We start from the raw sequence: 68,927 nt of genomic DNA on the forward strand, positions 1-68,927 counted from the left end.
TCTCTCCTTTCCTCTCCTCCTCCCTCCCTTCCTCCCTTCCCTTCCTCCTTCCTCCCTCCCTCCCACTCATTAGGCCATATAAAACTGAAGGCTTCTCAGAAGAATCACAGCGTTGCACACTTTCTCCTGGGTCCCGCATCCAGTGACCCGCGGGCAGTGAGTCACCTCTTGCTCAGCCCTTTGTCTCAACAATGGGCCCGTGTCAGGCTCCTGCTGTGGCTCTGGGCTCTCCTGACCCAGCCGCGCCTGCTTCTCTGTCTCCAGCAGTCCCGCTCTCAGGAGCCAAAGCCTGGAGTCCCCACTCGCAGGGCCCGCAGCCTCCAGGCCACCCAGGCCAGTGCTCCGCGTCCCCTCCCTCCTTCTCCTCCCCCCAGGAACAGCTCCTCAAGCAGACTCAAGAATGAGTGCTCTGCCAGGACCAGGTCTGCCCGAGCCCTGGCTTTTCCAGCGAGGCTCAGCGGGCAGCTGTCGCCGTCCATCAGGAAGGAGACTTGGGCTCCCCTTCCTCCCGGCCCCTCCTCCCCTGGGACTTGTTCTCCTCTGGGTCCTGCCTGACGCAGTGGTGTCTGGGGGACAGTCGGTCCCCATCCAAGCGGGCAGCGTGTGGAAGAGCGGGACTCTGCCTTCTTGTACCACCTGAGCACGGCCGTGGGATGGGTGTAACGGCCGCCGGGGCGTTCCCTCCCGGGCCAGGGGAAGTGCGGTGAAGAAAGAGGGGTGGTCACACCCAGAGCCTCTCCTCCTCCACCCAGCTGTTTCTGGTTAGTGAGTTTCTTCCGTTAGTGATTGGCAGCCCTTGTCTCGATGTCCGCCCACAAGCTCTGTGTGCATGTGTGTGCATGTGTGTGTGTGTGTGTGTGTGTTCGCGCGTTTTTGCACGCACGCACGTGTGTGTATGTGTCCCACGGGACTCGATCTTCTGCTCCCTGACCCTCGTGAGCTGCCTCTGACCCGTCGTTGTCCCTTTGTCTCTTCTCCTTGGCTGCTTCGGTGTTGGCCAGTGAGTGGAGAAGGCACGGGTGCCCCTTGGGGTCTGACCTCTATGCAGTCCCCACCGCTTGGCCCCCCAAGCCTTCCCCGCCGGCACCCCAGACCATGTGCTCCCCACGATGGCCCTTCCTGCTGCCCGTGACGCTGCCAGGGGACCTCAGTGCCTGGGCTGAGAGCTCACAGGGGTGTGGCGGCTGCCCCCTGAGGAGAGAGGCCCAAGGGAAGCCCCCTGCCCTTCCTTGCTGAGTCTGGGAGGCCCCGTGCCCGGGGGTCAGCACCCAGACAGGCACGCGGGGGGCTCTGAGCTCACTTCCCATGACCCCTGGAGGAATCCTGGGGACTCTGGCAGCAGTGGGAATGCTGTTGACTGTCCCTGGGCTCGGATGGGAAGGGAGAGGACAGAGCGGCTTTGCCCCGCGCCATCACGGAAGAAGCACAGTGGTGAGGGGACCCCGGTGGGCGCGTGGAGAAACCGGCGTGCGCAGGAAGCTGCCTTGACCCACAAGCTCTTTTTCTTGATTTTTTATTTTTTTTTCTTTTTTTTTTTTTAAAGAAAGCTGTCTTAGGCGGCTGGAAAAGGAAAACTTTGAAAGTAAAATAATAAAAACAGATCCCGCTGCCGTTGCCGGCACATAAATAGCTTTCCCCGAGCACACTCACTTTGCCATAGCAACCCAAGACGACAGTTTATAGCAGCCTGTCACCCCGACTGGAAAACAGCAGCTGTGGCCGCAGCTGTGGGCAGGCGCCGGGGTAGGGCCGCAGGGTCTGGGCCGCTGCGGGCGGGGGGCGCGTGGGAGGGTCAGGGAAAGGGCAGCTGCAGTCCAGGTGTGGGGGTGGAGGGGACACTGGGGGCCAGGGTGAGCGTCCCTGCACTTCCTGCTCTGCTCTGTGTGGTGCTCCCTCCTTTCCCTTTCCCTCCTCCCTCGGGGAAGCGGGCTGCTCACCTGAGCTCCATCCCTCTTGTCTCCGTGGACGCAGGAAGTGCTCACCCGTGCAGTGCTCCACCCCCTCATCTCCTGCGCACACAGCAAGTGCTCACCTGTACAGTGCACCACCCTCTCTCATCTCCCGTGGACGCAGGAGGTGGGCCTTGCAAGGCTCTCGGCTGTACCCTGCCCGCTAGCTGGTTGAGTTGAAATCATGCCTCCAATGTCGTTGCCCAGGGAGCCCCTCAGCCCATTCCCGGGGCTCACGGTTAAGGGGTTTCCTTGGATTGTTTTCTAACCTGGCTGGTGTTCAGGACTCACTGGCTGTGCTCAGGTGTCGGGGATCGAACCTGGGAGTTCCTGCGTGCAAAGATGTGCTCTGGCCCTTGGAGTCGCCTGCCTGGCCCCAGAGACGGGCTTTCCCCCGGGGAGAGCCTGGGGCTGCCCTGAGGTGAACAGAAGCCAGGTAGAACCTTCTGGAAGGAGGAGGGTGAGCCTGCTGTGTGTGATGTGAGGCACCCTCGCCTCCCTCTGCAGCCTGGATCCCAGGACGAGCTCTGGCCTCGGCTGCTCGGAGGTTCTCAAGGAGCCGCTGGCGAGTGGCAGATTCTCTTGGCATTTGTTTGCAGGGATGCTTTGGGACTTCTGCTGTGCCCTCTTCAGCTGTCAGCAAACAGCTGGGAATGCACGTTCCCAGGCCCCGCCCGACCCTCCTGGTGGGGACACTCAGGGAGCAGGAGCCACTACAGGCTTCACAAGCTGCTGCCCGTCCCCGTTTGAGAAGCCCCCCTAGAAGCTGGGCTCCAGGGTAGGGGACCATGGTCCTCTTTTGTTTTGTTTTGTTTGGGGACCACACCCGGCGATGCACAGGGCTTGCTTCTGGCTCTGTGCTCAGGGATCACAGTGCTCAGGAGACCATATGGGATGCCGGGAATCAAACCGACGTATATGGCAGGCGCCTTATCCGCTGTAATATTGCTCTGGCCCGCCGTGGTCCTCTTCCCAGGGCCCTGGCTGACAGTAGTCCTTGGCCGCCGTGGGAGAGGGCCAGTGAGGTGGCGTGTAGGGGTGACCCCTGCTGACACACACTGACTCTCAGCATGCGCCTTCCCCGTGGGCCTGCCGCTCCCACACAGAGCTGAGCTGACAGGCCGGAGTGGACAGGGCTGGACAGCAGGCAGCCGTCGCTCTCACAGTGGACTGCTGGGATGCGGAGAGACAGTGGTGTCAGCTCACACAGTGTCCAGGGTGTAGCTCAGACAACAGTTCTCTCTTTTGGAGGGGGCACACCTGGCAGTGCTCAGGGATCACTCCTGGTGGTGGTCAGGGATGCCGGGGATGGAACCTGGGTCAGCTGCATTCAAGGCAAGTGCCCTCCCCTTGGTACTCTTGCTCCAGCCCATCAGTCACGAAGTTCTTTTTTTCCCCCATCTCCTGCTGCCCCGGGGACAGAGCACCCCCGTAGCATACACACGCACACATGCAAACACACACACAAGTACATGCACGCACTCGTACACACGTGCACACAAGCAAGCACACATGTGCACATGTACTCATACACATGCACGCAAGCATGTACACATACGCACACACACGTGCGTACATACACATACACCCCTGCACATGCACATGCACACAACACACACACACAAGCACACACACATGCACACACACACTGGTGTAGGGGCTGAGATACTGTTTCAGTCTGAGGCAGGCGGCTTCCCCCTTCCCCCTGCGGGCCCAGTGTGAGGAGACCAGGCCGCCAGCCTGGGGACAGTGACCTCCTAGCCTCTGCGAACTTGGGTGATCTTGCTGGAAGTCCTTTCTAAAAATAACAGAATCCTGTCCAGCTGCTAAACAAGCCTCTTTGTTCCCTTGCAAGAGCCGCGGCAGCCCCAGGAGAGGCCAGCTGTGTCTTCTGAGAGTGTCCCTTCCGGGTCTCCCCATGGGGCTGCCCAGTGCATCCTGTCTGCCTGGCCGGAGCCCCACACTCACCCAGGTCCTAAGCCGTCCCGGCCGGCCTAGGGGGTAGAGGGCTGGGTGAGGCTCCCACATCCTCCCACCCGGAGCAGAACTCCTAGGAGGCAGCAGGGCTGCACCTGAGACCAGCCCTGTTCTCCTATGTTGGCTGGGGAGGAGTCGCTCTGCCTCATCATCCCCTCCGTGCTCCCTTTGCTGTGCTCACTCCCCACACCCTTGTGCCCCGGTCAGCATGAGTCAGGCCACACTCCCGGTGGCCTGCCCTTTGGCTCCGTGATGGCACTGCTGGTATTTTAGGAGGCAGGGGAGGACGGGGACCCCAGTGCCCTCGCAGGCTCCGTCTTGATGGGCCCTGGGGTCTTTGACCTGCGGTGGGGCGCGCGGGCCCCAGGACCAGGATCGGGCAACTCCCTTTGGCCCAGATCTCGGTAACATGTTAAGAGAAAGATCGGGCTATCTTAGACCGTGACCTTCTCTGGCCTCCCGGAGGCGTCTGGCCACCACTGATAAATGTTGTCATCATTGTTACCGTGAGGCCCCGTTGGGCGGCCCCTCCAGGTTAAAAGCTTTCGGCACCAAAGTCTGGGGGTTTATTCTGGATTCCGGCACAGACTTTTGAGCCGTTGGGACCAGGGAAGTCAGGGGTCGTTAGCATTGTGTGCCCTCCCAGCGCCCGTCCTCAGCCCCTTGTCCTCACATGCTGGCACTGGGCCTTTCCCTGACACGAACTGTGTTTCCCATGCTAATACGTACCGTTTGTTTGTCATGCATCCCTGAAATGCATAGCACTGCTTTCGCTGTCTCTGCTGAACCTGCATGTAGAATTTGTTTGTTTGCTTCTTTGTTGTGGGTCACACCCAGTGGCACTCAGGGGTTCCTCCTGACTCTGCACTCAGGACTCCTTCTACTGCTGCTCAGGGGACCATATGGGATGCCGGGGGCCCAACCTGTGTCCACTGCATGCAAGGCCAGCGCCCTCCACACTCTAGTATCACTCTGGCCTCCCTGCTGCACCTGCTTAAAAGCTATTTGATCAGGGTCTGGCTGTGGCCCAGCGGAGAACACCTTCCCACATGTGAGGCCCTGGGTTCCACCCTCAACACTGCAAAAAAATTTTTTTCACATGTTTGAGAAAGAAGACTGAGCTCGGAGTTGGCCAGGGGTTAGTGCCCAGGCCAGAGCTCTGCTCCGTATGAGGCGTTGCTGGGCTCACTCCCTGGCACTGCAGAGGGCCCCGCTGAGCCCCGCCAGGTGTGACCCTCAACACAACAGCAAGAAGTTGTTCCATCTCTCCCCTCCATCACGCACCGTGTGTGGCTCACCTGTCTGGCCATCAGCTGGCCTGTCTCCCCATCTGTCACTGGAGGGCACTCGGTCGCCTCCAACTCGTCACTCACGAGCCAGCCACTGGGTGTGCTTGGCACAGAGGTGCCTACGGGCGTGCGTGCGGCTTCTGTATAGGTGTGTGTGCGCTTTCTGTGTAGAGAGACACGCATGTGGTTTCTGCAGGTACAGTCGTGAGCGCGCTTTCTGAACAGACAGACACGCGTGGGATCGCTTGTCGACAGTCAGGAGCTTTCTTAGATCGATGTGTGCGTGGGCATTTCACCCCAGTAGCCGCACAAAGTGCCTGCAAGGGTCCCTAGCTCCTGCAGGGGATCAACAAACATTGTTTCCATCCTGACACCCACTCACTCCCCGAAATAGGGACAGAGGCTGACTTGGAACCGGAAGAGAGTCTTGGGGTCCAAGCCAGCCAAGCTAGAGGAACTGAAGTGTGGTGCCTTCATGGGACCCTTCCGTTCTCTTTGCCTTTCCTGGTGCCTCCCTGGGGACATCCTACATCCTTCTTACCCCTCCTGGTTACTTCCCGGGGACCATTACATCCTATTTCCACCCCCTGGTGCCTTCCTGGGGGCCCCTACATCCTTCTTACCCCTCCTGGTGCCTTCCCGGTCTGTTCTTTAACCCCTCCTGTCTCCAGCCAGAGCACCCTGAGAAGTCAGCCAGTGACTGACTTCTTACTGACAGCCCTCCCCCCTCTCTCTCCTTCCCTGGGACTCCCCCTTCTCCTCAGGTGGCTGGGGGTACACCTCTGGCGTGTGGGAGAGAGTCTGAGAGTAAGGGGTTCCTTGGACAGAATGGCAGGGATAGTGCCCCTCGGTCATCCCCACGGCTTGGTGGCTCCCTTGGTGGCCTTCCGGAACTTGCTGGAAGCTGCAGCCTGGGAGTCGGGGGGTTGGGGGGAGGGTATAAGGAAGTTACAGGATTTCTCGGGTGTCAAGAAACAGGAGGAGGGACCAGAATGATAGCACAGCAGGTAGGGCGTCCGCCTTGTACGTGGCCGACCCGGGTTCGATTCTCAGCATCCCATATGGTCCCTCGAGCACCGCCAGGAGTAATTCCTGAGTGCAAAGCTAGGAGTTACCCCTGAGCATTGCTGGGTGTGACCCAAAAAGAAAAAAAAGGGAACAGGAGGGAGGGGTGGGATGTGATGCAGGTTCTGAAAAGAAAAGGCAAGGGTCAGGGCCAGAGATGGTACAGCAGGGAGGCCTTTGTTTCGCAGGTGGCCGACTGGTGTTTGACTCCTGGCACCACATATGGTTCTCCGAGCCCCACCAGGAGTGATCCCTGAGCACAGCTGGGTAGCACTGTAGCACAGTAGCACTGTCGTCCAGTTGTTCATCGGTTTGCTTGAGCGGGCACCAGTAACGTCTCCATTGTGAGACTTGTTACTGTTTCTGGCATATCGAAATGCCACGGGGAGCTTGCCAGACTCTGGCATGCTCATGATTTCATGAGCATGGACAGGAAGATGCTTTTTCTGCCCTCAGTAGCTTGCCGGGCTTTCCGAGAGGGGTGGAGGAATCGAACCCAGGTTGGTTGTGTGCAAAGCAAACACCCTATCTGCTGTGCTGTCTCTCCAGCTCGGTCACTGTCACTGTCTGTCACTGTCCTCCCATTGTTCATCGATTTGCTCGAGTGGGCCCAGTCACATCTCTATTGTGAGATTTGTTGTTACTGTGTTTGGCATATCAAATACGTATATACGTCCGCAGGCTCTGGCATGCGGATGAGATACAGTCGGTAGCTTGCTGGGCTCTCTGAGAGGGGTGGAGGAATAGAACCTGGGTCGGTCGCATGCAAAGCAAACTCCCTACCCACTATGCTATCGCTCCAGCTGGGTATGGCAAGAAAAAAGAAGAAAAGACCAAACAAACAAGTGTCAGGGCCAGCTTTCGTTCCAAAGGGAAAGAGGCACCACTGCACCCAGAGATGCCTGTGCTTGAAAGGCCCTCCCGGGCGTTTGTTAGACCTGGGGCCCCAACGTGGAGGGCGGACAGCAGGGCTGCTGCTGTGCCAGGGACCCCCAAGTACTCTCCTTCCCGGCTGTCGGGACACGTCCCAGGAGCTCTCCTGGAATAGATACCGCTTTCACCCTCCTTACAGACTGCTGAGCAGACGCCCCAGGACTTTGCGGGGAGAGGGTTAACAAAGAAAATGATTTCGTGAGCACGGACAGGAAGATGCTTTTTTCTGCCCTTGCAGGAAGGGATGGGAGTTTGCTGCTCCCTTCCGATTCTCCCGGAGGCTGCCCAGATGCTGAAAAGGGGGAGCGAACACCTCCTACCCAGAATGCCCCGGGCCAGTGACTCATCCTGGCTGAGGAGAGAGGGGGACTCCCAGCGTCTGAGCCTGAGTCGAGCCCTCGTGGGTCCTTTGCCAGTTGCCTAATAAGGCCAGGGGCTCCGCAGCCCGCAGACGGCAGAGAGCTGGCTTCCCGGGAGAGGCACCTGCTCCGCCTCCCGGTTCCAGAAGCATCTCCATGGGCCACAGCTGGGCACTGCCCCCACTGGACCCCGTGCCAGCCACTGAGTGTTCTGCCTCCTGTGGCGGTGTCTGGAGAGGGTCCTGAGGCAGATGGACCTCCTCTCCACTGCCCGGGTGTCACCTGTGACCTTTTCTCCTCATGACAAGAAGTCTCTCCTCTTCAGTACCTCAGGGAGAGATGCCGTGGAATTCTGATGCAGACTCTCCTGCTTTCTCCAGAAATCCAAGACTTTATCACCTAGCCGTCACTGCTGCTGCTTCTCACCTAGCCACAGAATGTTCCCTTTTTGGTGGTGGAGGAAAGGGAAGGTGATGGAGGGACTCGTGAGCTATGGCTCTTAGGTTCAAAGGCTGGATCCCTGGGGCCGGGGCAATAATACAGCAGGTAGGGAGCTTGCCTTGCATGAGGCTGACCCAGGTTCCAGCCCTGACTCCCTGTATGGGACTCCCCAGCACCTCCAAGAGTAATTCCTGGGGACAGAGCCAGGGGTAAACCCTGAGCATCACCAGATGTTTCCCAAGGCCACAAAACAATGGAGGGGGGGGCACTGGAGTGATAGCACAGCGGGTAGGGCTTTTGCCTTGCACGTGGCTGACCCGGGCTCAATTCCCAGCCTCCTATGTGGTCCCCTGAGCACCGCCAGAAGTAACTCCTGAGTGCAGAGCCAGGAGTAACCCCTGTGCATCGCTGGGTGTGACCCAAAAAGCAAAACAAAAAAGTGGGGGGGGGGGCTGTAAATAATAAATTCCCAGATTGGTCTAAGTGGACCAGAGGGATAGTACGGAGGTTAAGGCACCTGCCGTGCTTGTGGCCAGTGTCTGTTCGATTTCAGGTGTCACATTTGGCCCCCTGAGCACAGATCTAGGAGTAACCCTGAGCACCAATGGAGAGCTGCTCCACAACCAAACCAAATCAAAAAAAGGAACCTAAGCTTTCTCCAGTATCCTGTGCTGGAGGCAGGCACCTCTCGCTCAGGCGCTCCAAGCACTGTTCATCTCTGGGATTCCTGTCCTTGATCTCTTCCTTAGGATGGTGTGAAAATGTAAGTCCGAGTCTTGTCCCAGTCGAAGGTAGGAGAAACTGACCAGAAGGCTCAGGGGGCCAGCCCCAAGGGTGCCCGGTAAACCTGGCTCTGAGTCTGCCAGTGACCCTTCAACCAAAAATATTAACACCAGTGTGCAGAAAGTCTGCCCTGGGCCGGGGTCTTTGCGAGGTGCTGGAGGGCCGGATTGTATAAGAAAGGGTGCAAGGGGAGAGACAGGAAGGAAAATGGTCTGCCCCAGGCGGGAGCACTCTGCTGGCCTTTTCTCAACATCCTCTTAAAAGGTTAAGGAGTCCTACTTACAGGTCAAGATGGGTTTCTGGCTGTTTCCCGGCACTGAGGCAAATGCCGAAATGACGAGAATATTGTGAAAATGTCCTGAGGTACAGCCGGTCCCCTTTGCCAACGTGGTTTTCCATCTTTGATTTTCTGTGTGCTACGTCTGGGGGCCCCAGCTGACGTGGCCTGATGGTGCTTGGGGCCTGTGCCGTGCTGGGGACGGAGCCGATGCCTGCTTCGGCCTGTAAACCCAGCTCTCCCCAGCTCCTCCCAGCCTTGGGATCCTTCCAGACCTCCTTACTCGGAAGATTCCAAACAGAAAGTGAGTGTGATGTTTCTAGCCTGACAACTGCACCAACCCCAACCCCTGCCGGCTTGCTGTTTGTTTGTTTGTTTGTTTGTTTTGTTTTTTGGCTTTTGTGTCATGCCCAGTGATGCTTAGGAGTTACTCCTGGCTCTGCACTCAGGGATCACTCATGGCAGGTGCTCAGGGGACCACATTGGATGCTGGGAATCGAACCCAGGTCGGCCACGTGAAAGGCAAACGCCCTCCCTGCTGTGCTATTGCTCCAGCCCTGCTGGCTTGCCATTTATCCATGGGAAGAGGAACCCCCAAATCCCGAGGTGGAGTCTGGGGTGTCACCACCTGCAGCCCTCCTGAGGAAACTGGAGACCACGTTAAATTGAATCAGTGGCAACTCCAGCACGGGTGATTTTTTTTTTTTTTAAGTCAACAGTAGGAGTCGAGTTCCTCCTCCCTGCTGCTTCTCATGCTTCTTCACTGCCCTCTGGAAGCCAGGGTCAGAGAAGGACGCGTGGGAGCTGTTTGCCTCGCCCATGCAGTGAGCTCAGGCGAGCAGAGAGTCTGGTAGCGTCTGGCGCAGCCCCCGCGAGAGCCCACACAGTTCCACGGCTGGGCTTGAGGCCGGGTTTGGGCTGTTTCCTCCACCTCCAGCTCCCCAAGGCCCTCCCGAGCATGGCTCCACGCGGCCCCTGGGCAGCACATGTGAGCACTGACAGACTTCCTTCCCCAGGGGAGCAGGGCCTCCTGCCCCTTCCAGACTGAGTCGTGACCCGGGTGGGGGGGGGGGGGCTCCTAGCCGAGCCTAGCTTCCGAGCACCCTCTATGTGAATAGTGGCTGCCTTCTCCACCCCAGCCCTGAGACTCACATTCACTATCTGTCCGCCTCAGAGCTCTCCTGTCTCCTTTCTGTAGTGGGGCCCACCCTATATCACCAACCGCCAGAACAGAGCTTTCTGGAAAGGGGTGGGGCTCAAGCTAAGGCCCAGACCTGACTCGTTGACAGCGCTGGGGAATTTCCTGAGCGCTGTGGCTCAGCGTTGGGCCGCTCTCAGCTTGTCTGCTGGTGGGTGAAAAGTGTGTGCGGGAGAAGAGAGCGGGGCATGGGGGGCAGGGGGAGAGGACCGCGGCACCTTCCGACCACTGGCCCTGGCCTCCACGCTGACCTTCTCACCAGTTATAGGTAAGATCAGACAAAAGAATTCTGTTGGAGGGCCCTCAACAGGCAGCCCGGGAGGGCGTGCGCCCAGGCCATCAGGGGCGTCACCTTGGGTTTCTAACTGAAGGGGGACATGTGTGGCATGAGACATGAAGACTGAGGTGTGTCTGGCATGAATTCTCTACAGGGGTGCCAACAGGCAACCAGGGCATCCCAGGGAGGAAGTGGCTGCTTCTGAGTCAGTTCACTCCCCTCAACTGTCACCAAAACCCTCCAGGCTAGAATGGGCCCCTCTTGCCTTTACACGTGTTGGGTCTCCATGGTGGCTCTAACGGCTTCTTTGTCTCTGTCTTTGCCTCTCTTCCAGAGACCCAGTTGTCATCGGTATCCAGGCAGCCCTCCTCCTCGTCATCCTCCTCCTGCTGCCTCTCTACCACCACAGTTGCCGGTTGTTGTTAAGGGTGCCTCCATGGTAACATGTTCATCCTGTTTACACCTCCATCTGGGCAAGTTGGTGTAAACTAGGAACTGACCTGCCCCGGACAGTCATTTCCGTCAACACCTGGGGACAGCAATCATCGTGGCACGTCGTCCGGCTTCCACTTGCTTCCCCCATTCTCTTCCTCCTCCATTGCCCGTCTTCATAAGGGGGAACAAAGCATCCAGACTTGAGCTTACTCTGAAGCTTCTTGCACAAGCAACAGTCAATCCGTTCCCTAACTGGGCCCTCAGAGAGTCAGAAATAGGAAGGAGCAAAGGCCAGGGCCGGAGAGGCAAGAGACCTTGATCGGTAGGAGGAAAACCCCCCCTCTTCTCTGATCAAGGGGTTTGGGAACAGCGGGCAAAATGACGAACACACCCGACCATTCCTTGTCAGCCAACTCAAGGATGGAGGGCCGAGAAGGGGACTTCGGCTGTACCCTCGGGGACCTGCGGAAACTCATGGAGCTGCGTTCCTCGGATGCCCTCCACCAGATCAACACCAACTATGGAGGGATCCTGAGCCTCTGCACCAAACTGAAGACCAGCCCAGTAGAAGGTAAAGTGCGGGGCCTAGAGGGAGGGGCTGGGGGTGAAAATGATTTTCCCCACCTCTCGGGGAACCTTGCTTCTCTTAGAGACCCCTGCTTACTCTGTGCAGGTTCTCTGGGCTCTCTCACGGCATCCTGACAGAAAGGGAGGCCCTGAGGAGGCAGCTCTTGCCCAGAGATGATGCTGCAGCACCCTGTAAAAACTGCTTGGGCTTATCACTGGCGCCAGAGAAACTCAGGTTAAAACCCAGCCCGTGTGTCTGGAGAAACTTCCAGAACCTGGAGTGCCCGCAGAGTGTTCTTGTATTTTTGAACATTGGAAAGGTTTGTGTGTGTGTGTGAGCATGACTGTCCCCCACTGTCCCTTGCCTTGGCCGCTCTCTGGATGAGTGTGCGCGGACACTGGGCACAAGCTCTTCCCACTAGGTCTTGCTGAGACGATGCAGAGTTTCTGTGGGGTTGTTCTTCCCCCCTTCTCCTAGTATTGTGGATCCCGCTGTTCTGAGTCAGGTGCAGGAACCCAGCCCAGCTGCCACAGGGCCCCTAGTCGCGGGGCCCAGCTTTGCTTCCCGAGTGTCCGAGCCCTTTCCCCCCAGCGGCTCCTGCAGGTTCCCAGAGAAACCCCCGGCTGCCTGCCTCTCATCAACCCCAGAGGGCAAATGCGGCTGACTCAGCGAATGATGCTCTTAGATTCGCTGCCGTTCTGCTTGCAGACCTGAACTAGGCACCTGCCCCTTCTGGCCGGCAGGAGGCTTCTGTGGCCACAGACTGTGGCAGGACCAGCACCCTGGTGCCAGGGCCTCTGCCATGGCGTAGGTCTGCACTGCCCTTCTCCTGCTTAGAATACACATACCCCTCATACCTCTCCTGACCGCTTCCCCTGCTGGGCGGACCATCGGACTTGCCCGGAACTGGGCAGGCTGGGCCCAGGAAACAGAATCCCCTGGAGTGTAGCTTCCCTACCACCTTTGCCAGCAGTGACCTCGTCGGGGAAGAGAAGAGGGAGGGGAAAGGAAACAAGAATTCTGCACAGGCCTCTCCCCACAGACGGGGCCGCCAAGCTGTCCCATCAGGCCTGCAGAGAAAAGAGCCTCCGTTAGGTATCAGGGACTGAACTGCAAGGCTGACCCCCTGCCCTCTGGGGTCAGTGCCGGGTTATGCCTAGACCTGTTTCTCACGAGCTGGGAGTGTCCTTGGGATTGGGGTCTTTCTCGCTGGGGCAGGTTGAGATGTCAAGTGGCAATGCTCCTGCATTATTATTTGTAGTATCGGCACTAGAGGGCATACAAGCAGAGACAGAGGGAGGGCGGGGCTGGAGGGAACCCAGACGGCCGAGCACTGCACGCCTTGCAGAGGCGGCCCCGTCTGGCCCCTGGCACTGCATGTTCCCAGGCACTGCAGGGAGTGACCTCTGAGCCACCAGCAGCCCCAGCACTGCTGGGTGTAGCACCAACACGGAAACGATGAAGGAAAGAAAACAGTGAAATAAGATAGAAATTTCTCGTGCACTTGACCCTCTCTCCCCAGAGCTCCACTTCCGTGGGTGTGACCTGCCACAGATGGAAAATGTGTCTGGTGTCTGTGTTCAGGCCGGTGTGGCTGGCGGCCTCTGTACTTGAACACCGCTCTCTCCTTTGCTGGTCATTAATTCCTCCAACAAGACCATCTAGCTCACCGTTTGCATGAGATTTACATTGTCTTAGGTATCATAAGTCATCTAGAGATGATTTAAGGTGTGCTAGAGGCCATGCATGGATCGTATGCGAGTACTACTCCGTTTTTATCGGTTTGTAGGCCCTGTGCAGCCTTGCTGGACTCTGTCACCAGTGCTGTGAGCACCCCATGTGCCAGGGCAGGACCCCAGGGCTCCGCCCTCTGATGAATCTCCTGGGCATCCTGTTTTGTTTTGTTTGGGAACCACACCCAGCGATGCTCAGGGCTTACTGCTGACTCTGCACTCGGGAATCACTCCTGATTGATTGATTGATTAATAGGATTGAACCCTGGTCAGTTGCTTGCAAGGCAAACACCCTCCCATTGTACTACCATTCTGGTCCCAGATCCTGTTTCATTTTATAGAAGGGACTATAGAAAGCACCATGGATTTGTTTATTTATTTATTTATTTTTATTCCAAGGGACATCCTAGAACCAGCCTGCTTTGGGTGCCAAGTGCTGGTTGTCTTTCCCCAGGCTCCAGTGGCAGACAGACCCACTTGGAACTTCTTCGGTAGAGCTTGTTGGTATTAGGGGAGTGGCGGAGAGTGGGCATGTGAGTATGGGATCGGAGAGGAGCGGAGGGGAGCCTGGATGCCTGGCTCCCTGTGTTTAATCTATATATAATAAATTTATAGTTAAATATATTTAATATATAAAATAAGATATAATATGAATATTGTGTGTATATATATATATATATAATGGACTGGAGCAGTAGTGCAGTGGGTAGGGCATTTGCCTTGCACGTGGCCAACCCAAGTTCAATTTCTCCACCCCTCTCAGAGAGCCCAGCAAGCTACCGAGAGTATCCTGCCCGCACGACAGAGCCTGGCAAGCTCCCTGTGGCATATTCGATATGCCAAAAAACAGTAACAACAAGTCTCACAATGGAGACGTCACTGGTGCCTGCTCGAGCAAATCGATGAACAACGGGAAGGCAGTGCTACAGTGCTATATATACAGTATGATACAAATATGTATGTATTTTCAGCAGCTGTTCAGGACAGGAGCTAAACTTCGCCTCTTTCCTCATCCCCCTTGTCCCACTGCCACCAACCTCAGCTCTTGCCCCAGCTGGATTAAAAAATGCCCAGGAAGTGCTCCTCGAGCCTCCCCGGCTGGGCAGGCAGCAGAGACTGGTCCATTCAGCCCACGCTGCTCAGACAAGCATGTGAGCCAGACTCAAGCCCAGTGAGCTGTTTCGGGGTGAGCCGGAGTCTTGGAGCCTCCCCTGCTGGTTCTTGGCCGCAGGGTCTAGGGCTGTGTCCGCAGTGCCGAGGGACCGTGTGCTGCTGGGCTTTAACCCTGTCCTGTGTCTCCGACCTCAAGCCAGAGGAGTGTTTTCGAGGGAAGCCACGGGCCAAAGATGAGCGGACTAGCTCCAAACAACAGTACGGGGAGGGAGCACTGGAAGCAAGAGTCTCGTGGTGTCATCAAAGAAATACTTAGGTGAGAAGAGTTTGCAGAAACTCAGGGCAAGCAACCTCTGAGCTGGATCTCAGATGCTGGAGAAAGGCCTGGGCGTGCCCTGCCCTGCCACATGCCACCCGAGAGCTCCCGGCCCAGAGCCCAGTGTGTGAATGTCCGAGTGTGCTGGGCCACCTTGCCCAGTCCAGCCCCAGGCCCTGGAATTCTGTCCTCAAGCGCTGCCTGGCAGGGGCACAGAGTGATGCAGAGCTTATGGCCCGGCCTTCCCTGAGCCCTGCCCAGGACTCACCCTGCTCTCTCCGTGGTGCAGAGGGGATGCTAGACACTTAAGCCTTGGCTGGGGACGATTCTTTGCTCCAGGCTGCCAGAGTCTTCTCCTCGCTCCGAGTGGCTTCATCTGACTCTTCGGCGGCCTGAGAACCTCCCTGGGCAGGAAGAATTGGGGTGGCACGATTGGCCAAGCTCCCCGTGCTGCGGGACAGGCCAGGAAGATGCCCAGGCCACTCTGCCGGGAGCCCCAGACTGGCCTCTGCCCAGTGCATGCTGGGAACTTGCTGGAATGGAGCAGCTACTGACCTCAGGGCAAGCTCGAGAGCTTAAGGTGGACTGGGGGAGGGAAAAGGGGCCCAGAGGACAGAGGGGTCCACGACATCTAGCCAGGACAGGGCCCGACTTTGGGGCTGGCTTTCCGACGTGTGCCTTGTTTCCTTTGCTCTGGGTTCAGGAAGGGTCACAGCAGACCTGGCTGCCTCCACGGGCGACACGGGGGACGAGACCACCCTGCTGCCAACACCGAGTGCAGGGGCCAGGCACGGTGGAGACAGGACGGGACCCGCTGCCTGTCTGCGTGGGACTGGGGTGCTCCCCCGGAGCTGCTGGGCCCGACCTGCAAAGCCCTGGACAGACAGACCCCTGCACACACCCGTCTGCCAGGCATGAGGCTTCTGCCCTCTGCATGGAGGTTGGCACCAGCTGCCCACAACATGGGGTCTGCCTGTGTTTCCAGAGATGAGAGACCCACCCCCACCGCCCGTTTCTCCAGCCTCTGAGTGGCATCTGGCAGCAAACGGCTTTATCATTAGCACCTCCTACTGCTCCTGGCCCCACTCAACCCACAGTGCTCGGCTCAGGACCAGGGCCCAGACCCTGCCCTGTAGGACAGTGATCCCTGAGCTGGGGGGAGAACAGCGGAGCCCTGGGGTAGGGGAGCGCTGGGGTAGGGGCATGTGGCCCCAGATTCAATCCCTGGTACCTCATACCACCTCCCAGTACCCGCTGGGCGGCCCTAGTGAGCCTGGGCAGCTCAGCATCACATTCATGGTCAGCCCTGCAAGCAGTGAAAGAATACACCTGCCCAGTGAGAGGGTCTCTGAGCGAGGGCAGTGAGGGTCCCGGCAGCAGTGTTGGGGCTCTCTGGGCTGTGAGTCCTTGGCACTGGCTGGGATTGGCCCCGTGTCTGTGCTGCTGGGCTGAGAGTGAGGCCCACAGCGGAGGGAGGAGGGTGGGCCTGTAGGTGTATTTGATTTTGTCTCTGTTTGGTGTTGGTTTGGGGCCACACCCAGCAGTGCTCAGGGCTGACTCCTGGCTCTGCGCTCAGGGATCACTCCTGGAGGGGCTCAGGGGACCCATGGGGATGCTGGGCCTCGAACCTGGGTCAGTCGCGTGCAAGGCTAGCGTCCTCCCCGCTGTACCTATGACTCCAGCCCCTGTGTGTATTTTGAAGGTAAAGTTGAGAGTTATTTCCTGACTGAATGGATAGGGGGATGCGCGTGGGGGTCAGGATGATCGTCAGGGTCAGCTGGTGGGTGCTGTTAGCTCAGGGTGTGGCGGACTCTCAGGTGCCCTCTGGGGGGTCTCTGTGCCTGAACCTCTTGGCTTGCATCCCTTAGTGAGGGCTGGGGAGGGGGGGGGGGGCGCATCATCCCTCTGGACGGTGACTTCTGCTCTGAGAAACGTGCTAGAGCGATTTCTGAGTTCTCAGAATTCCTGTCTCCTGCCGGCAGTGAGATCCCTCTGCGTTGCTGCCCCCGTGGGCCAGGCCTGGCCTACTCAGGCCCCCCGGAGGGGAGAGGCCGCAGCTCCCCACCTGTGGCTCTCTGCCTCCCACTGCCCCCCTGGGACCCCTGCCCAGTAGCTCCCTCTCCCAGTCCCTGCACGCTCTCCTGAGAGCCTGGTCTGCTGAGTAGCAGAGGCCAGAGAACCCCAGGAGATGCACGGGGAGCGGCCAGTCGGCTCCTAGTGTTTCAGGCCACACCGGTGGGTCACGGAGCAGGACTCCTGGGGAACAGGGGGCCTCCTGGCCGCTCCCTGTGGGGCCCAACCTCTCCGAGCCCCCTTCCTGTCTGCGCTCAGTGCTGCCAGCCAAGGTAGCCTGGACTCTGCCTCCACCGGCTTGGATGCCCGTCCATGCCCTGCCCTGCCCAGCCTCTCCCCAATGGGCCTTTCCGGAGGTTCCCCTGGAGGTGCTGGTTTATAGGGTGGAAGGATGGAGGCCTTCCCAGGCCCTGCCTGGGCTCCTCGCTGGGGGAGCGATTTTCCAGCCTTCTCCAAGCACGGACCTTCCTTAGGTGGCAGGCAGCTCCTGTGCTGGGAAGACACAGCCCTCTGACCTTTCTTGGCAGGGACAGAGCAGCCGTCTGTGGCAGAGGCGAGAGACCAACCACTTTTTCTCTTGATGCTTTTGCGCACGGGCAGGGGGGAGCCCCCCCGACCCCCAGCAGGGGCACACCAGCATGAGGACCGTGCCACATTCACCCCCCGCCCTCCCAAGAGGGCCACCTCCAAAGGCCTGGGGCCCTGAGCATGGCCGGTCTGGCCTGAGCAGCCGACCCCACTGAGAGCCTCCGCCGGGAAGCACAGCCTGGCGTGGCTGAGGCCTGATGCTTCACCCCCAGCCCTCCGGAGTGTCTCTCTTCTCTCGGGGATGTGCAGGAGCCTAGGTGTGCATGGTGCAGGGAGCGTGCTGGGCATCAGAGACTTGGCGGCCTCCCCGCCCTTCTCCTTCTGTTCAACCCGAGCATTCGTGCTTGGTTCATTATCCCTGGCTGGTGCAAGTTGTACTGCCGTCAGTACCAAGTACTCCTCTGACTCCATACCAGGAGAGCAGTACCCGCCTCGGCGTGGAGGCCTCTGTGTGCGGCAGACAAGGAGTGCACGTCTGCCCAGCCTGAGCGGGCTGCCCAGGGCGAAGTGGCCTCACCTCTGTATGTCTAGATTGGGACATCTGGTAGACCCTGTCCCCAGGCTCCTGGCCTGGCCCGAGCAGAGACTTGTTCTTTCCAATCTCCATGCCTGAGCAGGGCTGGAAACTCACGGACATTTGCCTCTCCATACGAGGAAAGTTCTGTATTAGTCCTGGGAGCATGTGGTTGGGGCAGGGTTGGTGGGGTCCTCAGAGCTGGGCCTGGCGCTGACCTCACAGTCTGGGGGCGGGGGAGGGGGGGTCCCCCTGGGGAATAAGAGAAGCAAGGAGGTAAGACCGGTTTGTCCTGTTTTGTATCAGACGGACAGTTTCATGGCCCCTTGAATCCTGGGCACACTGACTGGTGGTCACCCCTTCTGAGTATCCTGCTTGGAAAGATCCAGGAGCCGGCAGTGGGGTGGGGTGTCTCCGTGTCCGGGCTGTTTCCACGACCTCTCTCTGCTTTCCCCTCTGCCGGCTGGCACGCTCACTCAGGCCTGTCCCCCCACCAGGACTGTCCGGGAACCCTGCAGACCTGGAGAAACGGAAGCAAGTGTTTGGACAGAACTTGATCCCCCCCAAAAAGCCCAAGACGTTCTTAGAGCTCGTGTGGGAGGCCCTGCAGGACGTGACGCTCATCATCCTGGAGATTGCGGCCATCATCTCCCTCGTGCTGTCCTTCTACCAGTCCTCCACGGAGATGAACGAGCGTGAGTGTCCCCCACGACCCAGCCGCCTCCACCACTGACCACTGGACCCAGGCCTCTGCTGTGGGGGCCGAAAGCATCAGGGTCACCTACGGTCCTCTCCTTCTGGCCCAAAGTCACCTACCCCAGTTACCCAGGGACGGTCCTCTCCTTCCGGTCCATCCTCACCCTCGGCTCCTTGCCCATCTCCCATCCCTTCTCCGTCTGCAGGAAGACACGTGTCCTCCCCCATTACCCCCCTAACAGGAACCCGCGTGTCCCCTCCAAACACCTGTATGGCAGGACACAGCAGGGGTGTCTGCCCACTGGGGATCGCTTGCTCCCTCCCTGGGACTCGCCTCTCCCTTGGGTCTCCTGCTCGGTGCTGCTCAGAGGTCTGCACCTGGCAGGGGGGTCAGGAGCCCTGCCCAGTCCTGGCCTCGGTACCCTGCAGCAGTCACGACTCTGTTGTTTCCTTTTGCTCTTTGCCCCTGACTTGCATTCTGGGAGATGTAGGCAGCACTATCTTCCTTTCTCGGGTTTCTTGTCTGGGAAGTATTTTATTTTGTTTGTTTCTTTGTTTGTTTGGGGGGCCACACCCAGAAATCCTCAGGGCTTCCTCCTCGCCCTGCACTCCTGGTGGGCGGAGGGGGTGCTGGGGATGGAACCCGGGTCAGCTGTGGGCAAGGCAGGTGCCGTCCCGTCCCCGCTCTCCATTGCTCTGGCCCCCACCAATGCCCCCCCTCTCTTGTGCTGGGCTAGAGTGTGGCCTGGCGGTGAGTGGCCCCGATGATGAAGGCGAGGCCCACGCCGGCTGGATCGAGGGGGCCGCCATCCTCTTCTCCGTCATCATCGTGGTGCTCGTCACCGCCTTCAACGACTGGAGCAAAGAGAAGCAGTTCCGGGGCTTGCAGAACCGCATCGAGAGTGAGCAGAAGTTCTCCATCATCCGCAACGGACACATCATCCAGCTCCCCGTGGCCGAGATCGTGGTGGGCGACATCGCCCAGGTCAAATACGGTGAGCGCTTCCTCAGGACCCTCAGGTCTCTGCCCCCCGCCCTGTCCGTGTGAGCCACAGAGGAACTAATCCCTTCAGGACTGGGAACTGCTGAGGACACAAAAACGAGGACCCCTGAGCCGTCAGCCTCTGGGTTGGCTTAAGAGGAGGTTGTAGGAAGGACCTCCTGAACAGCAGCTGATCCCCGCAAAGATTGTCAGACTTGTCCCCGCTGTGTCTTGGGGCTGAAGGTGTCTAACAGCTGGGCAGGGGCCGGGGAGGGTCGGGGACCTCATAGCTGACGCGGGCAGCGCCTAGAGTGGCATCTTGTCTGGAGCTGGTCAGAGCTGGTCATCAACGAGGGCCTACGAGATCCTCTCTGGGTGCGTGGCCTCCAGGGAGAGGCCATGCCCCCGTCCTACCTGTCCCCCCTCTCCTCTGGGTGCCAGGTGACCTGTTGCCTGCCGACGGGGTCCTGATCCAGGGTAACGATCTCAAGATCGACGAGAGCTCCCTCACCGGGGAGTCGGACCACGTCAAGAAATCCCTGGAACACGACCCCATGCTGCTCTCAGGTGCTGCCCCCGACCGCCCCCATCCCGTCGTTGTGCCATCCCCCCCCCACCCCAACCTGCTTCCACTGTTCTCACTGAGGGCGGGAACGGGTTTCTGTGTTATTTCAAAATCAGGCCACCAGAGGGGGGCTCCTTGAAGCCCGGGGCTTTGGAGGGGCCCTGGCCTGGCGGGAGCCTTCCCTAAAGTAGTTGGGCCTGGGCTTCTCTCCTCCCGCCCTTGGCGTGTCTGTTTTTTTTTTTTTCTTTTTGGGTCACACCCAGCGATGCTCAGGGGTTGCTCCTGGCTCTGCACTCAGGAATTACTCCTGGCGGTGCTCGGGGGACCATATGGGATGCTGGGAATCGAACTCGGGTTGCCCTACCTGTTGTACTGTCACTCTGCCCCACGGGTGTGTGTTTCAAATGGGCCCAGCTCTTGCTCTCTGCTGAGTGTTATTATGGAAGAGGAGGGATGGGGCTCTCCTCCCAGCGCCCCCCCCCCTCCAACACCCCGTTTGTATTTCACACCAAATAATATCGAGATAATTGGAAAAAGGAAAAACCCGTCCTCCGTGCTCCGTGGCCTGCGTGCATGCTCTGAATGCAGGACGCCTGCGTGCAATCCCCAGCCCGGTGTGGCTCCCTGAGCTCTGCTGGAAGCAGCCCCCCCAGACACACACACACAGAGCCACATGTGGCCCCCACACCCAAACCCAAACACGTCCTCCCGCTCTTCCCCCATCCCGCACAGGGACTCATGTCATGGAAGGATCCGGCCGGATGCTGGTGACGGCTGTGGGGGTCAACTCCCAGACCGGAATCATCTTTACCCTCCTGGGGGCCAGTGAGGGAGACGAGGTGGAGAAGAAGAAGAAAGGTAAAAGGGGCGCTGAGGGGAGGGTGCCTCGGCCCTCTTCGTCCCCACGGACAAACGGGGCAGGAGCAGATGGAGGACTTGTTGGCGGAGGCTCGGCTGGTGGGGGTGGGGGGACGATACCCAGAGGGCAGCCGAGATAGCGTGTCAGCCGTGAGCCACGGGGGGGCGCTGATGGAGCACCGCCTACCTGTACCCCTTCTCCTCTGGGTACCAGGGCCGGAGTCTCGCCTCCCAAGTCGGTGCGTTTTTGCCTCCCGTGCCGTGTCTGTCGGTGGGTTCTAAAGGGATGCATGAGGCCGCCCAGGTGAGCGGCCAGGTGCTGAGCGTGCCGGATTCCCCCTGCGTCTCCCCCAGCACCCACACCTTTTTTCCTCAAACCCGTGGACAATCCTCAGTGGACAATCGAAATTTCCTCAGTGGACAATCGAAAATGAAGGGAAGACTGGCCCGGAGTAGGAGGAGGAAGCGGCTGCAAGAGCCAAGGGAGTGGGGACGCTGCCCGTCTCCCCCAGCCCTGGGAGGAAGGAGGAACAGCAGGCAGGAGGCAGAGGCTGTGGCCCCAAACCTCTGCCGCCCCCCTCGGTGCCCCCTTGCCCCCTGGGGTGAGAGGAGCATCTCCACCCTGGCCGCCCGTCTTGGGCAGTTCGGCAGAGGGTGGTTGATGGAAAGGGACCAGGACACGTTCACTCGAGAAGGAGGACGCGTTCCTGCAGCTGCCTCCGGCTAAGGCAGAGGCCGGCCTGGTGCTGTGTGTGAGTGGGGGACCCAGCTCGGCAGATCTAGGTTCCCCCTCTGACTCCCCACCCCCCAGCTCTCTGCCACCCTGTACCTCAGCCCCCTCGATGTGCGTGCCGTGTTCTGGGGGAAGAGCCATGGAGATGAAGGTGTGCTCGCCGGCTTGACAGGGGCTGTGGGAGAGCCCCTGTGAGAGAGCGTGTGAGCAGAGGGGCCGTCTTCCTTCACCCGCCCCCATACACACACAGACACACACAGACACACAGACACACACAGGGACACACAGACACACACATATAGACACACAGTCTCATACACAGACACAGTCACACATGCAGACACACACAGACATACAGACACAGACACACACAGATACACACACACAGACACACAGTCACACACAGACACACAGATATACACACAGACACACACAAAGACAGACACAAAGACACAGACACACAGAAACACACACAGACACACAGATACACACAGACTCATTCACACACACACCCCAGCCCCGCAGCGCGCCCCCTGGGCTAGGCTATCGCCCTTCTGGGCTCCCAGCAGCATCGGCCAGTTGGATATTTGATCTCTTGAGCGTCATCCCTTTGGGTCTCCACCCCACGTTTTTCTTTCTTGTTCAAACAGGTAAAAAACAAGCCGTCCCTGAAAATCGCAACAAAGGTAACCGCTCCTCCACCCACCATGCACCATCTCTACCTGCCCACACTGAAGTCAGCCCTGCCAGGCCATCTGCCTCCCCTCCCCCCTTCTCCTCTCCATGAATCTGTTATCTCCTGCTGTGACCCCCCAGCCGGGGCGCCTCATCTGAGGACGGTGCAGAGATGAGCGGTGGGCCCTGAGGCCCAACCCCAGTCTAAGCCCGGGACGACAGCCCCCCCTGCTGTTGGCTCCCAGAACCGCAGGTCACGGTTTCTCCTGGTCAGCGTGTCCGGGATGGAGCCCCTCTCCCGTAGGCCCCCAAATCACAGACCGACCGTCCTGGGCTTCAGGCAGGCCGCAAGCCTCGGGGCCCGTGTGGCGGTGGCGGCCAGGGCCGGCAGTCCTGCACCCTCCTCTCGCTGGCTTCCTCATCGGTGTCTTCTGGTCTGGACTCTGCGGCCTGCCGGTGCCTCCTGACGCCTCTCCCCGCCTCTTCCTCTGTTCTCTCCGTTCTCTTCCTCCCGATCTAATGTGTGTTTCTCTCCCGCTGGCCGTGTCTCCATCCGTCTCCGTCCCGTCTGTGCGTCTGACAAGCAGAGAGACCGTTTCTCCTCGGGCAGGGCAGCCCCGGACCGGGGTGGGAGGATGGGGGGGGTGAGGGCTGTGGGGGCGGGGGGCCGGTGGCCAGCCAGCCATGGTCCGGCCAGCCATGGTGGCTGCTCTCTGGAGACAGCACCTCAGTTTCATCTCCCTCCCAGCCCCCTAGCCCCAGCCTCGGACTAGTCTTTAGAAAAAAAATCCTCCGAGCACCAGGGAACAGGGACGCAGATGCCTCTTTGGCCACCAGGCTTCTCGGACTCTTAAGAGCGTGATGGCTTTGGGTGCCTGCCTCGACTGACCCCCGCCTTCTCTCTTCCAGGGAACATGCCTGGCCAGCGCTTTCCTCTCCCCACCAAACGCTTCACTGCAGGTCGCACGCGCTGTCCTTTTTCGAATGGGGGGGCCAGGGAGTGTCCCCTCTTGTCTGCTGCCCCGGTAGGGGACAGGCCTGGACAGCCCTGGACAGCCCCCAGGGTCTGGGGCCTGACTCTTTCCCCAACATACGGGACCCACTGTCTCGGGCCCTGAACTCGGGGCAGGGTGCCGGTCACAGCACCGAGTGGCGAATCTCCTCTTGCAAAACCGGGCCCGGCCCGGGGCTCTGAGGTGGTACAGGAAGGAGCCAAGGAAGAGGAGGCCCAAGTCAGAAAGGCTCTCCCCTCCCCCCCCCCACTTTCACCTTCGGCTTGTTAGTTTAGCCCCCCGCCAGGACCAAGGCCAGCCGCCTGCCCGGCCTCGGCCTCGAGTGGGTGCGGTGTGAGCCATGTCAGGAGCCCCCGGTGGGCCTCAGGAAGGAGCCAGAGAGGGCTGAGCCCCGCCTCACTCTCCCCCTGCTCTCTGTGTGTGCACACCCTAGCCAAGACCCAGGACGGAGTGGCCCTGGAGATCCAGCCACTGAACAGCCAGGAGAACGCCGACGTGGAGGAGAAGAAGACCGCCAAGCTCCCCAAAAAGGAGAAGTCGGTGCTGCAGGGCAAGCTCACGCGCCTGGCCGTCCAGATCGGGAAAGCCGGTGAGAGCGGGCGCCCTGGGTCCCCACCACGCCCCTCCCGCTCTCGGGACCCACTGGCCCGGGCCGAAAGAGGCAGAAACATCGCAGCCTTTGGGTACCAGCTGCTCTGTGCTGGCCGTTCCCGGCTTCCTTGGGGAAGAGTGTGTGTGCACACAGTGCTCGGACTGAATGCTGGGCCGTACCCCAGCGGGCGGGACTCTCCCACCCGCCTGAGTATATCCTGGGCTTTCGGGCTCTCTCTCTGCCACCCCCTTTCTGTAATGAGCCACACCCTGTGGGGATGGGGTTGGGGGGAGGCCAACCAGGGCTCTATGAGCTCCAGCCCTAGAGCATCTCCTTGACAACCCCTGAGCCCGCTCCTGCTCAAAGGAATGGGGAGTGAAGACTCTCGAGCACAGGGCCGGAGAGCTCAGTGGGGTGGAAGGCAGCGATGCTTGGGTGATGCTCTGGTTGGGGACCCAGCACTGTCCAGTCTCCTGAGACTCGGCACAGCCCCTGTGCACGGGGTTGGGATGTAACTCCTGAGCATCACAGGGTGTGGCCCCCAAACCAGAAACGTAATTGTAATCGTAATTCATAGCATGACGGTGGAGGTTTGAGTTTGCCCAGGGCCAAGATTAACAGCATCTTGCCTGCATCGCAGGCTCGTCAGCACCTTAGGGGTGCAGAAGGCTGCTTTGGGTGGGTTGTCCCCTGGCTGCAGAGAAGCCCCTGCCCTAGAGCAGAGCAGTCGATCCAAAGTGAAACCAGGAGGGTCGAACCCCATCAGGGCGGGAGCGGCCCGCTCCAGAGGAGAAGCCATCCAGGGCTTTGGTGCCCGTGGGTGGAACTGGTTCTCCGTCCCTCCTCCCTCACCGCCTTCTCTCCAGGGGCAGGGGATGTTGTTCAGGGCATCCTCTCTCATGCCCCTCTAATTACTTCCTGACACCCCCCACACACACTTTTACCACTTGATCTAGGCCAACACACCCAGCTGGGGGGCTGAGCAAAGCTCAGACTCCAGAGGGCTGTGGGGCCTGAGATTCTGCGTTTCCAGCCACTCCCCAGGTGAGGTCCGAGCTGGGGGCCCACGAGGTCCAGATCCCGTAACTCTGTGCCCACGGCACCGCGCCCAACGGGATCCACACACACGGGATCTGCCAACTGTGATGCCGTGAGCTCTGCACGGCAGTCAGACAGCTCAGAGCACTGGGTATGCAGCTGCCCAGCCAACCTTATCAGGCCACGTTTGCCTGACAGTCCCGGGGGCTGCAGAACAGAGATGTGGGCTGGCCATCTGCTCGAGCACCAGGCTGAGCCCCAAGTGCCACAGGTCATCCACTTGGCCTGGATCAGGTGAATGGCAGGTGCTCTGTCGGGACATCGAGGCCGGACGACCCGTGTGGAACTAGAGCACGAAGCCAGCTCCCTGCCGTGTGCGTCGGAGGCGGCTCTGTGAGGGTGGAGCCTGGGCTCCTCTGTTGTCTGCAGATGAACTCGGCTGGGCCTGGAGTCCGCAGGGGAGCAGCTGGCCCAAGTGGAAGCGCCGTCTGAAACCGCGGCCCAGGCCTCTTGCCGTCCTCCCGACAGAGCAGAGCTTGGAAGTCTGTGCAGACACTGTTGCCATCTCTGTCCGCCATGCTCTGAACCCCACATGGCTGTTGGGAAAAGCCAGCACCAAACCAGTCGGTGCTTGAGGCAGAACTTTTCCCGGCCTGAGCTTCTAGGAGGCCTGGGGAGGGCCGTGTGTGGCTGTGGGTGTCCCCATAGCACCCTGGGCGATGGGGCTCTCCTCCCAGTCATCTCCTGCCCTTGCCCCAGGCCTGTGGTGACCAGCTGTCCCCGGCCACTGGAGACTCCTTTGATTTTTAACACAGAGAGTCTCACATCCCAGCGAGTGCCTCGGTCAAGGCAAACCAGGATGGCTTGGCCCCTGTCCCCGTGAGCTGTGAAAAGGCCATGGGAGCAGAGATGTGGGCAGGGCCAGCTCCGGCCCGTCTGTGCTGTTGCCAGACCCGTGGCAGCCCTGGCTAAGCCTGGCCGTGGCTGTTGTGGGAGAGAGGCCGGGGGAACCTCCTGAAGGTGACTGCGCTGGTAGAGCAGGGGTGTCACTGTGAACAGGTGGCATGCGCGCGTAACTCGTGCAGGCTGCCCGGGATCAGCTCGGATAGGCAGCTCAGAAGTAGGCGGATGCACTGTCTGTCTCGGGAAGTGGAGGGCCGGGTGGGTCTGGGATGGGCTCGGAGAAGGGCTTAGTCCCACTCCGCAATTGGTGAGAGAAGACGCAGGCCAAGTGGAGTGAGACCAGCGCCTGTGGGGTGCCGTGGGGGGAGCAGGGCAGCAGAGAGGACCGGGCATCCCCTGGCCTCTGGTGGTAGCAGAGCAGACAGGGGCGTCCTGTGGCTTCTAGGGAGGGTATTGCGGGCAGGGGGTTTTGTGGCCTCTTCAGGGAGCAGAGCAGGCAGGGGCATTCCATGGCCTCTGGGGGAAGCAGAGTGGGAAGGGGTGTCCCGTGGCCTCTGGGGGGAGCAGAACGGGTAGGGGCGTCCCGTGGCCTCTGCAGGGAGCAGAGTGGACAGGGGTCTCTCGTGGCCTCTGGGGGTAGCAGAGCAGGCAGGGGCGTCCCATGGCCTCTGCAGGGAGCAGAGTAAGCAGGGGCATCCCGTGGCCTCTGGGGGTAGCAGAGCAGGCAGAGGCGTCCAGTGCCTCTGGGGGAGCAGAGCGGGCGGGGCATCCCATGGCCTCTGGTCGCAGAGTGGGCAGGGCTGTCCCGTGGCCTCTAGGGAGAGCCCTTGGAAGACCTGTATGCAGCGACCAGCGTGGGTGTTTGGCCCTGGGGCTGGCCTCTGAGCCTGGGCTCGTGTCCCCAACAGGTCTCATCATGTCCGCCATCACCGTGATCATCCTGGTCCTGTACTTCGTGATCGACAACTTCCTCGTCCAGCGCAAGCCCTGGCTGGCCGAGTGCACGCCCATCTACATCCAGTACTTTGTCAAGTTCTTCATCATCGGCATCACGGTCCTGGTGGTGGCTGTGCCTGAGGGGCTGCCTCTGGCGGTCACCATCTCCCTGGCCTACTCTGTCAAGGTGAGCTGGCGGTCGGAGAGTCAGGGGCCCAGGGGCGGGGGAATCCGCTAGCATCTCACGCAGTCTTGATTGGGGGCGCAGGGGTGTGAGCAAGCCCAGAAGAATCGTGTTTTCTTGGAGGGGGGGGGGTGGTTGGCAGCACACATGGTATCAGCTCCAGCCCTCTGAGACATCTCCCTGGCAAACCTGGTAGAATCTCAAAAGGACTCATTAGGATTCATGAAACTCATCTCTTGCTTTTGCTTTTTGTGTGGGGGCCACAGCTAGTGGGGCTCGGGGCTCATTCCTGCCTCTGAGCTCAGGGGTCACTGCTTGGGGGGCTCAGGAGAACGTGTGGTCTGCGGGATCACATCCAGACCAGCTGCAGGCGAGGCGAGCGCCCTCCTCTCACTTTGCCCCTAGAATCTTGCATTTTTATTTTGGGGGGGGTTGGGTCACACCCTGGGCCTCACACTTGGCGGGACAGAGGCTCTGCTATGGAACCACATCCCCGGCCCCGCTCCTGTAGTCCTGCGGGGCCGACAAGAAAATGGAACAGAAAGGAAGGCTGGCTGGCAGGGGGCCTTGGGGTGCGGGCACCTCCACACACTCCGTCTTCTCCCTCGTAGAAAATGATGAAGGACAATAACCTGGTGCGCCACTTGGACGCCTGCGAGACCATGGGCAACGCCACGGCCATCTGCTCCGACAAGACGGGCACCTTGACCATGAACCGCATGACCGTGGTGCAGGCCTTCGTGGGGAACACGCATCACCGCCAGATCCCCAGCCCCGACGCCCTGGCGCCGAAGACCCTGGAACTGCTAGTCAACGGCATCGCCATCAACAGCGCCTACACCTCCAAGATCCTGGTGAGCATCCCCCCACCCCGCCCCGCCCGCGCCCCGCCGCCAGCATGGCCACACTGTGTGGCCCACGTTTGTTCCTTGCGAACAGACGGACGTGTCACTTCCCGCTGCTCTGTGAGGGGGCGCTGGGCCGTGTGTGACCTAGGGGGCAGATGGGGGACAGGAGCCACGAGGGAGCCATAGCTGCGAATGGCCTTGACTTACCCCAGAAGGTCCAGGTTCCCCTAGGGGACACCGCATGCCCCAAGCAGAGTGGGGTGTTGAGTGGCTCTCTGCAGAAACGTTAAGGCCACTCCTCTGGGGGAGATGCTTCCCCATTCCCACGCCCGGCCGTGCCCTGCATCCTCCGGGACCTCCCCATCCCCACCAGCCCCATCTGCTCCCCTGCAGACAGCCCCCGGCCGTGGCCCTCTTGGGCGTGCGGGACCCGTCTCTCTCCTGGCCAGACTCTCAGGGGGCCCATTTCTCTGCAGCCTCCCGAGAAGGAGGGCGGCCTGCCGCGGCAGGTGGGCAACAAGACGGAGTGCGCCCTGCTGGGCCTGGTCACGGACCTGAAGCAGGACTACCACGCCGTGCGCAGCGAGGTGCCTGAGGAGAAGCTCTACAAGGTGTACACCTTCAACTCCGTGCGCAAGTCCATGAGCACCGTCATCCAGAAGCCCGGCGGGGGCTTCCGCATGTACAGCAAGGGCGCCTCCGAGATCCTCCTCCGCAAGTGAGCACCCTGGGGCCTGGCATGGGGTGGGGTGGGGGGCTGAGGGAGAAACAGGACAGGCATGATCGCTCATACCTGGCCATGGCGGTCTTGCGCCCCTTGGTGGTGTGGGGAGCTGCTCAGGTGGTGGGTGGCTTTGTCTCCTCCTAGCGAGACTCTGGGGGTCCCCAGCTCACAGGCCGGGATGCTGAGGCAGCTGGTTCAGGCCTGCTCCAGGGAGCAGCCGTGTGGCCCTGTGGAGGACTCGCATCTCCTAGTGGGAAAATGGAATGTAGGACCCATCCTCCCCCCGGGAGAGTGTGGCGAAGGGAAGAAGCGAACACGGCCGCCCTCCACAGGGCAAGGCTGGAAGCGTCAGCTCTGTGTTCAGAGAAGCCACAGAACTTAAAATCAAAGCTAGGATCAAAGCAGCTGGCAGACTCCGAGGTCATCAGACGTGAACTTGACCCAGGTCCTGGCACTCAGTCGCCCAGTGTCCCCACCGGCCTCTGGCTACCTCCTTTCAATCACACATTCTTGGGGTCGAAGCCACAGCACAGTGGGGAAGGTGCTTACCTTGCACACGGCTGACCTGGGTTCAATCCCTGACACCTCATAGGGTGCCCAGAGCTCCGCCAGGAGTGACCCCTGAGCACAGAGTGAGGAGTAAGCCCCGAACATCACCAGGTGTGGCCCCCCCCCCCCCCCAAGGAGTCTCGCACTTGGTGCACCCCCGATGCCTTGCGACTCTTCTGATGTGGATGATAGCAAAGTCTCCGCATCCTGGAGGGGCTCAGACGAGCACGGGCTCCACACAGGAGCCTGGATGTGTAACTGCATCTGAGTGGGACAGAGGTCCTGGCCAGGGCCTCCTCCCTGGACCCCCTGCCCTTAAGTCCCCCTGTGCTCAGCCTCAGGGGAGCTGGCGAGGAGCAGTGGTCTCTGGCCCCGAGGGGAGGCGTTGGGGAGCAGTGGCAGCGGGTGGGGGTGCGGGTGCTCCCTGCTTCCTAACCACGTGCCTCCTCAGGTGCAACCAGATCCTGAATCAGAAAGGGGACGTGGTGCCCTTCAAGAGCAAGGACCGCGACGAGATGGTGCGCACGGTCATCGAGCCCATGGCCTGCGAGGGACTGCGGACCATCTGCATCGCCTACCGCGACTTCAACGGCACCGAGCCCTTGTGGGACAACGAGCCCGAGATCCTCACCGAGCTCACTTGCATCGCCGTGGTGGGCATTGAGGACCCCGTGCGGCCCGAGGTGAGGCCCGGGCGGCCGCCAGGGCCTGTGAACTGGGACGGGGCTGTGAGGGTGCGGGGTGCTTGTTCTGTTTCTAGTTGTGGCACCAAGGGAAAGAAGCTTTTCTGTGCTTCTGGCCTGCACGGAGCCCGCAGGAGGTGCCCTCGACCAGGGCAAGATGCAGGCATTGGTTTCTTTGGGGTTTTTTTTTTGGGGGGGGGGGTCACACCCAGCGATGCACAGAGGTTACTCCTGGCTCTGCACTCAGGAATTACTCCTGGAGGTGCTCGGGGAACCATATGGGATGCTGGGAATGGAACGGAGGTTGGCTGCATGCAAGGCAATTGCCCTACCCACTGTGCTATTGCTCCAGCCCTGGCATTGTTTTTTTGTTTTTTCTTTCCTTTCCCCCCCCCCCCCCCGGGGGCATGTCATCTGCTACTTAAGCTAGTCAGGAGGCTGAGTTAACCGGACACCCACTTTGTCCTGCTTTGGTGGGCGTCTCGAGTTTGGGAGATGGCCGAGAGCCGACATGGCTGGGGAGGGGGAAGCTCGGAGACACTGAGCCTTTGACTCCGGCCTGGCAGTGCAGCGGGTAGCACAGTTGAGGGGGCACCCAGGGAACCGCCCAGCCCACGCCTGTGGCACTGCCCTCAGGCTGCCTGGGCTTTGCCCACAGCTGTCCCCACCCCCTGCACTGGGCATCAGCCCCCCAGCACCCCTTTTCTCTCGCCTCTCCCCTCTGCAGGTCCCAGACGCCATTGCCAAGTGCAAGCGAGCGGGCATCACTGTCCGAATGGTGACAGGGGACAACATCAACACGGCCCGGGCCATTGCCACCAAGTGCGGTATTCTCACGCCAGGGGAGGACTTCCTGTGCCTGGAAGGCAAAGAATTCAACCGGCTCATCCGCAACGAGAAGGGCGAGGTGGGTTCCCGGGGAGCTGGTTCCCGGCTGGAGACCAGGGAGGTGGGTCCCAGGCAGAGGACCAGAGAGATGGGTCCCGGGCGGACCCCAAGGCTGCATCCTGCCGTCACTTCCGGTGTTGGCAAAGGGACAAGCCAGACTTCGTCAGGGAAGACCCAGTCCTGGTGACAGAGGTGTCCGTCCCTTCACAAGGCAGCTCTGGAGATGGTGGTCAGAGGATCCGGTCTGGATCTGCAGGCCAAGGTTTCCCATCAGCAGAGAAGTGAAACCCGGGACCCCAGAGCCCCCTGCAGCCCAGTCCCAGTCCCAGTCCTGCGGGCACTCCCCGCCCACCTCCTGCTGGGGGTTCTACGAAGGCGGGGTTGGTTCACAGGTGGGGAGAGAGGTGGGGAAAGTAGACAAGGAGGGGCCAGGGCCAGAGTGGTCACCCCCAGCCAGCACCCCTTGGCCGGGACAGAGCCGGCCTCCTTGTCCTCCGCAGGTCGGGCTGAGCCCATCTTCCGAGACCGCATGGCTGCTCGGAGCATGGCTGAGCCACGTCTGGTTTGTGTTTTTTTTGACAGGTGGAGCAGGAGAAGCTGGACAAGGTTTGGCCTCAGCTCCGGGTGCTAGCGCGATCCTCCCCCACCGACAAGCACACGCTGGTGAAAGGTGAGGTGGGCCCCAGCGGGGACCCTGGGGCACAGGCGGGCCCGGGGCAGCTCAGCCTCAGCCTGCCCTGCAAGTCCTGGGCCAGTCAGCACCTGAGCTGCTGAGGTGGCCGGAGACACACGCTCCAGTCTGGGTTCACAGTCCTTCTCACACCCGGGGTGCTGGTCACTCTCTGGGCCGGGCAGAGCTGGGGGCAGGTCAGTGCTTTACCTCCTCTTCACGGCTGTGAAAGTAATGAGGGCAGGAGAAATAGGCAGGCAGAGAAATAGTCCAGCGGTTAGGGTGCCTGGCCGGTACCAAAGACCTGTTCCATCTCTGGCACCACGTGGTTGCTCAGACAGCCCTGGGTGACCCCAGAGACCCGCGTAACTCCAGCACCACTTGGGGTGGGGGGCCTCAGTGTTCCCTAGCACTGCGGGGTCCAAGCACTGAACCGTCCAACCCAGCTGACTGAGAATCACCCGAGGCGATGCCCCGCCCACATACCCCCCAAACATCAAACTGAAGAAGAAATGAAGGTGTGGCTTGCGAGAGCTTTTCATGAGCACATGCAAAGTGGCAGGAAGTGCCTCTCAGACCAGGCCTAGCTGGTGACCAAGGGCTCAAGAAGCCACCGATTGGTGTACGCTCCTCCCCTACTACAGCTGACAGCACGTGGGGCGACCAAGAAGTGACGTCCCGTCTGCCTAGAGTGGACAGCGATCCAGGCCCTGGTTTCTGAGGGTGTGCTGTGTCCCCACCTGGTCGCTGCGTTCAGCAGCAGGACAGCCCCTGCTGGCTCCAGGTCAGCCTGGCAGCACCATCCTACCCACACCTGGTAGGGCACAGAGAAAGAAAGAAGCAAGCGGAAAGGGACACAGTGGCCCGGGCCAGGGAGGAGAACCAGGCGAGCCCCTTTGTGGGGTGCACAGGCCAGTGGCCTCAGCCTCCGGGGCTCACTGTGGCTCCATTTTCCCAGGCATCATCGACAGCACTGTGGGAGAACAGCGGCAGGTGGTGGCCGTCACAGGGGATGGCACAAACGACGGGCCGGCGCTGAAGAAAGCAGATGTCGGCTTCGCCATGGTAAGCAGCTTGGTGGATGTGTGTCCGGTGACAAGCTGCCACCTGCCTCCCTGGCCATCGGTCCCCCAGCCCCACCCTGCGCCCTTTGCTCTAGCGCTGTTTCTTCTACCTGCCTGGCCAGCAGTAGCCAAATTGTGCCCTGCTTCATCGCTGAAGCTGCTTGGAGATCCGGAAACAGAGTGTGGGTGTGGCACACAGAGAACCTCTCCTTAGCGTGGCCATGGGTCCCTCACTGTCTGGCTCCCGTGGTCCCGTGGATCCCTCACTGTCTGGCTCCCGTGGTCCCGTGGATCCCTCACTGTCTGGCTCCCGTGGTCCCGTGGATCCCTCACAGTTTGGCTCCCGTGGTCCCGTGGATCCCTCACTGTCTGGCTCCCGTGGTCCCGTGGATCCCTCACAGTTTGGCTCCCGTGGTCCCGTGGATCCCTCACTGTCTGGCTCCCATGGTCCCGTGGATCCCTCACTGTCTGACTCCCGTGGTCCCGTGGATCCCTCACAGTTTGGCTTCTCCCTTCTTCCTGCAGGGCATCGCAGGCACAGACGTGGCCAAGGAGGCATCAGATATCATCCTCACGGACGACAACTTCACCAGCATAGTGAAGGCCGTGATGTGGGGCCGCAACGTGTATGACAGCATCTCCAAGTTCCTGCAGTTCCAGCTGACAGTCAACGTAGTAGCTGTGATCGTGGCCTTCACAGGAGCCTGCATCACGCAGGTGGGGCTGGACACCGGGGCTTGGAACAGCCGTAGCAGTCTGCTGAGAAGTCAGGACCAAGTTTCCCAGTGGGGCAGGGCAGGGGCCTCCTGCACGGTGGCCACTGCCTGCGTGGGGTGATGATTCTTTCATTAGATGTTGCCCACTCTGAGGAGCACGGGTGTGGATTATCTGTTCTTCAGAAATAGCTTTGAGGGCCAGAGGGACAACATGGTAGGTAAAGTGCTTGCCTTGCACAGGGCTTCGCAGGGTCAATCCCCGGCACCACCTATGGTCCCCAGAGCACCTCCAGGGGTCACTCCTGAGCGCAGAGCCAGGAATAGACCCTACACTGCCAGTAAAAGTAAAGTAAAGGCCCTCCCGTTGATCATCGATTTGCTCGAGCGGGCCCAGTAATGTCTCCATTGGAGACTTTGTTGTTACTGTGTTTTGGCACATCGAATACGTCACGGGGAGCTTGCCAGGCTCTGCCGTGTGGGCGAGATACTCTCGGTAGGTTGCCGGGCTCTCCGAGAGGGGCGGAGGAATCGAACTCGGGTCGGCCATGTTGGCTGCGTGCAAGGCAAACGCCCTACCGCTGTGCTATCGCTCCAGTTCACACTGCCAGATGTGCCATTTTTCCACCACCACCGATTAATAAATAAAATAACCTTGTAGGTATTGTTATCACCATTTTACAGATAGGAACCCAGGACTCAACAAGTTAGGGAATTTTAGGGAACTTTTTCTTTTCTTGTTTTTTTGGGCCACACCCAGCAATGCTCAGGGCTTGTTCCTGGCTCTGCACTCAAGGATCATTCCAGGCGGGCTCAGGGGACAATCTGGCATGCCGGGGATCGAACCTGGATCAGATGCATACAAGGCAAGCCCCTTACCCGCTGTACTTTTTCTTTGGCCCCTTAGGGAACTTTTTCAAGGTTACAAGTGGCCAGCTCCACAGCCTAGTGGATAGTGGAAGTGTTTGCCTTGCGTGTCAGGGCCCAGGTGAGGCTGGTGAGGGAGGCGGTGCTGGTTTCTGAGCAGAGCCGAAATGGGTCCTCCTCCCTGCAGGATTCCCCGCTGAAGGCCGTGCAGATGCTGTGGGTGAACCTGATCATGGACACTTTCGCCTCGCTGGCCCTGGCCACAGAGCCGCCAACAGATTCCCTGTTGAAGCGCCACCCTTACGGGCGAAACAAGCCTCTGATCTCCCGGACCATGATGAAGAACATTCTGGGCCATGCGGTCTACCAGCTCGTCGTCATCTTCTGCCTTGTCTTCGCTGGTGAGTGGGGCTGGGGGTGGGGCAGGGTAGGGTGGTCACCTCCTGGGGCCTGCTCTGCTCCTGTGCTGCTCTGCCAATACCCATCAGTGTTGTTGGCGACGACAGAGCCTCACCAGCATGTCTTCAGCAGACTGTCCCTTAGGAACGATGGAACTGCCACTGAGGGCCAGAGAGAGAGCTCGGGGCTCCAGGGCAGACCTGGGGTGAGGCAGCTGCAGGTTCAGTTCCTGGTGCCACATCACCCCCCCCCCATCCCTTCCCATCCCCTGGGCACCATAGAGTGGCCCGAGTTGCTGGGCCTGAACTACTCTGGGTGGAGCATCACCAGGAGTGGCCCAGAAGCTCCCTGAGCACCATATGGGAGCTAATCCCCACCACCACCACCCAAAAAAAAAAAAGCAAAACCAGAGGCTGAGGTCCCTTTTTTTATGAGTGGCACTCAACACTCAGCTCCAGGGACCGTGCCTTCCCTTCACACTGCACAAAGGCCTGTGTGAGTGGACAATGTCGGTGGAGAGGAGTCAGCCCTGGGGAATCCACAGCTGCCATTTAAAATCTCTGCCACCGGGAAATGAGGGAAATATACAGCACTCACAGTGCATACCTAGTATCTGCTGATCCCGGCCTGAATTCCCACAAGACCTGGTTCCCTGGGGCCAGGGAGTTAGCACAGCAGGGAGGGCACTTGTCTTGCAGACTATCAACCGAGGGCCACTCCCCGGCACCCTGTATGGTCCCCCAAGCATCACCAGGATAATTCCTGAGCTCAGAACCAAGAGTTAAGCCCTGAGTGCCTCCGGGTATGATCCCCCCCAATTTTTTTTTTTAAATAAGATGTAGTCTTCCTCCCCCCCCCCCCAATCAGCATCACCAGGTAACCACTGATGCCCTAGGAGGCCCCCCACACTGCCAGTATCCCTATTCCACAGGACCCCAGCAGCACCCCATCTTCAAGCATTGACTCAGTGGCCCAGTCCCAAGCATCCCCTAATGGGACTCCTGAGCACTGTTTGGGAAGCCAGAAACAAAGGCCAGCTAAGCTAAAGTAAAGAGACTCCCTGACGCTCTGTATAGCACCCGGCTCCTGAGCCGGACTGGACGCCACCAGCTAGGGCCGGGCCAGCATGCTCCAGCTCATCCTGAGCTCCCCCTGCACCCGGCCTGAGCCCCAGTGTGCCTCCCCTGCCCCGCAGGTGAGAAGTTCTTCGACATCGACAGTGGGAGGAAGGCCCCGCTCAACTCCCCGCCCAGCCAGCACTACACCATCATCTTCAACACCTTCGTGCTCATGCAGCTATTCAACGAGATCAACTCCCGCAAGATCCACGGGGAGAGGAACGTCTTCGGGGGCATCTTCCGCAACTTCATCTTCTGCTCCGTGGTCCTGGGCACGTTCATCAGCCAGGTGGGCGCCAGCTGGAGGGGCCGCCCCGCCGCCGCGGCTTTGGACGGTCAGGTCTCCCCTGCGTTTCCAGTGCCCGGCGCTCCAGGACAGCGCCCACAGCCTCGACGTCCATGCAAGGCAGCCTGCTGGCAGGCACAAGAGCGAGACTCAGGGAGGCCTTTCGTTCCCTTTCTAAAGCAAATCTCACCAGGTGGCCGGGAGCAGGGCCATCCTCTCCTGCGTCCTGCCCCCCGCCCCTCTGAAGGAGTCACAGCTGTGTCAGGTCACTGGTCATGAGAAGGAATGGGATGATTGGCAGGGTCCGCCTGGGTTGGGCTTCTCCTGCAGGAATAGAGATCGTGGGCCTGGCCAGCCCAGTGGCCAGGGGACAGGCCTCTTCCTGTCCTATCCAGAGTACCCTGAGACTGTGGCTGAAGCCATAGCACAGTGGGTAGGGTGTTTGCCTTGCGCACGGCTGACCGGGTTCGATTCCCAGGATCCCATATGGTCCCCTGCGCACTGCCAGGAGTGATTCCTGAGCGCAGAGCCAGGAAATCACACCTGTGCATTGCTGGGTGTCACCCAAAAAGCAAAAAGTACCCTGAGATTTCCAAAGAGCTGATGAGTTCACCTGATGACCTCCCGCCTCACCCCTCCCCAGTTAGCTCCCGGATTCATTCATTTCCCCAGTTCCTTCTTCACACTGTCCCACCATGGGCTGAAGTCTCGAGCCCCTTCCTTTCCTGGGATGCTCTGCGCCCTTGAGCCAGTCATGTTCCCGTCCAGTGCTGGGCCCCCAGCAGGTGCGTTAGAAAGACAGTGTGTGCCTGGCAGCCTCCCTCCCCTTACAGATTTCTTCTCTCTTTGTTCCCTAGCAAGCTGGTCAGCACTCATGGCAGAGGAATCCTGGGGTGAGGGAGGGAGGCGCCAGTGGGGTTTCCACGCAGCTGCAGTATTAGCACCTGACGAAACGGCTGTGACTCTTGTAGATTTTCATTGTGGAGTTCGGGGGCAAACCCTTCAGCTGCACGAAGCTCACCCTGTCCCAGTGGCTTTGGTGTCTGTTCATTGGAATCGGAGAGCTGCTGTGGGGCCAGGTGAGTGCCTACACCCACATCCCACCTCACCTTCCTGTCACCCTCCCTCCCCTCCACAGGGTCCCCGGGGCCCTCCCTCGACCAGGGTCCACCCCACAGAGGCCGCCGCTCCTCCAGCCTGCAGGCGGGCAAGTGCCTTCTCGGCTTCTCGGAGATGAGTGGAAATGTTCTAAGGAATTTTGCTTGCAAGATAAAGAGCAAAGTCGAGAAAGGACTCGAAGGGTGGGAGAATGGCGGAGTGCGTGTCTTCACCCTGAGACTGTGTGGGCTCGTGGCTGTCATGGTTTCCGGCTCTCCCAGTTCTATCCCAGTGGCCTCTTCTGGGTGGAATATCTCGTTTCTCTTATACGAGAAATCCAGATTCATGAGATCTTTTATTTGAAGAAAAAAAAAAATTTTTTATTTTGAGGGGGACCACATCATCTGGCATTGCTCAGGGCTTCCTCCTGGCCCAGTGCTAAGGGGACCATGTGGGGTACCGGGAATTAAATCTGGATCTTCCACGGGCAAGGCAAGTACCCACCCCGCTGTGCTCTCTCTCTCCTCCCTCCGGCCCCTCTTGAGGCCTTCAGAGAAGCAGTGATTATGGTCAGGACAAGGGTTGGACCGTTTGAGCCCTGGCTCTTTTTTCATGGGTTGAATCACTTTGAGCGAGTTCCTTGATGACTCTGCACTCCCGTTTCTCTGATTTAGGATGACGGGGGCTGTAAGTCAGCACACAGGTCACAGTCCATCAGTGATCTAGAACAGTGTCAGCTTCTCCTTCCGAAGGAGCCACACTGTTTTGAGTAGTATGAATTCGGTGGGTTTGCAACGGGCTCATTCCTTCCCTAACACAGTGCCCAGGCTCTTTCCTTCCCTAACACGGTGCAGTGAGGCTCCCAGGAGCGCCCTCCGCCCCCCCTCCCCCGCAACACTGGCCTGGCAGATTCCTCTGCCTTGTGGACCCCAGGCTTCCCTGAATGCCACTTGGGGCCCCAGCTTGCACTGATGCCAGAGTTAGCCCCTTGGGGTGTCAGCCCCCCCCCCCTCCACCCCATAGACTTTCAGCTTTGTTCTCCACACATGCTAATGTGCCCACCCCAGTTCCTCCCTCCCTGATTGGCTGGTGGGACCCCGAGCTGCCTTGGGGAAGGCTGCTTGCTCAGGGGAACTCTGCCCTTCTGATTCCTGTCCCAACACTCCAGCTCTGCACACGGCCCACACCGACCCCCTTTCCCCACCCAAGTTCCATCTGCTGCTCCCCGTTTGTAAAAGACAGACAGACAGAACCTTAGCTCACCCAGGGATTTCTTTCAAGGTTTTGTTTGTTTGGGGCCACGCCCAGCAGTGCCTGGGGCTTGCTCCTGGCTTTGCTCTCAGGGATGACTAAGGACAGGGCCAGGGATGGAACCCAGGTTAACCCCGTGCAAGGCTAGTGCTCCGCCACTATACTGTCCACTCCAGTGGGGCCCACCAGTAATTTCTTTGGAATCGGATGCCCAACCTGTGGTACTATTCTTCTTACAGAGCTCCTTACGTTCTTTCTTCCCAAACCCATTGCGACTTTAGTATCCTTTATATATAGTTCCGCCACTGGAATTGCTTTGCATGTGGCATCTAGAAACAATATTCATAAAAAATATCACCTTTTTGTGACACGGCCTCGAGCCTTCGGCCATATATGCAGGGCAGCTGCCCTGTCCCCACACTGCCTGTCCCCGGTCGTTGTCTCGGCTCCTCCTTACCACACGCACTGCATTATGGAGCTCTCTTTTTCTTACAGGACACACGGCAGGGCCCAGGAGACAGCTCAGAGGGACAGGGCACATGCTTCGCATGCCCTGGCACCGCATGGTCCCTGAGCACTGCCAGGAATGATCCTGAGCACCAGTGGGTGTAGCCCAAACACCCTCATACACACACGCACATTCCCCCACCAAAAAAAAAAATAGGCAAAAGGTAAAGGCCCTCCCATTGATCGTCAATTTGCTCAAGCGGGCCCAGTAACATCTCCATTGGAGACTTTGTTGTTATTGTGTCTGGCATATCGAATACTCTCGGTAGCTTGCCGGGCTCTCCGAGAGGGGCTGAGGAATCGAACTCGGGTCGGCCATGTTGGCCGCTTGTAAAGCGAACGCCCTAATAAAAGGACAGGGGCTGGAGTGACAGCACAACGGGTAGGGTGTTTGCCTTGCATGAGGCCGATCTGGGTTCGATTCCCAGCATCCCATGATGGTCCCCTGAGCACCTTCAGGAGTAATTCCTGAGTGCATGAGCCAGGAGTAATCCCTGTGCATCGCCAGATGTGACCCAAAAAGGAAAAAAAAAGGACAGAGGGCAAAGGACTGGGGAGACTAGATGGAGGAGGAGAATAAGGAGCTGCGAGGCAGACGGCTGGTCAGCCCCAGACAGAGGCGGTCCTCTGCATGGCCATGGTGCAGAAATACTTCCCAGGGCTCAGGCTTGCCCCCAGCAGACGGGCGCTTCCCCCCGCTGCTTGCCCAGTGTGACCCTGCCCTGGAGCCCAAGCCGTGCCCATGGAGAGGGGTGTGTGTGTGTGTGTGTGTATGTGTGTGTGTGTCCGCTCAGACACACCACGCCTCCCGCTGACTCTGGCTGCTGCCACCTCTGTCCTCAGCTCATCTCCATGATCCCTACCAAGTCCCTGAAGTTCCTGAAGGAAGCCGGGCACGGCACAGCCAAGGAGGAGATCACCAAGGACGCCGAGGGGCTGGATGAGATCGACCACGCAGAGATGGAGCTCCGGCGCGGCCAGATCCTCTGGTTCCGGGGCCTGAACCGCATCCAGACTCAGGTACTCAGGGCGGGCACGCCTCGGTCCAGCCGTGGCTTGGTGACTCGCCAGCACCCACCTTGGGCTGGGCGGGGGGTGGGGGGTGGTGCGCAAGGGGGTTGGGGCTGGCCGGGCAGGCCTGAACCCAGGGCCGGTGAGCGGCCCACTTCCTCCCTGGCTTCAGGACTGAAACGACTGCGGGGGGGGGGGGGGGGGGGGGGTTGGAGGGGGGGGCTTCGGGTGGAGGTTTCCCGTTGCTTCTACAGCTCACCTTCCCACCATGTGGGGGGTCTCCTTTGCAAGCACCCACCCTAACCCTGCCGGGTGTGGCTGGGGGCCTTTCCCTGCGCCCCAAAGACGGGAGCTAGACCCGTGGTTTTTCCCCTACCAGCCCACAGACCAGAACTGGTCCACAGAAATTCCCCGCTGGTGTGCAAAATAGCATCCCTTCACCCACGGCCCGTTCGCATCATGACGGCGCGATCAGAAACACTGACACGTAGACATCCATCCGTACGCTTGCCAGAAATAATGATTTTACTTCTGCTTTAGCAGCCAGTAAAGTTTCCCCTCTTTTTCCTGGTGGGCTGGTACGAGAAAGTCGACAGTCGCTGAGTTAGTTGAAAACCCTCTTCTAGGCCAGCTTGCCCAGCGGACTCCTAGTGTCTCCCGTCAGGCTGCTGTCCCAGCGAGGTAGATATTCGTTACCTGGGAAGAGCGTGGTGGAACGAACACCCCCCACCCCCGCCCCGTTACAGCACCCCACCACCGGAAGCAAAGTGCCAGGGCGGGGTGGGGGCGGGGGGGGGGGCGCTGAGGCTGGTGTGTGTAGTGGCATTCGCCTCTCAAAGCTTCAGTATCTTCTGCAGTTGTCAGGACTCCTTTCCCCTACGAGGAAGAAGCTAGGATTTCTCCAAGTCTTTCCCCCTGCTCACAATTCCCTCCTTTCCCTGTGCTCCAAATCCCTGTGTGTGTCCCCCCCCCCCCCGCACCCCTGCCCGCCCACCTGTTCTTGCTCCTCATGACTCTCCCCACCACTGTCCATGCTGCAGCTGTGGCTGCCAGTTCGGGTAAGTGGCCCCAGCTAGACAGGGACCGTCTGGCCCCCTTCCCGGTGGCCTGAGATCTCCCGTCCCCAGAAGCTAAATCCCAGGGTCTCGGGATGCTCTCCAGAGCCCGGCACTGCGGAGATCTATCCTTTAGAGTTTCCCCCTCTAAAAAATAAGCTTGGCGAGTGGCCTAGAAAGTCCCCTCACCAGCACCCTGTCCTCGGTGCACAGGAAGAGAGATGAAAAGAGTCTTCGACACCAAATCCCTGCTGGAGATACACCAACCCCCAGAGCAGTAGGTGAGCTCAGGAAACCAAGGGGACCCCCACTCCTCCCCTCCTCCCAGAGGGGGCCCCTCCAGCCCGTGCAGCCTCTGTGCCCCTCCGCCCGGCCTCCGGGCTGCTGCGTCCGCCCACCACGGGCAACAGCCTCAGGCGCCCACCCAGGTCCCCAGTGCCTACCTTGACGTCCTTGCTTTTCCAAGTAACCTGTCTGCTTTTCTCCCTTCAGGATTATCTGCTTCCTCTCTCCTGTGTGCTTGTTGATTTGGGTTTTTTTTTTTTTTCGGTTCGCTTTTGTTTTCCTTCTTTTTTCCCTAGCCAGGACTCTCTTCTTCCAGTGATGACTGTTTCTTTGCGAGATCTGTGCATTTTGCTTCCCCTCCAACACCAATTTTTGGACCCCCGAACCCCCTGTGTGGTTTCTCTGCCGACAATGCCCTCAACACCATAGCTTCCCCTCTGAGCGTGAGTCAGTGGGGCCCATGGGCAGGAAAGCCTAAACTGCAGCCCAGGCGGTGCTCAAGGCACCCTGAGGGCCAGCGCATGCCATCCTGGTGACCCCCTCGGCAGAGGGGCTGCTGGCGCTGACCCCACTGTCCAGGCGCCTGAAGTGCCCAGCAGACTTCTCCCCAGCCCCCTGCCGTGTGATGGCTCGTCCTTGCTGTCACCGCAGGAAAACACAGAGTGGTGGGGAAGTGTAGCTGTCCCCTTCTGCTCCCTTTCGTGGGGGGGAGCTCACAGCAGCAGGCAGCAGAAGTTGGCCAGGGGCACTTCGATCGTGGCTCTGAGGGAGAGGGGTCTGGGGTTCAGTCTCACGGTGGAGGTCGGGACCCATCTCAGCTCCAAGGCCAGTGTCCCCACGGCCTGCTCCTCCACACACCAACCCCTCCACGCACACCAGCCTCCTGCCGCGGGGAGCGGCCCCCCAGGCCCCTGGGATGGAGAGAGGAATGAGAAGAAGCATGTTTAGCTCAGATGGACCTGAAATCCAGGAACTAGTCCTGACCCTTCCCCGTGACTTTCCTCCTCGAATTCTCCTGGCCCACGGCGTGGAGAGGGAACGCTGAAGGACAGGGGGCTTCTTCGCTTTCATTCCTAGTGACCTCAGAGTCGAGAATAAGGATGGTGAGGGTTGACAGAGGCCCAGACCATGGCCCCTGTCACAAAACAATTGAAGTTCATTGCCTCGGATTGGCCAGTGCAAACCCGAAGCCAATGGGTTGGGTGAGACTGCGGCCCCTTGCCTCCCTGACAGTCAGCAGCACCCCCAGCACCTCCTCAGCCTGTCTCCAGTGTGCAGCCAGCATCTCTGCAAGGTCTGGTGGGAACTCCGTGCATTTGTCCAGCTAGTAGCATTCTCTCCTTAGAGGTCCCGACCGGTAGACACCTGAGCACCATTCTAGGGGGCTCTTACCACCGCAGCTCGGAAAAAGGGGTCGCAGAGGAGAAACCTAGAAGAAACCATGATCAGGAGCCTTTCACCGTGACCACCCACGGGTGGGCAGCTACCTCCCTCACTTGTTTCATTCGAGCATAGATTTGCCCAGAAAATTGGTGGGGGGTAGGGGTGGGAGTGGGGGGGGAGGCAATTGCTAGTTGGTTTGATGGATTTATTATTTATTTATTTATTTTTGCTTTTTGGGTCACACCTGGCGATGCACGGGGATTACTCCTGGCTCTGCACTCAGGAGTTACTCCTGGCGGTGCTCAGGGGACCATATGGGATGCTGGGAATCGAACCCGAGTCGGCCGCGTGCAAGACAAATGCTCTACCCGCTGTGCTATTGCTCCAGCCCCTGGTTTGATGGATTTAGTGGTTGCCTGAGCCTTAAAATCCAAGTCATGTCTAAAGTTACATGCCTTACTTTTTGGTTTTAGTTTTGTTGGCGGGGGGGGGGGGTCACACCAACAGTGTGGGGCGTGGAGGGCTGTTTCTGCTCAGGGGGTCCCTGCTGGTGGTGCTCCCACGACCAGGCAGTGCCAGGCTCCAACTAGGAGCTCCTGTAGGCAAAGCATGCGCCCCAGCCCTTGGGACGGAATCCAGCCCTCTCCCCAGCACTGGATGTCTGCTTACCTAGTGGTGATTAAGAGACAGGTCAGAACCCGATGTAAGTTATGGCGCTCCCTGTCTGAGATACTCTGGGCCCCCCGCACCCCTCAGAGAGTCTGGGGAAGTGACTGGATTCTGGCTGGGCATCCGGACACCGCGTGGCAAGTTGTCCCTTGGTCCATGTGCCGTGAACATTCCCCCTCAGCAGGCCTGCCAGGGAATCTCTGTCTCACTTTCCTGTCCCCTTCCTGGTTCCTCCGTCCCTCCCGCCCCTCCCCTCACCCACCAGTACTCAGCCCGGAGCTCTTCTCTCTTCCCTTCTCTCTGATTTTGGAGCAAAGCTGTCTCACTCTCTGATTCTTTGCAGATCGACGTAATTAACACTTTCCAGACGGGAGCCTCTTTTAAGGGAGTCCTAAAGCGACAGAGTCCGCACCTTGAGATAACACATGTTCCTAGCTCCTATGCAACAGTTGCACCTACTGTTTCTGATGCTGTTTCATCTCTGGGCAGTGAGTGATTGTCTATTATGATGCATGATTTGCTAAAATGACCACAAGAGAGCACATGGCATCCACTGTAACCAACCAACGATCGTTAGCTTTTTTTCGTAGGTGGGGATGGATGGGTGGGAGGAGGCTTCCCCCCCCCTCCCCACTTTTATCTTTCTGATTCGCGGGAAGATAAATGGAGCCAAAAATCCCAGTCCCAAACCAGACTCTGTACCATTTCTTTTTAATACTGGAAAGCTTATAAACTGTAACCATTTTTAAGAATCCTGTTTTCTGATTATTCCTCTGCGTTGCTCGTTTCTCTGAGGGTCCTCCCCACCTTTGTTTCATTTTACTTCAGCTGTAGTGTTCCTTTCCTCTCCTTCTCCACCTTTCCGTCTAAATATTTGCGCCCTCCCCCACCCCCCACAAGGTTCTGTAGGTTAAGCCAGCAAAAATGCAGGAACTCTGGGTCCAAGTTTGAGATCTAGAAAAAGGTAGGGAGGGAGCTATGATTCCCATGGGAATTACCAAATAGTTACTGAATCTGGCTAGTAATAATCTTTCGGTTCTCACTCTTGTTAGCTGCCAAGATTGGCATTGAAGTTGTAGCTGAATAAAAGAATACAGTCAAGGTATGTAGGGCTGGTGAGATCTACAGGGCTGGAGCCATAATACAGCAGGGAGGGCAATTGCCTTGCACATAGCTGACTTGGATTCAATCCCTAGAACCCCATAAGGCTCCCCCGAACCCTGCTGGGAGTAAGCCCTGAGGACTGCAGGTTGGGGGGTAGGGGGTGGACAGAAATAATCAGGGCCAAACATCTGCCTTGCTTTTAACCCAAACTCTGACTTGAGAATCCGTTTGCATCTAGATCACTATGACTGTCACTATCACTATCATCCCGTTGTTCATGAATTTGCTTGAACGGGTGCCAGTAATGTCTCTATTCGTCCCAGCCCTGAGATTTTAGCAGCCCCTTCTTAATCATCTTTCCCAACCATTGGAGGCTCTTTCAGGGTCAGGGAAGTGAGACCTATTATAGTTAACTGGTTTTGGCATACCGTATACGCCACGGGGAGCTTGCCAGACTCTGCCCGTGTGGGCAGGATATTCTCGGTAGCTTTCCGGGCTCTCTGAGAGGCAGATTTATATGCCTCTACAGAAAAACATCAAAATTAATTATTTTTTTCTTCAGTTACACACATTTTTTAACTCTTAAATTTCTGTTTTTAAATTTTTTTATTGATTGCAAAATTGTTCATGATTTGGGTTTCAGTAGTACAATGTTCCAATACTTGTTCCTTCTCCAGTGTAGTACGTTTCCACCACCAATGTCCCAGTTTCCCCGCCCCCCCCCCCCCTCTGTTTTCCTTTTAGGCACTGTAATTTGCAATACTGTCACTCACTTGTAAAATTTTTAGATATAGCTTATGGTAAAAACTCCCCTCCTCCCAAAAAGAAGAAATAAAAGCTTTACACCCCCCCCCCCGCCCGCCCCCTGCCACACACAAACATCCTTTCCTTGAGTGTGCTTTATCTAAAACTATTTCCTCTTGGCTTGTTTTGTGCATACAGTTTTCAGAACACCTTTCTCCATTATCTTATCAACTGGTTCACTGTCGGTGCTCCAACCTAAGATCTGGAGTTCCCATTGTTAAATTATTGGTGATTGGTTGTTGCTCGCAGCTGGGCAGAGCAGAGAGAAGTCTCTGCTGATGACAGTGCTACTGATGTGTTGGGGGAGACAGGGATCTCTGTGAAGTACACTGTGGGCTTCAGATATCTGGGTGTTCTCCGTCCCTTCCTCTCCGATTCATAGCCTAATCCCGGAACGAAGCAGTAAAGAAAGAACAGTTCCATTGCCTGTAGCTGGCCTGACTGTGAGTTGGGAAGGCTGGTGAGATTTAGATAATTTACTGCCTTTCCATGACCAGTAAGGGGAGGAGAAAGAAATGTCGATCAGACTTCTTTACGCCCAAAGCCTGGCAAGAAAGAACTAATCAAGACTTACTCAAGTAGCTCTCTGGGAGCTTCTCGCCTCTAGCCCTTCCATATTCCTCTATTTTCTTTGTCTTCTAGGTTTTCCCTCTCCTTCTAGCTGTTTCCATTCTTCTTAAATCTTGTCTTTGTGGGGCAGGGCTCCTCCCGCTCAGGAGCCCTGGGGTTGGAAGGTGGAGACTAAGCAGAAGTAGTTGGTGGAGGGGAAGCATCTCCGCCTCCAAGACGGTGTAACCAGAGAGAAGACAGGACACTCCTGCTTTTCCTCCTTCCGGGCCTTCTTACTTGAAGCTTCTAGAAGTTACGGTCAGGAGTTTTAAGATCTATTCCGCGCTTCCCATTCCAGATCTCCAGATGGCTTATTTATCGGACCATCGATAAATAAATCTCTAAGCTTGCACCCCTGGGGAAGGCACAAGTCCTTCTCTTTCCTGGAAAGGGAGCCACCGCCCCAGAGTACCAGGAGGGGATAGCCCGCATCTGCCCCTTCTCTGAGCTCCAGAGAATGGCCCTTGGCACGGCTGCACGACCCAAGAGGCAGCCTTGAGTGAGAAGAGAGTGACACTGTCCCTCAGAGGAGACTTTGAGTGCGGGGCAGTTGAGAAGCCGGCTGGCTGGCTGAGTGGAGAGTGCCCGCCCTTCCTGACCACCCCCCTCCCCGCACCAGCACCCCACCACCTCCTTGTACCTCATGCATTGCTCCAATAGCAGGCGCCCAATAGTGGACACACCCGGTGTGGGCTGGAGGATGTCTCTGCATCATTGTCCGGCAGCATGTGTCCTCGGTGCTCAGAGGCCAGTGTTGGAGTGGAGGAACTTCCTGGCACAGTCCTGTCCCGCTCCCCTCCCCCTTCCTGCCCTCCCCAGGCCCATGGCTGTCCCTCCTGCCTCTCTGTGCCCCCCCACACCTCCTCACCTGAGCTTCCCTTACAGGTGACCAACTTCCTTTTAGATCCCAGAAGTCCTGCACTCTTAACTGGATGATTGTTCCTTGGTTCCCCACAGAACACATTTCCCCAATTTTTCTCCATCTACCTTCCCTCAGTTCACTTTCATCCCCCTCGTCGTTTACCTGTAACAGTGTGATTGGTCATCCCCCACAGGTGAAAGGAGGCCAGCAAACAAGGCTCCCGGTCCTCCAAGGCCCAAGTTTTTGTAAAACTCTATTTTCTGTATTGGACTTCACATAGAGTTGTTTCAATAAAGTATTCAATTGATTTATTTTTTTTAAAAAAAGGTAGGAAATTTGAAAATCACCGATATTATTGATATTGAAGATGACCAACTGGTGGTTTAAAGGTACCTCCAGTAGCGCCTTTTGGAAACCCCAAGGTCTCAAGAGCAGGTGAAAAGTCTGTTTTTGTTATTGTCTCTATAGCGAGTAACATGGCTTTGGCCCCATCTCTTGAGGAGAATCAAGGGAGAAGGCCTGGCTCTGGGCATACTTAGTAGTCCCAGTCACTTGCTCTGAAACTTGACATAGATCAACACAGGCTTGAGTATGCCTAGAGACTAGATGGAGCCTCCTCTATCCCATTTGATTTCAGCAAGATCTGGAGCACAGAGAGGTAAAATCCACCCATCGGACGGTCAAGAGGGATAACAGAAGGGCAGGACAGCGGATCCTCGCTCTCTGTTCCTCTGGCGAATTCCTTGGGTCTCCTCAGCTGAGGCGCTGAGTGACTCTCTGGAGGGACAAAGCTCCCTGTGCCTTCTGAGCTCTCAGCCCCCTCAGTCCTGGGTGGGTCCTCCAGGTCCCGATGGAGAAAGGCAAGACAGAGAAAGCCTCCGCCCACAGAGGCCCAAGCCTGCGGCCTCTTCTCCCATTATTACCGAGTCTGACGCCTCACGCTCAAAAGCACTGGAACAAACTCCACCCAACCGGTTCGCATGCTTTGGGCCCTCTCTCCACACTGTTGCTGCTTCTCGAGGGACATAACCTTTGCTCAGAGAGCCGAACAACCTTCAGTCCCTCCGCTCTCTCCTCCTCTTCCACCTCCTCCATTGCCCCTCCAGTCCTCCCATTTCTCTGACAAAACTTTGGACAAGATTTCGATCACCACCACCAGCACCACCAGTAACATCAATCCACCACTCAGACTATCCTACAGCCTCTTTCTTGTCCCCCGGCCATGTTCTCCAGCTCAGTTTCTGAGCGTTCCCTTAGAGAGGTCTAAAGTCCAGAAAAAAAGCAAAGCTGCCAAAAAGACCTGGTCCCCGTGGGTAAGGCTGACTTGCCGCAGCTTTCTCTCTCCTCCCAGTGGACTGAACCCCTTCTTCTCTGTACTGAGAACAAGAACTTGGACGCTCGTAGGGCCATGTAACCCCTTCCTTGTGCCTCTTCATCCAAGAAGTCCCTGGTCTGTGGCCCGACTTCCTCCAATTCCCATCCTTCCTTTCTCCACCCAAGGTTATTCATGCTTCTCTTCATGATGCAACAGGGTCGGAGGAAGCCACAGGGCCGGGACAGTGGCAGCGTCTCAGACAGGGCCACGTGTATGAGCAGTGAAAGCCAGCCCTCTCAGGAGGCAGGAGGGAGAAGGCATCTGTCGCTAGAGTCTTTTGTGACCGCTGTCCAGAAATGGGGCTGCGGGAATGGAGTTGGCTCTCTGTGGGGGAAGGGAACTGGCCCGTTACAAAACGCAGCGACCCATCTTTTCTGACTGACGGGAATGGTTGTATTGGAGAGGATAAGGGTTCTAATTCCTTGCATGCTGCTGACACAAACAAAACCAATGTTTGCCTGCCTTGCTGCACGGTCCTGTGGTCACTTATCACCCCTGCAACATGCACACCAGTGTGTCTGGCTTTGGGTAGCCATGAACGGATAGCTGAATGTCAGTTTGTCGTTTTTCCATTCCACACTCACAAAACGTGTTGGCCTCCCTGCAGAAATCCACGTGTCTGAGCGATCTCTTAAGTTTGGCTATTAATTCGCACCAGCTCCAAAGTCCTCTAGCCTCTGTTGAAAAAAAAAATGAATGACTCTGTTTTCTGTTTAGTTTTGTAAAAGAGTGGATTAGTTGGAATGCTAACTTTGCTTGGGTTTTCTTCTTTTTTTAAAAAAAAAAAATCAGGCTTTTGAGACATCTCGGTTGTTTGCCATAACTCACCCCACCCCAGAGCTTGAAATTTGAACCACCTGATGTTTTCAGTGTCCCGTGATCATCCGTGCTTGGTTTTGTTGTCGAGTTGTAGAATTTTGTTGTTGAAGTCCTGTTTTTCTCCTCAAAGTACCAGATCCATGTTCTAGTGACCGGTTCTCACCTGTGTCTTTTTTTCCTCCTTCTTTTCCATCCCCCCCCCCCCCCCCGGTATAGATCAAAGTGGTGAAAGCATTCCATAGTTCCCTCCATGAAAGCATTCAGAAACCCAAGAGCCATAACTCCATCCACAGCTTCATGACCCACCCTGAATTCTCCATAGATGAAGAGGTGCCCCGAACACCACTCTTGGAGGAAGAGGAGGACCGTCTGGAAATGGAAATGGTTTCTAAGACTGGGGCTCATGTGCCCCTGTTGGATGGTGACGCTACTGCACATGACAATAAAAACAACAATGCAGTGGATAGTAGTCAAATGCAGATTGTTGCCTCCCATTCCGACAGCCCTCTACACAGCCTGGAGACATCCGTTTGAACTTCATTCTCGGACTCGCTCCCCACCCTGCTCCCCGTGTTCCTCTTTACTCTCCCCGGTCTATACCGTCAGGATGGGACTTTTCACTGTCACGTCAGCTGCTCCCAAGTGTGTGGGAGCCTCTAATGACCATACAGAGGAAAGAACATAGACCTCGAGGATGTCGACTAAAACTTGAATCAGGGTTGATGACAGGACCTAGTTAAACCCCAGGCAGAGAAATGAGTGGTGGCGGCTGCCCCTTGGGTATGGTAACTGTCATTGGAAAGACATGGCCATCCCTGGCATCCGCCCCCCCTCCCAGTTCCAACCCCAAAATTCATACATGCATCACCATCTCCTGACTTAGGGATTTTACCCAGTGACCCTGTGCTATGTCAAAGCTTACTTGAGCGTTCACAGAGACAGCATTCCTCAGACAAAATGTGTTGAGGTAGGGATGGAATGTGTGGAATCAACCTACAGAGAGATTGTTTTTCAAAGATGAGTTTCCCATTGTGAAAACATATCCAAAGCCCTCTTGGCTGTCTTTACCCTTCCAGTCAAACCTAAGATTCTTTTCTTGGCCATTTTTAACTATTGTCTTATCTTCACTTTATATATATACATATGGAAAAAAGTTGTGATGATTAAGAAGATAGAAATGACGTCAGTGATTTGGGTCAACTTTGCCTCTTGTCCCTCCTGACTCCATCTAGGACGAGAGAGATCATCCCAGCCCGTTCCCTTGCTTTTAGTCCAAGAGACAGACAGGGTTTTTTTTGCCCCAAGAGTTCATTGGAAGCAGTGGAGAGCTGGTAAGAATGTGTTCCTGTTTGTTACTGCCTCCTAACCTGCAGTCTGGTCAGATGCGCATGTCTGCCAGGGCCAGGCCTGACGGTGTGTGTGGTATGTAGCTATTACTATTAGCTTGCTCTTTCTGCTGTTGCTCGAGTGGTGGGAAGAGAAGGAACTGAGAATGATACTGCCTCCTGACTGAACCTGCATGTGGAGGAACCGAGTAGTGGCAAGATCTAGGACGAGAGAGATCACCCCAGCCCGTTCCCGCAGGGACTGCCTAGGAATGACCACCACTGCTTTCCAAGCCATCTGCCAAGACTTCCAGGCCAGGGCGGGCTGTGTCGGGGGAGTGAGTGTTGGAGATGGGGGTCCGAATGATCCGAGAATCCCCTTCCTCTGAGAAACCAGAAACTTGTTTTTCTACTTCTGTTCTTCGTCAGATCCCCCTTCCTCCCCTGCGAAGGGTCCAAAAGGGGGTCCAAACTTTTCTCGAAGACTCTGGTTTTATGAATATTGTCCTGAGCGGAAAGTTCCAGTGACATTCTAACTGAGCTCTGCCAGCTCGCCCCCTTCCTCACACCCCTGCGCAGGTCCCGCGGGCCACACTGCAGGCTGTGCCTGCCTTCCCGCCCCGCTGCCCACTGCGGCCCCTTCCCACCAGCCTCTCAGAGCCGGGGACCACGAGGAGATCGTGTCTCCGCGCTCCGGATTGGGACCAAGTGGAGCCACGCTTGCAGGTGCTCGTGTTTGTTTGTTATTATTTTTTTTAATCCCTGTTAAGGCATCCCTCTGTGCTGGGGGTAGCTCGAGTCTGTCTGTTCCCATCTCCCCTGAGATAAATGAAGTCAGTCGGCTGTTTCTTCCGAGAGTGAGAGGGATGGGGAGACGAGGTCGGGGGCCTCTACGAGCTGCCAGATTTCTCCTGGTGAGAAACCGTTCCCTGACAACCTCCCCCCTCTCTCCAGCCATCTCTTCTAGAGTTCTCCTCCCATCCCCTCCTTTTTTTTTTGTCTGAACTGCCTGAGGTGGGAAGAGCAAAGAAAGGCCACCCCGACAATCCCCGTCACCCCATCACCCACCAAGCTGGAGGCTGGTTTTGAAGACCTTTCATGAATGCTTACGTGGTGGGGGAAAGCTCACCGAGGCATGGCCACATATTTATTGAGTACATACATTGGAAGACTGAGTCCTGCCAAGGTTTTTATTACCTCAAATCAGTTTTAAAACCAAGCCAATAATCTTTGAAGGCTCTTTACAGTCATTCCCGACTCCCAAAAGACTCTCCTGGTGCCCAACAGCTTACTCTGAAGGGTTTATGTCAATTTGCTTTAAGCCAACAGCTTGTGTGTGTGTGTGTGTGTGTGTGTGTGTTAGTGTGTGTATGTATGTGTGTATTCTAGTTTCCATGGTAGGAGAGTAACATAGAAATATTATGCAAAATCTATATACTTTTCTTTAGATCAGAAACTGATATTTTTGAGTCAGCCATATGTATTTTGTTTAAAAGGTTGAAAATAAAGTGCTGTCGTGTAACCCTGTGGTTGGAGCACATAACCAGGTGTTTTGTGAGACATGACAGGTGACTCCGTATGTTTGTAATTGGTCTTAAAACCAATGCACCGCACTTCCTTTCTCTGAACAGCCATCTTTATACTTAGGGGTCGGGGTGGGGGGAAGTGTTGAGCTCTAGACTTTTTTTAATATAAATTTTGTTGATACCAAATTGAGTAAGTTCCAGTGTTTATATGCCTATGTTTTTATATATCAAGGATTTGTCCTCACCCCCACCCCCATTCAGTTTCAGTGATTCATCTGGCTGTACATAAGTAAATACGGCATAAGTTTCCCCCTCCCCCCCCCCCAAAATGGTGCTTTGGATTTGAAAAGGATCTGATGGGGAGAAGGGGAAGGCATCGTCCTGGATTCCTTTGGAAACATAGGCAGTGGACAAGAAGGAAGACATCCAGGAGAGGAGAACCAGGAGGAGAAGCACGTGGCCCTGGGACCAGGGCTGTGCTGGGATTTACTTCTTGAAAAGCACCTAGCAGAGTGGTACCCAAGACATGACTGACTTGGGCTGCAAGGGTACCCAGATTTGAGATGGACTTTACAGCTTTCTTTTCACCTGCTGCCCCTGGAGTTTGGCATTGGTGAGTTTTTACGCAAGGATCTGAGCTAAGATTCTCCCCCCCCCGGCCCCCCCCCCACACACACCCAAACAGGTGTGGTGTGAGGTATTTTAACGGGGGAAGAGCAGCAGGTGGACAAAAGAAAGGCTGGTTCTAGCCAAGGTGACAGCCTTGGGGCCCGGGTCTTCCTGCACGAGTCTTCCCCCTGCCCACCGAGATGAGTCCTCCAGGCCTGAAGGTGGTGTAGAATTTGCCTGGAATGTCACTGGTTGTGTGTGCTCTATCGGGCTGAGTTTTCTGCTTGAGCTTCTGAATGCAGAGCCACAAACACTAAACCCAGCAGGATGTGGCCAGCTGGCCTGTGCCAGGGAACCTCTGAGGACATGATTTCCTTCCTGGCAGCTGTCCTTGTCTCAGATGGACAAAGCCTGCCCAAGGCACCATTACAAAAGGCACGCTTCCTCGTGTGTCCAGCCTAGGGACCACCAGGCCATCCCAGGGTGGGGGTGGGGGAGAGACACTTAGGATCCCTTAAGCCATTTTAGTAGCCCAGAGACACCAGGATAGACCAGCCACCTTCCTTAGGCTGAGGGCAGCCCTCTGTTGCCCCCTGCCAGGAACCCACCTGTCCCCTTCCCTCCCACCAGGAGAGGGGTCAGGGCGTGTGCTCCGGGCCTCTGAATGGGCCTGCAGTTCTTCCTCATGTCTATATGCCATATGTGAATATGTGCCAACAAATCTGTCCGTTCTTTTAAATCAGCAGGCACATAAGGATTTTGAGGGTTTTTTTTTCTTAAACTACTGTAACAAGCACTAGTATTTTTGTATGAAAAAGAAAAAACAAAAACAAAAGATTGGCAATTGTGGTCTGCATGACAGATAGACAAACAATGGTGATCTAGTTTGTGTGTGTGGCCTCATTCGCAATACAGCTAATTGTGCACACACCCTCTCAGCATCTTGATACTCTCTGTGAAATGTTTTGCATGTATTTATATGGTGGGGGGGAGTGGGAGGGGTGCTAAAAATGTCCTGAAAAATCTGAAATATGTTATTCCACTGAGACGGGAAGAAGAGGAGTATTCCGAGAAGGGGGAAATGGGATGCAAATTTTGGAACCAATAAAGCTTGTGGCTGATGAGCTGAAACCAATACAGCAGTTCACTGAGAATAAAAGTTCATTCCCACCGTCACTGCCATCTATGTGTCTCCATACGAGCCCTGGGGTCTGGGGGGTAGGGGGCTGAGAAGGGGTGAGCCCAGCCCCAACCGTGTCAGGACCTTCATGAGAGGAACCCCGACTCTGCCCTGGCATGTGAGAGCTTTGCAAGTGCTGCTGGGCTTCGGTACCTGGAGGGCTCTGGAAGGATAAGTCTTTAGGGATAAGTTCATAGGTTCTTCCTCCCTCCCTCCCTTCCTGCCTTCCTGCCTTCCTTCTTTCCCTCCTTCCTTCCTTCCTTCCTTCCTTCCTTCCTTCCTTCCTTCCTTCCTTCCCTTTCTTCCTTTCTTCTGTATTTTTTGTGTGTGTGTGTGTATGTGTGTTATACCAGGTATTGCTCAGGGCTTACTCCTGACTCTGCACTCAGGAATCACTCCTGGTGGTGCTTGGGGACCCTGTGTGACACTGGGGATTGAACCCTGGTCAGCAACTTGCAAGGCAAATGCCCTACCCGCTGTGTTAAAAAGAAACAGCTCCCGACTCCTCTTTTTTTTTTTTTTTTTTTCCTTTTTTAACAAAATGCCTTGGTGGGAAACCTGGTCTTCCCTATATTAGTGGCTTTTCCATCTCTAGGATACTAGTTCCTATCTTCCCAGAGTTGTTACTCTTTTTTTTTTAAATATATAATTGTACCTTGCACTAACTCTTTGCTATCACTGGTACTAGGTTTTAGGTTCAGTTCAAAATATTTTCTTGGAGGCTTGCTCTTCAAGTTGGTGTTCTTCCTAGAACATGTATCTTCACTTGTTTGTCTCTGTATGTCTTTGCTTGCCTAGTTCCATTCAGGAAAAGCCTGTGTTCTCTCTTAAAAGCTCCGGATATGGGACCTGGGACTCCGCGTACTTCTCTCTTTCTGTCCCCTCACATCTCTCCAAACAAGTTTCAATAAAAAATGATCTTATTTCACCAAAAAATCGTTTCATGGAAAAGAAGTCCTTGAGATTCTAACTTTCATTAACTCAGAACTCATCACTCTGCAGCACTCCTCCAGAACCACAGTGCAGTTCCCGGCTTTCTTAAAATCTCCAGGGAGAGCCCGAGTGATCGTACAGTGGGGCTGGTCTTGCACGCAGCCCACCCGGGTTTGGCATCCCTTTTGCAAAGTCTCCTGAGCCCTGCCAGAAGTAAACCCTAAGCACAGCCGGGTGTGGCCCCTAAACCAAAATAAATATCAAAGGGAGGAAAGTGCTTAGTCACTCCCCAAGAATCCTTAGGAATGCATTAAGTTAAAAATAAGTCCCAATTGGAGCTAGAGCAATAGTACAGCAGGTAGAGCATTTGCTTTGCACATGGCCGATCTGGATTCCATATCCCGCACCCCATATGGTCCCCAGAGCACCACCAGAAGTGGTCCTGGCATAAGCCCTGAGCACAGCTGGGTGAGACCCAAAATCCCAAAGAAAATTGGAATCAAGAGAAATGATTTGTGAGTCTCCCCATTCTCACTCATACCTTCCTCTCCCTTTGGACACTGGATTTACTTGCTATTCTTCACCAAGAGTGATTGGTTTCCTCCACAGTCCACACACAACCAGGTAACTCCTATCTAGAGCAAAGCTCAAGATGACCCATTAGGATAGAAGCTGGTTTTTGGTACCTGGGAAGCATCTACTAGCACAGGACCTTCTTGTCCCGAAGAGCAGGAAGGAGCATAAAAATGGCATATACCTTACCAGCAACTGGTTTTGAAACTGTCATAAATGAAGCATAGAAATACTCTTTCTCAGTGGCCAGAGAGGTAATATAGCAGGCAGGGCACTTGCCTTGCATGAGGCTGACCTGGTGATTCCCAGCATCTCATATGATCCCCTGAGCCCACCAGGAGTGATCCCTGAGCACAGGGCCAGGAATAAGCCCTGAGTACTGCCAGGTGTGACCCCCAAACCAACCAAATTAAAAACAAAAACCTCTGTGTTATCATTAACATCCACTTGTCTTCAACACAAAACTAAGCCACAAAGGTATTATGTACCAGCAAGATTCCCAGGTAGAAAATACTTTAGCCTTAAAAGGTTCTGGGTACTCAGGATTGTTCCATCCAAATCCTGATGCAAAACAACCAGAGTTCTCTGAAATTGGTTTTAAAGGAAACGTCCCTATTCTCTGGATTGCCTCGGAGTATGTCTTTAGGAAATTCAAATGGCACACTCTTAGAGGGAGCCAGTCTGTTTGGAATGACTTCCTACTGCATCTGCTAGGAGGCTGGTATGGAAACCAGAATGCTGGGGCCAAGAGGCAGAAGGGCATAGCCCCAAATCTAAATTTTAAAAAAGTTTCCCAAGCACTGCACGCTGATCATCTCTACTCATCGCTAGCTCTCAAACTGACAGTCCTCATTTGCAAGCCACACAGTCAGTGCTGAAATAATCCACCTTTGAGTGACACTGTAATGAGTTGGGTGATTAAATACACACATGGGCTCAGTTTGGGGCCCACCTCAATTGTCTTCCATATCTATCCGTGGTGGAACAGTAAAATCGGGCTGGAGAGACGGCTCAAAGGCCCGAGCGCATGCTTTGTAGGCAGGAGACCCAGATTCAAGGCCCCATCACACAATCCCCAAGTACCAAAGAAGTGACCACTCCCAGCACAGAACCAGGCATAGCCCCTGAGTACCACAGGTATGGCCTGAAAATAAAAAATAGAGTCAAACTTGGTGACTGTGGTCAAGCTTGCTGAGATTGTCATCTAATTTTGTTCTTAAACTTATGGAAAGAACTCAGAGGCTCCTGGACTAGAGAGCTAGTACAGGGGTTAAGGCACTTGCCTTGCATGTGTCCAACCCCAGTTCAATCCCTGGCACTGTATTGGGTTCCTGAACACCACCCAGGGTGATCCCTGAGCACAGGGTGGCCCTTGAGTATCGCTGGGTAATCCAAACTGTCACGGCCCAAGAAAGAAAGACAGAGAGAGAGAGAAAGAAAGAGAAAGAAGGAAAGAAAGAAAGAAAGAAAGAAAGAAAGAAAGAAAGAAAGAAAGAAAGAAAGAAGAGATAGTAGAGTGGGGAGGGCACTTCCCTTGCATATAGCCAACCCAGGTTCAAACAGTGGCACCACATATGGTCCCCCCAAGCTCTGCCAGGAGTGATCCAAGGAGAAATCTGGACACTGCTGGGTGTGGTCCAAATACAAATGAACAACAACAAATGACCAAACTTGTAATGTGGGTAAAGCACCAAATTAAGAGAACCAAGATGAGTTCTTTGCACTGTGGTGGAGAGAGCATTGAGCTTGAGTGACACTGAAATGAGTTGGGTGATTAAATACCTTGTGCAGAAGTTCCAAAGCCTGAGCCTGCCACTCATTTGCCAGGTGACCTAAGAATCACAGGATCTTTCCAACTGAAGCAGGCAGGTAGGTGAGGAAGGGGGTGTGGATTAGGAGCTGGGGGAGGGGCACCAGCAAAGAGTTCTTGGGAAGTAATAAAATCAAGATGGAATTTGAAGAAGTTACCCTGTCACTAGCCCTAAAGTAGCAAAATGTATTATGGTTGGACCTGCCTGTTGGACACAAGTACTGAGGTCTGATGAGACTCTTGATACCAGCATAAGCCCAGAGCAAACTGAACCACCACCCCCTCCCCAATACCCTCCACCCCAGAGCACTCCAGCAAATTGTGATAAGGACAGGAAGATGGACCACCAAAAAAATATCAAGCCCACGGCCTGTTGTCAATGCACTGGCAATGAGCTCTTTTATCTATGCACAAAGCACCACATGGGGGCAGGTGGGGAGAAAACCCAAAAACCAAGTCTGCAGAAGTAGAGGGGGCGCCTTCCCGTTCTGGGGGGGTGGCCCATTTCATCACCTGAGATGTGGACTTGGTCTCTCCCCTTTGGAGAAGCCCTAATTCTTTCTTTCTTTCTTTCTTTCTTTCTTTCTTTCTTTCTTTCTTTTTTATTAATGTAGGAGTACTGCTATTTATTCAGCCACTGATTAGGCTGATTGAATTGGGCATGAACTCTGCGTTAACTTTTTTTTTCAATTTTTACAATTTTATTTATTGAATCACTGTGAGAGCAGCTACAAAGCTTTCGGGTTTAAGTCTTGGTCATACAATGAAACACCCACACCTTCACCAGTGCTCATTCTCCACCCTGAAAAGCCCCAGTATACCCCCATCCCACACCCTCCCCCTACCTGTGGGGCAGATGATTTCCACATTATTCTCTCTCTCTCTCTCTCTCTCTCTCTCTCTCTCTCTCTCTCTCTCTCTCTCTCTACTTTGATTACATTCAATATTCTGACATCCCTTGTTCTTTCTTGTTTGTTATTCTCTCTCTCGCCTTCCTCATACATGAGGAATAAATAAAACAATTTAACTCACTATCATCTCCTCCTAAAGTTCCTTTCTGTGAGGGAAGAAGACAGACCTGGAAGCCTGACAAAGGTTAAGGACCGGCTTTCCTACAAAGAGCAATTCCTGAGTTCCATGGTTCCCCCAAGAAATCTGGTGTCGGGGATCATCTCCCATTCCGGGCAGAACAAGTGGAAGCCAGGGTTGATGATGGCCTCGTGGGGCTGGTGGGAGGTGAGGGCTGTACCATGCGGATGCTCATCAGCCCTAGACTTCCCAGGACTCCAGAGGTAATCCTAGTAAACAGAGAAGCAGTAAACTCCCTTCTGGAGGCTGCCATCTCTCTTCTCCCCACCTCACATAAGTCTCTCTAACACACCACTGCCGTCCTTCCATCCTGACGCTCATGAGTGCAACTGTGGTTCATAACCACTGGAGAATGCCTTCATAGGACTGCCCCCCCCAACATAGCTGATTGCCTGCGTGTGTGGCAGACTAGTACATGCTGTGACATGTGTGAGCCAATTTCACTTGGGGCCCGTCCGCTGATCCCCCACAACAAGGACAAAGTGCTCCATAGTCATTACTATCAACCAAAATCCACTCTAATCAAATTCAGGACTAGCTGTGATCTGGAAAAGTTTTGATCAATTTTCACTGTCTCATCTCCCCCCATCTGGATACCGGCCCCCTCCGTCCGCATGTACTAATAGTGCCAAACATTCACAGTGTTGAATAGTGTTGAGGTTCAACAGGAAACAGAATGAAGTCCTGCCCTCTTTGACTTAGTCTTTTTTTTGGGGGGGGGGGGGTAGGGAGGCTCATCCGACAGTGCTCAAGGGTTACTCCTGGATCTGCACGCAGGAATTACTCCTGGGGTGCTAGGGACTGAACCCAGATCAGTCAGCCATATGCAAGGCAAGTGCTCTACCTGCTGCCCTATCTCTCCAACCCCTGAGCTTAGTCTTGTAGAGGACACGAAATCAGTAAACACTTAACAAGTCACATGTGGAGAGCCAAGATCTCCCTTAGGAGACAGGTGAATCCCAGCCCTACTGGAGGACACACTCAAGGGGAGGGAGGGGGGGAAGGCTTACTGAGAAAGAGAGAAGAGGGCAGGGGTATGGCTCCGTGGTAGAGGGCTTGCCTCATGGGTGAGGCTCCTGGGCTGTCCCTGGCACCATGCAAACAAGATATGTAGCTTGTAGGCTCATTTATTGCTAATGGAATGGTTGGAATACTCATCTTCCTCTCTCTCTCTCTCTCTCTCTCTCTCTCTCTCTCTCTCTCTCTCTCTCTGCAAGGAAAGTCCCTCTCCTTCAGGAAAGAAGGGAACAGTGAAAGTGCCCCCAGGAAGGGGGAGTCCTTCCTTGCCTGGTGTCAGGGGTCCAGGTCAGCTCCCGTGGCCTGTGGGCTGTCTGTTCTGTCTGTCAGCACAGGCCTGGCTCCACAGGACACACCTCGCAGCTGTCACTGCCCCACGGCCGCCAGGACGGCAAGCCAGGCTGCCAAACACGCCATTCCCACAGGAGCAGCAGGCGAGGCCTGGCCGGCTCTCTGGAGCAGGCTCTCTCTGCCTCCTCACAGCCTGGTCCAGCGGGAAGCAGAGCCTAGGCCGGGGTGTTCGGTGTGTTCCTGCTCCTGGTTTTCAACTCCTCACTCTTTCCAAGGGCCTTGGTGGAGCAGAAGGGCGGGCAAGAGGGAGAGAGAGAGAGAGAGAGAGAGAGAGAGAGAGAACTACAGTTTCCTCAAGGTTTCTCTCAGGAGGGAGGGGGAGACAGAGAGAGAGAGAGAGAGAGAGAGAGAGAGAGCGAGAGCACGCGCTTTCCTCAGGGTTTCTCTCATGACTTACATCAGGAAGGCAGGCATTGACTGTCTTTGTTCGCTCTCAGACTTGTCTGGACTGGATGGAGAAGCTCCAGGTTACAAGAGACTGGGATGAGGGGAGTGAAGAAGCCATGAAGAGAAAGAGAAGCCATCGTTAACCCCTTCCTGAGGGGCTCGGGCTGCTCCCCCCACCTGGTGCTTCCCTTTGCCCCTGAGTGTACGGACAGAGTCAGCTCTAGTCTCTCTCTCAGAGTCTCACTCACCACACACCTCGGTCCCAAAGTCACAGCAGCAGGGAGTACCCAGGAGAAACCAGAGCCCAACTCAACTCTCCCTTGTGGCCAGGCACTGGGTCCAGCACCAGAGACACTCACCCCGGCCCTGCCCCCTGCCGAGCTCAAGAAAAACATTTCAAAAACTCAAAGAGGTTCTGGAGCAATAGCACAGCGGGTAGGGCATTTGCCTTGCACGTGGCCGACCTGGGTTCGATCCCCAGCATCCCATACGGTCCCCTGAGCACCGCCAGGGGTAATTCCTGAGCGCAGAGCCAGGAGTAACCCCTGTGCATCGCCGGGTGTGACCCAAAAAGAAAAAAAAATCACAGAGAGGGTCGTAGAAAAGATGAAATCATGCAATTGGCTGCTACGTGGAGTATCATGCTGAGGGAAGTTAGTCAGAGGGAGAGGGACAGACATAGATTAATCTCTTAAATGCAGATTTAGAGGGAAAAATTTTTTTTAAAAAAGGAAAAAATTCCCTTATATAGCTAGGGAATAACAAAGGCCCAGAGGTAATAGAAGCGATGAGCTGGAGAACTGGTTTCCACTGAGAATCTTGCCAATGGGGGTGTGCGGGTGGGCACCAGGTCAGGGAGGGGAATAATGCGACACTTGTGGAGGGTGTGGTCACTGGACAGGAGACTGAAAGTAGAAAACTGAGCACAGGTAGTAAGTGTCTGCCATCGAGGCAGGCTGAGGGTAGGGAGGGAAACTGGGGGAATTGGCGGAGGGAAGTGGTCACTGGTGAAGGGATGGGTGTCAAAATACTGTATGACTGAAACTCAGTCATGAATAACTTTGCAAGTTTGAGATACAGGTGATTCAAAAAAAAAAAGAGGACAAAAAAAGAGTACAGGAAGTGAGAAATTTGCCTTTTCTGCAGCCAACATTATGACTCTACATTTAGTGCCCTTAGCAAATGGGCTCCCCGTAAGAAAAAAAATAATTGAATAAATAAATATGATGCTTGTTGGGGCTGGAGCGATAGCACAGCGGGTAGTGCCTTTGCCTTTCATGTGACCAACCTGGGTTCGATTCCCAGCATCCCATATGGTCCTCTGAGCACTGCCAGGAGTGATTCCTGAGTGCAGAGCGAGGAATAATCCCTGTACATCGCCAGATGTGACCCCAAAAATAAAAAAAATAAAACAAACAAAAATAAATGTGATGCTCGTTTACTTTGTTGGGGGGGCTACTCTAAGTAAAATACTTGGTGGACCTGGGGGACACAGTTCAATGCTGGGACCCAACAGTGTTGAGGATTGGGGGGCATGGTACAGAGGATGAAACGGGGTCCTTCTGCATGCGAGGGTGTATCCCCTCATGCCTTACCCCCTCACCCCTGATACCTGTAATGATTTAAGCACAAAGTCCAAAAAAAAAGCAAAATGTCTCAAACCCAACAATCCAAAAATAACCCATCTAAATGTGTCAACTGTGGTTTCAGTGGCTCTGCATCTGAGAGAAAGGGGAACCACCACTGGTACGCTGGAAAAAGCAGGTGCCAGGAGGGGACACACAGCACCGCAAAGTGGCATCGACCCAGGGCTGGGGGCTCTGAGCAGCCACGTCCCGGTGGGGCCATCCCTCAGGGCCAGACATGGCCGTGCATGGCCAGTCCCGAGTCAGGAGAGTTTCCCCACGAGCCACTACTTGGCTTGTCCCAACAGCATTACCCCGGGGCAGTTCAACTGTCATTTCATACCCAAGACAACACCCAGCAGACAACAGCCAACCCGCCCCAGATCACCCAAGTGGTAAGGGAGGATTTAGGAATTCAGACGGGCGCTTGGAACCAGGGCATCTCCCTCCAGAGGATTCTGAAAAGAGCTCTCTGATGCTGGCGACCCGGGCTCTGGTGGGGCCCTGTGTCCGCTGGGTGATGACGCCTCCGGGGGCTCCCTGCCCTGTGAGCAGCTGGTCAGACCCTCTGCCTCATGCCCACCCTGTCTTGCTCTCTGCACTCTCACCCAGCACACAAAGAGAGTGTCTGACCTTAGGTGGGGGAGGTGGGAGGGGGAGTGAGAAGCAATGGGGCCCATCTCCCAAGGGTGGGACTGTGGGTAACGCTGGGTGGGGGAGCGGAGGGGGATTCCCAGCTCTCACAGAGAGCAACCCGCAGGCCTGGCCAGACTGACCGCACAGGCGGCAAGAGATGGCACACAAGGCTCCTTTCTGGCTAACACCGGAGCTGAGCTTCCCCAGAGCTGGAACTTTCGGAGGGAGATGAGGGAGGCCCACAGCCAGCGGTCTAGGCGTCGCTCCTGGCAGTGCTCAGGGTTCCCTCCGGAGTCCAGGGACAAGATGGACTGGGCTGCGTGCGAGACAAGTCTTAACCCCTGCACTCTCTCTTTCTTCCTCTCTCTCCTTCCCTCTCCCTCCCTCCCTCCCTCTTTCTCTCCCTCTTCTCTCCCTCCCTCTCTCCCTTCTTCTCTCCCTCTCTCCCTCCTTCCCTCTCTCTTCCTCCCTTTCTCCCTCCCTCCTTCCTTCTCTCTCCCTCTATCCCTTTCTCTCTCCTTCTCCCTCCCTCCCTCTCACCCTCCCTCCCTCTTTCTCTCCCTCTTCTTCTCTCTCTTCCTCTCTCTCTCTTCCTCCCTCCCTCCTTCCTTCTCTCCCTCTTTCTCTCTCCCTCTCTTTCCCTCCCTCTTTTCTCTCCCTCTCTCTCCCTCCCTCTCTCCCTCCCTCTCTCTCTTCCTCCCCCCTCCCTCCCTCTCTCTCTCTCTCCCCTCCCTCTCTCTCTCTCTGTCTCTCTGTCTCCCTCTCTCTGTCTCTCTCTGGAGGTGTGAAACAGTTTGACAAGCCTCTCTGTGCAGGTCAGCTGGGACACAGCTATGAAAGCCAGTTCCCAGGACCTCCTTCCCCTGAACTAGGGGCAATCAGGCTTCAAGACCCAAATCTCCCCTGCAGACCTGCTACCGAGAAAAGATGAGACTCTTTCAAGCTTCAAAATGAAGTGTCTAAAGCCGCCCCTCCTGCCAACGGGCCCATCTTGCCCCCCGCCCCTCCCGCGGGCCAGCCCAGGACCCCAGCGCAGAGCTGTTTTGCTCAGTCTCACGGGACAGAGAGAGCGTTTCCTGGGGCCCACACTTCACGAGCACGGTCGGGGGTGTCACTTCCTGTGACTGACTGTTTCCATTCGGGCCCAGTGTTTGCTCTGCTTTTTCTCTGCGGAGCTTTGGAGGATGAAGATGGCCTCACTGAGCCTCTTGGGCACCGCTGGGCAGGCTCCCCGTCTGCGGCTCTCACACCTTCTCCCGCCTGCCGCCAGAGCCTGAGGGCCAGCTAGCAAACAGCACCCCCGCCGAGCCGAGCAAGCAGCTCCTGCATGGTCCCTGAGCCCAGCCAGGGAGAAGAAGCCCGTCGGGGTAATTTTTATTTGGAGGCATCTCAGCTTCACCTTTGAGGGGCCACACACAGGTAGGGAGTTCACTGTGGGAAAGGTCAAGACAGAAAGGGCAGGATAGGACACAGTTCAGGTGCCCACTCGCCTGTGGGCACGGCCCCGTTCCATCCCCAGCACCTCTGGGTCCCCTGGGAGCAACCAGGAGTGCCAAGCTCAGAGTAGCGCCCCCGCCCCTCCCCCCTCCCAGCAAAATGAGAGAAAAACAACTTGTGCTTTAGACAGTGTTTTGAGAGTCACGGAAACCAGGAGAACTCTGACGCTCTCGCCTCCAAAGGCAGTAGGCATCACGCCGACCCACAGCACTACACAGAAAACTCAAACCAATAACTTCAGGCAAGAGGACACACGCTGGCTGAGATCGAGCAGGGACTTGGAGAGAAGCAGAAGCCTTCTCCATGAGGCGGGGGCCAAGGGATGCCGCCACACCATCCCCGCCAAGAAGCTGGAGGGGCATCACGGAGACCAGCATTTTCAGCACTTTGCAAGGAGCTAACCTGGACAGGTGAGTGGCTGGGGCCCAGTGCGAGTCTCCCTTCCCCAACAGACCTGGGACAGGGTTACAGCTCTAACAGGTCTGCCACGGCCCCCACCATCAGACTCAAACCCCCCGCAGACCCTGACTCAGAGACGTTTGCCTGGGACAGCTGGGCGGAAAAGCAGAGGCATTGAGGGAAAAGAGGAGCAGGGAGGGAGGACGGCCGGGGGCACAGGATTCCAGCAGATGGGCTGCATGGCGGGTTGGGTTCCCGCATCTCAGAGGCCTGAGCACAGACCACACTCTTTCCTGCCTTCGGTCTCAACAATTATGCCTTTTAAAAAAATCACAGAAACTGGGCTAGAGTGGTAGTGGATAAGTCATTTGCCTCGCATGCTGCTGACCTAGTTCGATCCCCGGCATCCCATTTGGTCCCCCGAGTCCCACCAGGAGTGACCCCTGAGTGCAGAGCCAGGAGTAAACCCTAAGCACTACCAGGTGTGGCCTCAAAAATCTAAATAAATAATAAATAAATAACAGGAATTGGCTCGGGCCACGGTGGGAACCAAGACATCCTTCTTCTAAGCTTTGGTTTGGATTTGGTGTTCGGGTCATACATGGCAGTGATCAGGGCTGCTCCTGGCTCTGTGCTCAGTGGTCCCTCCTGGGGCACTATATCCGTGAGGGACCAGATACGGTGCCAGGGATCAAACTGGGGTCAACCACCGGCAAGGCAATTGCCTTCACCCCAGCACCTAGGATATTTTGAAGGTACTGAAAATTTGCCATAAATGAAAAAATGTCTTTGGAGAGATGGTGAAATGTCTAGGACCTAGAATCACGAACCATAGGTATGAATTTTACTTCTTTATTTGGGACTTGGGACCACATCTGGTGGTGCTTGAAATCTGCTCCAGGAACACACCTGGTCATGTCTAGTGGACCATACAGTGCTGAGGACCCAACCCAGGGGTCCTGGACTCTGAGCCACTAGAGTGTTTGATCCCCGTATGGTCCCTTGAGCACCACCAGAAGTGATCCCTGAGTGCAAGTCAGGAGTAAGCCAGGTATGGCCCAAAAAGCAAGAAGAAAGAAACATACCACACACACACACACACACACACACACACACACACACGCGCGCGCGCGCGCACGCGCGCCTAGGACTTCTGCATGCATAGCTTGAGCTCTTCAGCTATCACCTGTGAATGGACAGCTGATTGCTAAAATGTTCAACATCAGACTAACAAGAATTAAGACCATCGGTAGTTGAAACTTTAGGTACACATTTCGTGTTATAACTCAATGATAGTGAATGTTTGAGTAAATAAATGTTATCACCACGATTGACACATGGCCTTTCTCTACAGGTAGACAGAGCATTGATGGGGAAAGAATTCATGAAACTAGGGCTAGAGTGATAGCACAGCAGGTAGGGCATTTGCCTTGCATGTGGCCGACCTGGGTTCGTTTCCCAGCATCCTATATGGTCCCCTGAGCACCGCCAGGAGTAATTCCTGAGTGCATGAGCCAGAGTAACCCCTGTGCATCACCCCAGCAAAAAAAAAAAAAAAAGAATTCATAAAATTTTCAGACTCTTGAAGGCACTCTTTCTACACATACGTGCGCGCGCACACACACATGTGCACATGTGCGCGCGCGCGCACACACACACACACACACACACACACACCACACCACACCACACCTTTATTACCAGGCTTTGTTCCAGGCCTCTTTGAAGAGGATGGAAAAGTCTCTGACCTCTTACAGTTAAGAAGACTCAAGTAGGAGCATCAGATACAAAGAAACAGACAAGTGTATCACTATTGCTGTTTAGCCCTAAGTGTTATAAAACAGAAAACAGAGCAGCCTACGGGACTGGACTGCGGGCAGGAGGGTATGTCCTAGGGACTTGGCTGAGGTGGTGACATTTCAGAAAGGACTTGATTCCGTGAGGGACGGCGCTAAGTACATAGCCGGGCCAGGAAGCAGCAGTTGGGGAGACAGGAAGGAACAGTAGGGCCTCCTGGGGGTCAGAAGCCCAAGGAAAGTGTACGCCAGGAGCTGGAAGGCCTTGGGGCGAAAGTCAGAGTACCAGGCACTATAATGAGTTTTAGTTCACGGACTAAAACTAAGACGTCCAGGAGCCATGGACGTCTCTACCCACGCAGGAGGGAGAGAGAGCTTCAATCGGCTGTTCGGCGCATCAAGCGGTATGACAGTGATCCGTGGGGGTCAAGAGTGCAAGTCAGGGCCAGAGTTGGCAGAGCAGGGGTGGCGCTCGCCTCATATGCGTGCCTCTGAGTTGAACCGTCCCCAAGCACCAACGGGAGGGACCCTTGAGCACAGAGGCAGGAGTAAGCCCTGAGCACCAATGGGTGTGACCCAAAAAACAAAAGGGAAGGTGGGGGAGAGTGCCAAGACAGGAGACCCCACAGTACAGGTCCATGAGAAGCAGGGAGTGGCGTGGATAAGAGCAGCAGGAGGAGCAGGGGACCGGAGATGTCTGGATTTGCCGGGCCAGAGGTGCCACATGTAAGAAAGAGGGTCTCTAGTAAAGCCCCTAGCTGAGAAAAAGCCGGAGAAGCTGGTTCACAGGGGAGAGCAGGGGTGCTGCTTGGCCCATGTTAGAGGTCGGCTGGGCACTCTCGAAAATTATTCAGTGCAGATTTGGATGAATCTCCTCGATTGGGAGAACCAAAAAAAGCTCAAAAGCTTCCCTAGGCCACATGTGCTCTCTCTCTCTCTCTCTCTCTCTCTCTCTCTCTCTCTCTCTCTCTCTCTCTCTCTCTCTCCCCGCCCCTCTCTCCTCTCTCTTTTCAGTGGTGATGGGGGTTGGGCCACACCTGGCAGTGCTATGACTTATTCCTGGCTCTGTGACTCAAGGGTCAGTCCAGAGGTACTCAGAGAACCCTATGTCCACACCAGGGATGGACGTGGGGTCCTCCACACACAATGCAACCGTCTTAACTGCTATCCTATCTGTCCAGTCTGGGTTTCTGATATGTGGGAACGGTAGGTCAGCTAGTGAGTCCTGCGATAATCTCAGTTGGCTGCTTCGTGTTACAGAGCCGAGCCGTAACTCTCGCTCTGCTAAGCGCTGCCAAGGACTAGAGAACTGGCTCGCTGTGTTGGCATCGGTTAAATTCCACATAGCTGCAAAGCGTTACTTGGAGACCAGCTCCAGCAGCTGATGCAGTGGGGTTACTCAAGTGCACACGGCTGGACTCTGTCTCAGAGCCGCTCATCCTTCACTGCACACTGGATTCATCCACACACATACACACCCCTCACTACACCCTGCTGGGCCAGAAACCCAGGACCTGGGAAGGCTGAGAAGGCGGATGTGACATTGTAAATTTGGAGGACAATGTGGCATGATTTTCTTTCAGTGCCCACGCAGTGCAGGTGCTTACGTCAGGCCTCCTGCATGCAAAGCTTTCTCTCTGGCCTCCAAAGAGTTGGGGAACCCGGCAGACATAGACTCACATTCCATCTCTACTGCCCCCCACCTGTGTGGTCTTTGGTGTGCTGCTCTGCCTTTCCCGAGTCTGAGTTTCGGAGTCCTTGGCCCCCCAAAGAGATTGCATTGTGGTAAAAGCTGCGTCCAGGTCCCATGTACACTGCGGGCACCTGGCGAGCATGTGGAAGCGATAGGTCTCCTCTGTCATATCTCTGTTGAGAGCAGCTGCACGGGAACGAGCTTGTCTTCTATCACCCCTTCACGGGACCCCCTTGGCTTTCCACCCAAAGCCAGGACTCACGTCCCAGGGGAGGCATCTCCTCCTGCCTCCCCGGCTCCAGGGGCCGGTCATGCACTTGTCTTTCCTTCTAGAACTAAAGACCAGAGCAGCAGCCTCTTTTCTGGGTTTGCAGGATTACTCACCCTCCTCCTCATCGTGGTTCTCTGTGCCCTGTGGAACTGGAAGAAATGGAAGAAGCGTGAGTCCCTTCTTGGTCCACCCTAGGATCTACTGTCTGGCCTGCCTTTAAAGGATGGAAAGCCCAGTGTAGAGCTCCACTGCTAGTTGTTCAAACCAACGTTTTCCCCCCACGGGGTGGGGGGGGAGGAGGGTCCACACCTGGTATTACTTCCGGTGCTCCTGGCTCTATGCTCAGGGATCACCTTTGGCTGTGCTCAGGGGACCACGGGTGGTGCTGGGAACTGAACCCAGGAGGGCCTCGTGCAAGGCAAATGCCCTACCCACTGTCCTATCTCTCTGGCCCTCAAACCAACTTTTACAGTTTTTTTTTTGGGTGGGTCTCTTGACTTAAAAATTCTTGAATTGCTCGATTTTGAGACGTTTTCCTACCAGAATGTACCCCGAAATGCACAGGGTTCAGATAATTCACTGCCCAAAAAGCACAGACTCAAGTTTATTTCATTTCCCAGCTTTCTGTAAGATAATGTGTTTAATTCATTACTTTGATGGGCCAGGTATTTTTGACTGAACATACAGGAAGCTTAGTCCTCTGGGGGAGATGTTTAGGGACCAAGGAACAGAGACGGTTGAGCTGTCTCAGATGCAAGCTGGCGTCACCATAAAGCCCGATGCCAGGGTAGAATAAAGCAAGGTTTTTATAGTTGAAGTATGATTAAAAAAAAAAATGTGTCCTTGTCAGCATCTATCCTTGAAAGTAAAATTTCTTTTCCTGTAGCACTATCCTCCCATTGTTCATCAATTTGCTCGAGCGGGCACCAGTAACGTCTCATAACAAATTGTGAGATTTGTTGTTACTGTGTTTGGCATATCAAATATGTCACAGGGAGCTTGCCAGGCTTTGCCGTGCGGGCGAGGTACTCTCGGTAGCTTGCCGGGCTCTCCGAGAGGGGCGGAGGAATCGAATCCGGCTCGGCCATGTTGGCCGTGTACAAGGCAAACGCCTTAAACCATTGTGCTATTTGAATAAATAATAAAGCCCGGATATTTCTCCAGGCACAACACGGGGTGGTTCTGTGGCTCAGAACCCACAGTACTCTTTTTCCCTCGGCCCTATACTTCTGGTCAGGCCTGAACTGCCATTTTATGACGCCTGGAGGGGGCAGGGCAGCTTCCCGGGGTCTGTCTCAGCCCTCACAGCCCCCCGCATCTGTGCAGCTCGCCCGACTGCGACACCCCCACTCCCACCCTCACCCCCCCATTCTCTCTTTGCCTGGCAGGGCGCACGCGTTACCGTCGAGTTGTGGGCCTGCCCTCCCTAAATCGACCTCGATCCAGACAACAGGCCAAAAATATTTACGACCACTTACCCCGGAGACAGGAAGCGCCGGGTAGGTT

General features: G+C 56.3%; 2 protein-coding genes across 7 annotated transcripts in view; both read left to right on the top strand.

The window, feature by feature from the left end:
- The first annotated feature begins 11,344 nt into the window (after window positions 1-11,344).
- ATP2B4 (ATPase plasma membrane Ca2+ transporting 4) lies at window positions 11,345-53,295 on the top strand. Of its 6 annotated transcripts, XM_056118905.1 has the most exons (22): window positions 11,346-11,554; window positions 18,386-18,583; window positions 19,322-19,579; window positions 20,008-20,133; window positions 20,864-20,989; window positions 22,373-22,408; window positions 23,844-23,999; window positions 26,852-27,066; window positions 27,675-27,917; window positions 28,388-28,629; window positions 29,636-29,867; window positions 30,595-30,774; window positions 31,338-31,425; window positions 32,384-32,490; window positions 33,015-33,206; window positions 34,257-34,470; window positions 35,664-35,875; window positions 36,844-36,951; window positions 39,572-39,748; window positions 40,366-40,420; window positions 41,008-41,075; window positions 43,475-43,528. In XM_056118905.1, the coding sequence occupies exons 1-21, from the start codon at window positions 11,362-11,364 to the stop codon at window positions 41,073-41,075; spliced, it is 3,426 nt and encodes a 1,141-aa protein (XP_055974880.1). In that variant the 5' UTR covers window positions 11,346-11,361; the 3' UTR covers window positions 43,475-43,528. The 6 variants fall into 6 exon arrangements, with proteins under 6 accessions (XP_055974881.1, XP_055974880.1, XP_055974876.1 ...); XM_056118906.1 differs by lacking the exons at window positions 40,366-40,420; window positions 41,008-41,075 and adding an exon at window positions 48,921-53,295 and having other exon boundaries at window positions 11,345-11,554; window positions 43,475-43,573; XM_056118903.1 differs by lacking the exons at window positions 40,366-40,420; window positions 41,008-41,075 and adding an exon at window positions 48,921-49,092 and having other exon boundaries at window positions 11,347-11,554; window positions 43,475-43,619.
- A 13,357-nt stretch (window positions 53,296-66,652) lies between these two features.
- LAX1 (lymphocyte transmembrane adaptor 1) overlaps window positions 66,653-68,927 on the top strand; it is a 6,885-nt gene continuing 4,610 nt past the window's right edge. Inside the window, exons 1-3 of the mRNA XM_056119122.1 lie at window positions 66,653-66,663; window positions 67,484-67,590; window positions 68,810-68,920. Coding sequence (XP_055975097.1) covers window positions 66,653-66,663; window positions 67,484-67,590; window positions 68,810-68,920 — 229 coding nt within the window. The remainder of the gene's footprint in view (window positions 66,664-67,483; window positions 67,591-68,809; window positions 68,921-68,927) is intronic.

The sequence above is a fragment of the Sorex fumeus genome, unplaced genomic scaffold, assembly GCF_029834395.1.
Source record: "Sorex fumeus unplaced genomic scaffold, SorFum_2.1 ptg000039l, whole genome shotgun sequence".
NCBI classification, from domain to species: Eukaryota; Metazoa; Chordata; class Mammalia; order Eulipotyphla; family Soricidae; genus Sorex; species Sorex fumeus.

Excerpts from the sequence above, each read along its gene's own strand:
- ATP2B4 (XM_056118906.1), top strand. The coding sequence starts at position 11,362 with ATGACGAACACACCCGACCATTCCTTGTCAGCCAACTCAAGGATGGAG. Across the intron at positions 11,555-18,385 it reads GAAGACCAGCCCAGTAGAAG|GACTGTCCGGGAACCCTGCA; the intron begins GTAAAGTGCGGG and ends TCCCCCCACCAG. Across the intron at positions 43,574-48,920 it reads CACATGTTCCTAGCTCCTAT|ATCAAAGTGGTGAAAGCATT; the intron begins GCAACAGTTGCA and ends CCCCCGGTATAG.